Source organism: Bombina bombina, chromosome 3, assembly GCF_027579735.1.
Source record: "Bombina bombina isolate aBomBom1 chromosome 3, aBomBom1.pri, whole genome shotgun sequence".
Taxonomy (NCBI): Eukaryota; Metazoa; Chordata; class Amphibia; order Anura; family Bombinatoridae; genus Bombina; species Bombina bombina.
The window spans coordinates 1,193,853,817-1,193,925,905 of NC_069501.1; positions in this window are offsets into that span (position 1 = coordinate 1,193,853,817).

Consider the following 72,089-nt stretch of genomic DNA (forward strand, 5'->3'; position numbering starts at 1 on the left):
AAACCCCTTTGTGTCAACTTGTGTGCATGTTATCAGGCCAAAATCACAAGGGTATGTAAACTTTTGATTAGGGTCATTTGGGTAGTTTCTGTTGATTTAAAATGAGTAAACACAGTTGATTGATAATAAATGGCTTCAGCCAAACACTAACCATAAGTAAAAAAAAATAATTTTGTGTTATCATTCTTATTCTCTAAAAATGGCCAAGAAATCATAAATTATGCCAGGGTATGTAAACTTATGAGCACATCTGTATGTTAACACTAAGTATAATCGACAAGTAATGTTGCCACATGCTTATGATTCATACCTTTTTTGAAGAAAAGAAAGGTTAATTTATTCACAAGTAAAGTGATCACAAAAAGTTTTTTTAAGAAACATTTATACAAACCCTTAGAGGGAGCTATTCCATTATCTCTTAATTGTCTTATCTGAGTTGGTGTTATGGATCATATAAATAGATCAAGATCACGTCTCATGTTGAGACCTAAAGGAAAACTACGCCTAGATTTAGAGTTCTGCCTTAGCCATCCAAATCAGCGTTTTTACCGCCCGCTGGTATTTAGAGTCAGTCAGGAAAGGGTCTAACGCTCACTTTCCAGCCGCGACTTTTCCATACCGCAGATCCCCCTACGCCAATTGCGTATCCTATCCTTCAATGGGATCTTTCTAACGCCGGTATTTAGAGTCTTGGCTGAAGTGAGCGTTAGAAATCTAACGACAAGACTCCAGCCGCAGAAAAAAGCCAGGAGTTAAGAGCTAACGCCGGTTCATAAAGCTCTTAACTACTGTGCTCTAAAGTACACTAACACCCATAAACTACCTATGCACCCCTAAAACCGAGGCCCCCCCACATCGCCGCCACTCTATTTAATTTTTTAACCCCTAATCTGCCGACCGCACACCGCCGCAACCTACATTATCCCTATGTACCCCTAATCTGCTGCCCCTAACATCGCCGACCCCTACATAATATTTATTACCTTCTAATCTGCCCCCCCAAGTCGCCACTACCTACCTACAATTATTAACCCCTAATCTGCCGACCGGACCTCACCGCCACTATAATAAATGTATTAACCCCTAATCCGCCTCACTCCCGCCTCAAAAACCCTATAATAAATAATATTAACCCCTAATCTGCCCTCCATAACATCGCCGACACCTAACTTCAAGTATTAACCTCTAATCTGCCTACCGGACCTCGCCGCTACTCTAATAAATGTATTAACCCCTAAAGCTAAGTCTAACACTAACACCCCCCTAAGTTAAATTTAATTTTATTCTAACAAAATAAAATAAATCTTATTAAATAAATTATTCCTATTTAAAGCTAAATACTTACCTGTAAAATAAACCCTAATATAGCTACAATATAAATAATTTTTTGTAATTTAGTGTTTGTTTGTTTTTGTAATTTAGTGGGTTTTTTTTTTTGTAATTTAGTTTAGTTGATTTAATTGTAGATAATTGTAGATAGTTTATTTAATTAATTTATTGATAGTGTAGTGTTAGGTTTAATTGTAACTTAGGTTAGGATTTATTTTAAAGGTAATTTTGTAATTATTTTAACTAGGTAACTATTAAATAGTTAACTATTTAATAGCTATTGTACCTGGTTAAAATAAATACAAAGTTGCCTGTAAAATAAATATTAATCCTAAAATAGCTACAATATAATTATTATTTATATTGTAGCTATATTAGGGTTTATTTTACAGGTAAGTATTTAGCTTTAAATAGGAATAATTTATTTAATAAGATTTATTTTATTTCGTTAGAATAAAATTAAATTTAACTTAGGGGGGTGTTAGGGTTAGGGTTAGACTTAGCTTTAGGGGTTAATACATTTATTAGTAGCGGTGAGGTTCGGTCGGCAGATTAGGGGTTAATAATTGTAGGTAGGTGGCGGCGACATTGGGGGCGGCAGATTAGGGGTTAATAAATATAATATAGGGGTCGGCGGTGTTAGGGGCAGCAGATTAGGGGTACATAGGGATAACGTAGGTTGCGGCGGTGTATGGAGCGGCAGATTAGGGGTTAAAAATAATATGCAGGGGTCAGCGATAGCGGGGGCGGCAGATTAGGGGTTAATAAGTGTAAGGTTAGGGGTGTTTAGACTCGGGTTCATGTTAAGGTGTTAGGTGCAGACTTAGGAAGTGTTTCCCCATAGGAAACAATGGGGCTGCGTTAGGAGCTGAACGCTGCTTTTTTGCAGGTGTTAGGTTTTTTTCCAGCTCAAACTGCCCCATTGTTTCCTATGGGAGAATCGTGCATGAGCACGTTTTTGAAGCTGGCCGCATCCGTGCGCACCGCTGGTATTTAGAGTTGAAGTGGCGTAAATTATGCTCTACGCTCCCTTTTTGGAGCCTAACGCAGCCCTTCAGACAACTCTAAATACCAGCGTTGTTTAAAAGGTGCCCAAATTTTTCCCTTTTATTGAGGGTTATTTCTCTATCTCCTCCCCTTCTCCAAAGGGGCACAAAATCTATTCCTTGAACAGATAGGGCAGAAGAATCTGCATGATGTAATGTCTTGAAGTACCTAGCAACAGGTTTATCAGAAAAATCATCCTCAATGGATCGCAAATGCTCAAGAAACCTTTCTTTTAGGGGGTCTAAAAGGTTTACCTGTATTTTGTTTGTTCCAAAAGTTTGGATTTTATGCAGCCGGTGCCTTTCAGTGCGCTACTTCTACTTTTGGATTCTTGTATTGTGTACAGCGTGTATTGCAGGCACGCTAGTTTGCTGCACCAACGCTTGACTTCGGACCTATAGGGAGAAAGCTCCCACCCACTCTCTATTGTGCTGCATGCCACAAGCCGACTCAATCAGAGGAGGAGGTAAGATCGTTGTTGTGCTCCCTAACGGCTTGATACTTTGTATATAGTTCCACAAGATGGGGCTAGTCTGGAGAAGTCCTGTAAATGGGAATGAGAGAAAGTAACAAGAGAGGAGGAGTAGGAGATCATGAGCAGATTGAAAAGGACGGGAGGGAGTTCTGAAATGTAGGGGGGAGCAGTGCAGTTGAGGGCTTTATATGTCAGGGTGAGGATTCTGTGTTTAATCCTAGAGGCAAGAGGAAGCCAGTGAAGGGATTGGTAGAGAGGTGCAGCAGATGAAGAGTGAAGTGTAAGGAAGATGAGCCTGGCAGAGGTCTTCATAATGGATTGTAAAGGAGCTATGCAGCTAGGTAGACCAGAGAGGATGGAGTTGCAGTAGTCAAGGTGGGAAAGGATGAGAGAGTGTATTCAAATCTTAGTTGTGTCTTGTGTAAGGAAATGTCTAATTTTAGAGATGTTTTTAAGGTGGAAGCGGCAGGCTTTAGCCAAGGACTGAATGTGAGGAGTGAAGGAAAGGTCTGAGTCAAGTGTGACCCCAAGACATCGGGCATGTGGGATAGGGGTAATGATGGAATTATCAACAGTTATAGAAAATTTGGGGGTGGAGATATTGGAAGAAGGGGGAAAAATAAGGAGTTCAGTTTTGGAGAGATTTAGCTTAAGGTAGTGAGAGGACATTCAAGATGAGATATGAGTAAGACAGTTAGTGACATGGGTTAGTAAGGAAGGAGGTAGGTCTGATGTGGTGAGGTAGATTTGGGTGCCATCTGCATAGAAATTATATTAAAACCCATGGGACTTTATTAAGGAACCTAATGATGATGTGTAGATTGAAAAGAGAAGTGGACTGAGGACAGAGCCTTGAGGTACCCCAACAGAAAGTGGTAACGGGGCAGAGGATGCTTCGGAGAAGGCTACACTAAATGTACGGTTAGACAGATAGAAAGAGAACCAAGAGAGAGCTGTGTCGCAGATACCGAAGGATTGGAGGGTCTGGAGCAAACGACGGTGGTCAACAGTGTCAAAGGCTGCAGACAGGTCAAGGAGGATAAGCAGATAGAAGTGGCCTTTGGATTTTGCTGTAAGTAGGTCATTGGTAAACTTGACAATTGCTGTCTCTGTGGAGTGATAGGGACGAAATCCAGATTGCAGTGGGTCAAGAAGAGAGTTTAGTATAAGGAAATGGGATAGACGTGCATATAATAGCTATTCGAGGATCTTTGAGGCAAGAGGGAGTAGGGAAATAGGGCGTTAGTTGGATAGGGAGGTTGGATCGAGGGAATGTTTTTTGAGGATAGGTGTGACCAGTGCATGTTTTTGAGATGAGGGAAATATACCAGTGCTGAGGGAGAGGTTGAACATGTGTGTGAGTATGGGGGTGAGGGTAGAAGAGAGGGAAGGGAGTAGTTGTGAGGGGATGGGGTCGAGGGGACAGATAATGAGGTGGGAGAACAGTATAAGGGCAGAAACGTCATCCTCATTAACAGGGGCAAAGAACAACATTTTGGGGTATTTTGGTTATGGATGATTGTGAGCTTTTGAGGGGGTGGGAGATTGGTAGTATGTTGAGAGCTGATTTCATTTCTGATGGAGTCAATTTTGTTATTGAAGTGGCTGGCAAAATCTTGAGCTGAGAGAGAAGTTGTATTAGGAGGTGGGGGTGGGTGGAGAAGAGTATTAAACGTGGAAAACAGACGTTTTGGGTTAGAGGAAAGAGTAGAGATGAGATTAGAAAAGTATTGTTGCTTAAAAAGATTAAGGGCAGAATAGTAGGAGTTCAGCATGAATTTGTAGTGAAGAAAGTCAGCTGAACTCTGAGATTTCCTCCAGTGTCGCTCAGCAGTACGGGAACATCTGCGTAGGTACCGTGTCAGAGGAGTATGCCAGGGCTGAGGATGAGAGTGTGGTTTCTGAGCTATGGTTGAAGGGGCGAGATTGTCAATGACCAATGTAAGGGTAGAGTTATAATGGCAGATAGATTGGTCAGGGCAGAAATAAGGAGGTGATAGATGAGAGGAGAGGTTTGAGAGAGCTAGCGATCTGTTGCTGATCTAATGACTTAGTGCTTCTGTGAAGTTTTGTGTGAGGGGTAGATGGAGGGGGAGTTTTAGGGAGGGAAGTGTTGTTGTAAGTTAGGAGATGATGGTCAGAAAGAGGAAAAGGGGAGCTTGTGAAATTTGAGATAGTGCATCGATAGGTGAAAATCAGATCAAGGGAGTGACCATCTTTGTGAGTCGGAGAGTCAGTCCATTGTGACAGGCTGAAAAAGGAAGTGAGTTGAAGAAGTTGTTTTGCAGAGGAGGCAGTGGGATTGTCAAGAGGGATGTTAAAGTCACCAAGAATGAGGGCAGGGGTGTCTGAGGAAAGGAAATAAGGAAGCCAGGCATCAAAGTGATCTAAAAATTTAGTTGGGGAGCTAAGGGGGTGGTATATGACTGCAACATGTATAGAGAGGGGAGAAAATAAACGGCTGTATTTGTTGAAAGGTGCAACTAGAGGAAAGTAAAATACCAACACCACCTCCTTGTCTATTGCCAGACCTAGGAGTGTGGCTGAAATGGAGACCACCATGTGACAGTGCAGCAGTGAATGCTGTGTCTGAAGCAGAGAGCCAGGTTTCTGTAAGAGCCAGAAGGTTAAGAGAGTGGGAGATAAAGAGATCATGGATAGAAGTGAGCTAGTTGCAAACAAACAAAAGAGATCCAGAGTGCACTAGTGAAGGGGGAGGTGGTTTTAGATGTGAGAGGAATGAGATTAAGGTTACCAGAGTTTTGTTTTTGAAGTCTATTGAAGGGCACACATGGGTGTGCAGGGCAAGGAAGTTGTGGGGGACCAGGATTAGGGGAGATGTCGCCAGCAGCTAGCATGAGCAAGAGGGAGAGTGGCATGAGATGAGAAGCAGATATGCAGTAATGAGACTGTTTTTGGGCTGAAGTGCAAGGGGGAGAGAGAGTGTTTAGCAATAGGTAAAGTTCATGAGTACGAAAGTAAGGTGAGTATAAGAGAGATGGGCTAATGAACAGTGAAGGTGTAGAGGGAGAAGGAGTAATTGAATAATGCAGTTTGTTATAGAGACAAGAGGTAGCAAAAAGGAATATGAATAGATTGAGCATTTTTACAAAAGTCGGAACCAATTAAACACATAAGACACAGTATTACAGCAGCACTTGCATAAGGAAACAATGAGATACATAAAACACAATATTACAAGAATACTTGCCTTATGTCTTGCCCCTTGTCCAATCCTTGTATAATTCTCATTTTAGTGCCTCACTTCTAAAATGTTCACTTAAGAAATGTTAACATATGCTATTGTTACAATGCACACTGCCCAGGCAATGCACCCCCTGTGCAATGAACCTCCCAAACTAGTGTGAAAAATATATAGGCAGGGCAGTCAGCTGAATCCACTAAATTTAGTTGATTGCTAATCAAAGACAATTTAAAAGGCCAATTGGAATGTTAGATTCTGGTCTGGTCAGGGTGGGATAAGTTAAGTAAACAGACAGTAACATTTGGAGGAGGTTGAAGCTATGGCATAAGACAGCTTATAAATGTAAGAATAATAGCAAGTATTGATAAGGATTGCACATAACATGGCAATTAACAAACATTAGAAGTAAGACATTGGGAATAACTTTACAATAAATGCAGGACTTAATTTGAACAACCTAAAATCATGTGCTCAATATACATATACAAACATCATCCTTTGTTTTAGTCATATTTGTTAATCATAGCTACCAGCTGAGATATCTTTATAACAATATATGAATAGATGAAGCTGAAAAGAAGACTACTGTTTATCAAGTTCCACCTTTACAAATATCCTGTGATCTCTGAAAATGAAAATATTCACCATGTTAACCACAATAGTAAAATACTATAATTATCTTTTACTAGTCATCATAGCCATTCCTTGTTTATTTGCCAAAAATACAATGAAGCCTCAACTTAGTTACATATGTTTACTGCTCTTACTGTGAAAAAATGCTTAGGTAATATATTGTTATATTTAATTTCTTTGATTACTGCCAAATGTACAATTTATATGGTACCTGAATATATTTATTTAGGGTCATTATGGAAAGCTCAATATTAATTGTATGGCTAAATTACATTTCACAAATCACAGTGCTAATGTTACTAATTTCAAAGTGTCTTGTTTCTGAAATCCTATTGTCCCATAAATGGATTTCTTAACAAGCTTTTGTGAGAGCATAATTAGCTGTGGAATTATAAAAACATGGCATCAGATCTTTGATAATAATCAATGTATTATCTTTTTTCTGTATTCCAGGTCTGGAACCAATCTAGAATAATAATTAGAGATGTATGATTTACTCTGGTCATCATTCAGTAATGTTTCTACTAAACCTATTTTATTTACTTAAGATTTAACTTTACTTGCATTTTTACATTTTGTGTTACATTATCTATTATCTATTATCAACTATTTGTAGCACTTGACTATGCATCAGATTTGTGCTTTCAAGTTAGGGAAAATTATTGAAAGGTATTTTTCATTTGTTATATCTTAGCTTGCCATCAATCCTGCTGATATCAATCACATGCTACATATGAAATTAAGAAACCATCAATATAGTCAAATAGCAGCATTTCTTAAAAACGATAATGATTTCTCTGACATTTAAGAATGATACCCTACATAACCTACTTGATACTAAATTATTAACTATTCAAAGGAACAGTTTATAAATACACTTCATTGCATATAAGGTAAGCTAGATTTTGGTTGTAAGTAATAAGGGTAAGCAACCTAATGTTGGACTCATACCCGGCATCACCTTCACAGTGCATTATATATACAGACATTTGACCTATGACAGCCATGTTCTGAAGGCTTGCAAATGCTAACCTGGCATGTTCCAGCTGGTGATTCAAACCTGTAGCTCCTGCTTTTTAGCCCATTGGTTTCTTCATAAGTCAAACTTCAAAGAAAGAATTGCCAGGAGTCCGTATAATTTAAGTAAAAATTTACTTTTATTGTAACATACTAAAAGTACTTTGGATAAGCATATCCCTGTGCCTTACAAAAAGGCTGACGCGTTTCGGTTAACACCGTACTCATAGCCATAAAAATACATATACAATGGCAGCTTAAAAACCCTCACTCAAACTCTAATTGGTTGAAGGTAAAAAAGGCATACCTGAGCAATCTGATTTAACCCATTGAGGGCAGTATCAATCAAAGTAAACAATAGCAATACGAAGACAGGTATAAAAATAATAGAAATAAATTAACCAACATAAATGTATCTCTTAAGTATAACAAAATTAGTGTCTTCTTCACATCAGAGAGAAAATAAGATATTTGTCATAATCATATTGTTAATATATAACCAAGGTAGAAGCGTGTGTTTGAAATAAATGAGTTCTATGAACTTTGGAATAACAATACATATGTATGCATGTAACTCTTCTTTATAACTTAGGCATAAATATCTTGGAACCCTAACTACAAATTTGTGTGTCTAAAATGACAATATTATTTATTTTAGAATTTAACACCAATAGTTAATAAAATCGTATTCCGAATTTAGCCCCTTTTGGAAGCTTACGGCTAGATTACAAGTTTTGCGTTAGAGGCTGTGCGGTGCTAACGAGCAGTTTTCTCTCAGCACTCACTTACCTGCAGCGCTGGTATTATGAGTTTTTACAAATCCATCGTTAAAAGGCAAGAAGTGAGCATTGAGCAATTTCCCCATAGGAATCAACGGGGAGAGTCGGGTGAGAAAAAGTCTAACACCTGCAAAAAAGCAGCGTAAAACTTCTTAACGCAGCCCCATTGATTCCTATGGAGAAATAAAATAAAATATGGAACAGCCAATAGAATGCGAGCTCAATCCTATTGGCTGATTGGATTGCATCAGCAAATAGGATTTTTTCTACCTTAATTCCGATTGGCTGATAGAATTCTATCAGCCAATCGGAATTTAAGGGACGCCATCTTGGATGACGTCACTTAAAGGAACCGTCATTCAGTAAGAAGCCGTCGGATGAAGAGGATGCACCGCGTCAGATGTCTTGAAGATGGACCCGCTCCGCGTCGGATGGATGAAGATAGAAGATGCCGTCTGGATGAAGACTTCTGCCCGTCTGGAGGACCACTTCAACCGGCTTGGATGAAGACTTCTGCCGCTTCCTCGAGGATGGATATCCGGTCTTCAGAACTGTAAGTCGATCTTCAGAGGGTTAGTGTTAGGTTTTTTAAGGGTGTGTTGGGTGGGTTTTATTTTTAGGTTAGGGTTTGGGCCTGAAAAAGAGCTAACTGCCATTTTAAGGGCAATGCTCATCCAAATGGCCTTTTCAGGGCAATGGGGAGCTTAGGTTTTTTTAGATAGTATTTTATTTGGGATATTGTTTGTGTGGGTGGTGGGTTTTACTGTTGGGGGGGTTGTTTGTATTTTTTTTACAGGTAAAAGAGCTGATTACTTTGGGGCAATGCCCCGCAAAAGGCCCTTTTAAGGGCTATTGGTAGTTTAGTTTAGGCTAGGGTTTTTTTTTAATTTTGGGTGGGCTTTTTATTTTGATAGGGCTATTAGATTAGGTGTAATTAGTTTAAATATCTGTAATTTGTTTATTATTTTCTGTAATTTAGTGTTTTTTTTTTACTTTAGCTAATTTAATTTATTTAATTGTATTTAATTTAGTTAATTTATTTAATTATAGTGTAGTGTTAGGTGTTATTGTAACTTAGGTTAGGTTTTATTTTACAGGTACTTTTGTATTCATTTTATCTAGGTAGTTATTAAGTAGTTAATAACTATTTAGTAACTATTCTACCTAGTTAAAATAAATACAAACTTGCCTGTAAAATGAAAATAAACCCTAAGATAGCTACAATGTAACTATTAGTTATATTGTAGCTAGTTTAGGGTTTATTTTATAGGTAAGTATTTAGTTTTAAATAGGAATTATTTAGTTATTAAGAGTAGGTTTAATTAGATTTATTTTAATTATATTTCAATTAGGGGGTGTTAGGGTTAGACTTAGGTTTAGGGGTTAATATATTTAGTATAGTGGCGGTGATGTTGGGGGCGGCAGATTAGGGGTTAATAAATTTAGGTAAGTGGCGGTGATGTAAGGTTAATGTTAATAATATTTAACTAATGTTTGCGAGGCGGGAGTGCGGTGGTTTAGGGGTTAATATGTTTATTATATTGGTGGCGACGTTGGGGCGGCAGATTAAGGGTTAATAAGTGTAGGTAGGTTGTGGCAACATTGGGGGCGGCAGATTAGGGGTTAATAAATATAATGTAGGTGTCGGAAATGTTGGGGGCAGCAGATTAGGGGTTCATAAATATAATGTAGATGGCAGCGTTTTCCGGAGCGGCAGATTAGGGGTTAAAATTGTTATTATAGTGTTTGCGATGAGGGAGAGCCTCAGTTTAGGGGTAATAGGTAGTTTATGGGTATTAGTGTACTTTTTAGCACTTAGTTATGTGTTTTATGTTATGGCGTTGTACCATAAAACTCTTAACTACTGACAGGGTAGGGTGTACCGCTCACTTTTTGGCCTCCCAGGACAGACTTGTAATACAAGTCCCATAGAAAAAAGACTTTACGAAGTTTACGTAAGTTGTTTTGCGGTTGTCTGGGTGCCAGGAATCAGACTGAGACGAGAAGTGCAAAAATAATCACACCTTTATTAATAGCAAAAAATAATAAAAAGTACACAAGTCAAATAACAAGCCAGGAGTAAAAACCAGAGCTGGTAGTCAGACGAGCTGAGTCAGGAGCCAAAGTGAATAGTCAGACGAGCCAGGAACAAGGAAAACAGCAGAGTCAGGAACAAGCCAGGAACCAGGAAGGACGTCAGGCAGCCAGGTAATACACAGGAACTCTCACAAACAGGTCTGAGACAATGCAAAGGCAAAGCCTACTGAACAGAGGCCCTTTAAATAATAAGTGATGACATCACAATTCTGAGACTGCATCCTGTCTCACATGGATGATGCACACCAGTCTGGCCATAAAAGGAAGTGTAGGAAATGAGCAGCATCCCCCACAATACACCATAGTCAGGAAGAGAGGTGAGTAAAATGGCTGCCAGCAGCACATGGCAAACAACAGGGAAAAAACCCGGACAGTACCCTCCCCTCGATGCCCCCCCCCGCCCCCGCGGGAGGACAAAAGGCTTATTGGGGAAATGGGAATGGAAGGCACGGAGGAGGGCGGGAGCATGAACATCAGAGAAGGGAACCCAAGAATGCTCCTCCAGACCGTAGCCCCTCCAGTGAACCAAATACTGTAGATGGCCCCTGGACATACGAGAGTCAATAATGCAGCTGACCTCATACTCCTCATGGTTGTCAACAAAGATAGGATGGAGACGAGGCAACACAGTGGAAAACCGATTAAAAAAATGGTTTCAAGAGGCAGATATGAAAAACATTGGAGATGTGCAAAGCAGGAGGAAGGTCAAGAGCGTAGGCCACAGGGTTAACCTGTCGGAGTATTCGAAAAGGACCAACATAATGGGGAGCCAATTTATTGGAAGGCACATGAAGGTTCAAGTTGCGGGAGGACAACCAAACCCTGTCACCAACCTGGTAGGAAGGTGCGGGCAGACGCCTACGATCAGCCTGGAACTTTTGGCGCTGCATAGAACGATGAAGGCAATCCTGAATCTGCACCCACGTGGAACGGAGTTGCAGGAGATGCTCCTCCAAAGCTGGAATACCCTGAGACATGAATCGGGCAACAAGGATGGTTGAAACCCATAATTCACCATGAACGGGGATAACTTGGAGGAAGCATTAATAGCACTATTACGAGCAAACTCTGCCCAAGGTAACAGTTCAGACCAATTATTGTGGTGATCTGAGACATAGCAATGGAGGAACTGTTCCAGATCTTGATTAGACTGTTCCGCAGCCCCATTGGATTGAGGGTGATATGCCGAGGAGAAGGAAAGCTGGATCCCCATTTGAGCACAAAAGGAACGCCAAAATCTGGAGACAAACTGGCTACCCTGGTCCGACACTATCTCCTTGGGTAACCCATGTAAATGGAAGACCTCCCGGGCAAAAATCAAAGCAAGCTCCTGAGCGGTAGGCAGCTTCATCAAGGGAATGCAATGTGACATTTTAGAAAAACGGTCAACCACCATAAGGATAACAGTATTGCCATTGGAAACAGTGGCCTCGCCCATCTGGCCATAAAAGGAAGTGCAGGAAATGAGCAGCATCCCCCACAATGCACCATAGTCAGGAAGAGAGGTGAGTAAAATAGCTGCCAGCAGTTCATGGCAAACAAAACAGGGAAAACCCTGACAACAGCACAGGGATATGTTTATCCCAAGTACTTTTAGTATGTTACAATAAAAGTTAATTTTTACTTAAATTATACAGACTTCTGGCAATTCTTTCTTTGAAGTTTAGCTATTGCCAGCATAGCTGGTTGCAGTCTGTCTGCACTTGAACCCTGTTAAAACAATCCATATGCAAGGTGTGTGTAAAAGTAAACCAATGAGGATTTCTCAGAGCAATACAGCAGGACCGTTGATGTCATCACGGTAGTCGACACACAGAGCAGATGGACAAGGGTTTCAGGTGGCGGTTAGACACAGAGGGTGAGACGCTGATCAGGAGCAAGTACTCAGGGAATGAATCTATACTCCTTTCCTGGCGGAACTACGGGAGTAGCCTGGTAAGGCATTAAATATAAGTAATAATCTTGTTACACACATCAGTATTATTATTACTTTTACAATCATCAATATTGTCACTTACCAAGGACGAGAGGAATAAAAAAGACAGTTTAAAGCACCCAAGCAAGGTGCTGGTCTGAGTTACTTTATACATTGATGAACTGTGTATTGTCCAGGACTTTCTTGGTTTTTGAATAAGCGAGCCTAATCAGGCAGAGATATAATCCCTGAACCCAACTACTGTAAAGACATACCGGCATAAGGTGAATGACCTATGGACAATTATACATTTCCTAGCATTTGGGTTTGCTCACTATGGATAAGAAAGAATATGGAATATTTATCACAAGGTTCGTTAAATGGACTTTTTGGATTATCTTCTTTATTATTGTTCTTCATAAGTCACTCAACAGCTTTGGCTTTTCTAGCTTTCTTCAGTTTGGAAGTATTTTACATTAAAGTTACATATCTAGTGCCTGTGAGATTCTGTTTAAAGATTTCCTGGCTTTAACTTGTTCATGTTATTGCCTCTTCTGACCATTTTAGACTGTGCCAACTGTAACTCAACCGCACTCTGCCATTGTGTGTACAAGCTGCAGCTTAACTAGAGACTGCTATTTGCTATTATTTGCCAGCTGTAGCCTCAACCACAGTCTAGTATTCTGTCTTTGTAAGTATCTTTACCAGAGGCAGTTTAACCAGAGACTGCTATTTGGTGTTCCTGAGTTCGTGTGCCAGCTGCAACCTCAACCACAGGCTGCCATCCTGTACTCTTTGTACCTCAGTTTGTGTTTCATCTTCAGCTCACTACAGTCTAGTATTCTGTCTTTGTAAGTGACTTTACCAGCTGCAGTTTAACCACAGACTGCTATTTGGTGTTCCTGAGTTTGTGTGCCAGCTGCAACCTCAACCACAGGCTGCCATCCTGTACTCTTTGTACCTCAGTTTGTGTTTCATCTTCAGCTCACTACAGTCTAGTATTCTGTCTTTGTAAGTGACTTTACCAGCTGCAGTTTAACCACAGACTGTTATTTTGTGTTCTTGAGTCTTTGTGCCAGCTGCAGCTTAACCACAGGCTGCCATCCTGTACTCTTTGTACCTCAGTTTGTGTTTCATCTTCAGCTCACTACAGTCTAGTATTCTGTCTTTGTAAGTGACTTTACCAGCTGCAGTTTAACCACAGACTGTTATTTTGTGTTCTTGAGTCTTTGTGCCAGCTGCAGTTTAACCACAGTCTGCCATCCTGTACTCTTTTACCTCAGTTTGTGTTTCATCTTCAGCTCACTACAGTCTAGTATTCTGTCTTTGTAAGTGACTTTACCAGCTGCAGTTTAACCACAGACTGTTATTTTGTGTTCTTGAGTCTTTGTGCCAGCTGAAGCTTAACCACAGTCTGCTATCCTGTGCTTCTTTGCAAGTTTACCCAAACTACCCTGAGTTCCTGTATCAGCTGAGTTTTAACCACAGTCTCTTATGTTTTGCTACTATTGCTGCTCTTCAACTACCTGTGCTCTAGTGGTGATTAATTGTATTATGTGATGACCTTCCAACAGATACCTCTGCCTTTGGGCTTCAACACCCAAAAATGCACGGATGTGCTTGAAAACACCAATGTTATTTATTATTAATTAAGAGGGTTTTTTTAAAAAATGTAAAACTTTATTACACCTACATTTCTAGATGCTGCACTAGTCATGTAAGAAGTTATTTATTTTGGTTGCTCCTTAAGAATGATAAGGGTATAAACTTAGATTTTTGTGAGCAGAAGCATATTTATTTACGAGTTTTGCGTTAGAAGCTATGCAGTGCTAACGAGCAGTTTATGCTCACTGCTTACAGACAGCGCTGGTATTACGGGTTTTTACAAACCTGGCGTTAACCGCAGGTGAGCTGGCTGAACGTGCTCGTGCACAATTTCCCCATAGAAATCAATGGGGGAGAGCCGGCTGAAAAGAAATCTAACACCTGCAAAAAAGCAGCGTTTAGCTCCTAACGCAGCCCCATTGATTCCTATGGGGAAAATACATTTATGTCTGCACCTAACACCCTAACATAAACCCCGAGTCTAAACACACCTAATCTTAAACTTATTAACCCCTAATCTGCCGCCCCCGGCATCGCCGCCACCTACATTATACTTATGAACCCCTAATCTGCCACCCCCAACGTCGCCACCACTATATTAAAGTTATTAACCCCTAAACCTGAGTCTAACCCTAACACTAACACCCCCTAACTTAAATATAATTTAAATACATCTAAATAAAATTACTATCATTAACTAAATTATTCCTATTTAAAACTAAATACTTACCTGTAAAATAAACCCTATGCTAGCAACAATATAACTAATAGTTACATTGTAGCTAGCTTAGGGTTTATTTTTATTTTACAGGCAAGTTTGTATTTATTTTAACTAGGTAGAATAGTAACTAAATAGTTATTAACTATTTAATAAACTACCTAGTTAAAATAAATACAAATTTACCTGTAAAATAAAACCTAACCTAAGTTACACTAACACCTAACACTACACTATAATTAAATTAATTTCCTAAATTAAATACAATTAAATACAATGAAATAAAATTATCTAAAATACAAAAAAAACCCCCACTAAATTACAGAAAATAATAAACAAATTACAAGATTTTTAAACTAATTACACCTAATCTAATCCCCCTAACAAAATAAAAAAGCCCCCCAAAATAAAAAAAGCCCTACCCTACACTAAATTACAAATAGCCCGTAAAAGGGCCTTTGCGGGGCATTGCCCCAAAGTAATCAGCTCTTTTACCTGAAAAAAAAAAGTACAAATCCAAAAAAAGTATTACAATGCAATTATTTTATCAATAAATTTTAAGTAAGACAATCAATTGGGATTAATTTTTGTCCTAATGTATATTTGTACTGAAGATTGGATATTCGTTTTTGTAAACAAAAACAAATATCAGAATGAATGCACTATCAAAATTTAAAGAAAACAAAAAAATACTGACAAAATTCATCAGTATTTATTTATTTGCTTTAAATTACTTTTAAAGGGTAATATACTTACCTTAACATGCTCAGCAGAGCACACTACCCCAATCTTCTTCTTGACAGGTCCTGGCCACACTAACAGGAGGCTTAGCATGCTCGACACCCAGGACCTGGGACCCGAACGCCCTAAGCCTTTTGTTAGTGCACTTTAAAATTAAGTATGTAGCTACATGTGAACTTTTTAACTGTAGCTTCAAAAATGTTACAATCGTTTAAATGAAAACTAATTTAAATGTTTAACAAAAATTTTAAACAAAAAAAACGAATAGTGCAGAGAACATATATTCAGGGAAACAAATGTACTCGTATATTTGTTATGAAATTTTCTTTTTTAACAAAAAATTCTTCCCTGCAAATATCTAATGATAAATAAAACCTAAAATGTTTTTTTTTTCATAAATATTTACATGTCTAGATTCTGCTCTGATTGAAAAAAAAAAAAGCATTTTAATTGTATAATATTTTTATTGTGAACAAATTGTAATCCTAATTAGAACAACAACAGAAAAATACTATTTTTGCCATTGAGAGATAATGCATCCTGTTTTTGGTGTACTTTTGTTTTTGAGCATGATAATTTAACTCTGTAATAAACATAGGCAATTCCTGATGTGGGGGGGATTGGGATCGTTTAAATGTTTAGAAAATGTGTTTTAAATGCTTTTAGCCAAATAAACATCTTCCTTCTTGTCGTGCTAAATTCAGCTGACCACTCACCCTCCTACAGCTGTTGTGCACTTTTTTTTCCATGACATATCTTCTTTTGTCCACTTGATTTTATGGCCAAAAGGCGCCCAACTCCGAATTCAATACGCCCCCTTGACGCTATGGGGATGTGCTTCCTTTTGTGACAGTTCTCTGACTCCATGCGTGTTCATGGACAATGCATGCACTGTCAGAACAAAGGGAATCCCGGCCTTCGTCAAGGGGGACCATGATCGCATCCACAGGAGTACTGCAACACCACTTTCTGCTCCAGCAGTAAACACTGATAGGCCCATTTATCAAGCGGACAGAGATCGCCACAATTCAACCCGATCGAGTACGATCGGTTGATTAACACCCCCCTGCTGGAGGCTGATTGGCCTTGAATCAGCAGGGGGCGGCGCTGCACCAGCAGCTCACAAGAGTTGCTGGTGAAATGCTGAATACGGAGAGTGTATTGCTCTCTGCATTCAGCGAGGTCTGTCGGACCTGATCCGCACTGTCAGACCTTTTTAAAAAATAGGCCTCTGAATCTCTTGAGAAATTATACAAAGTATATATCACAATTTTGGAAAACAAGGTAAATACAAATATATATATATATATATATATATATATATATATATATATATATATATTTGTATACATATATATATAAAGATATATACATGTTAATAAAGTTGTTCCAATAGATTCCTATGAAAAAGCAGTTTCAGTCCATTTTTTTCTAACACTGCAACTGTAATATAGCCCATAGCATTCAGCTATTTCCCAATAGTGTATTGTCACTCCTTCAACAAAGGATACCAAAAGAATGAAGCATATAAGATAATATAAGTAAACTGGAAAGTTTATATTTAAATGCTTTATCTGAATCCTGAGGAAAAAAATGGGTTTCATATGCCTTTAAAACACTACAATCCTGCTATTTTCTTTGAAGGATATACTTTTGCTTAAATAACCAAATGCTTGTAATAACACACTCTGCATAAACACTTTTTTAACAAAAAACTCAAACAAGTGAGGGATGTTGTAAAGCTGCAGAGCAAAAGCAAATGTTCTTAATAAAAGTACAAGTTTAAAAATCATTATATATTGTATTGATTCCCCCCCCACAAAAAAGCTCTATTTTAAATATATGAATAAAACAGTTGAAAACACAGCACGTTTAAAACACTTAAAGGGTCATGAAACCCACACATTTTATTTCATGATTCAGATAGAGAATACAATTTTAAACAACATTCCAATTTACTTCTATTATCGGATTTGCTTCATTCTTTAGAAATCTTTGTTGAAGAAATAGCTATGCACTTGGGTGAGCCAATCACATGAGGCATCTATGCTTATAACAAAAGGTTATCAAGAGAATGAAGCAAATTAGATAATAGAAGTAAATTGGTTGTTTAAGATAGCTTGCTCTTTCTAAACCATGAAAGAAAAAAATTGGGGTTTCATGTCCCTTTAACATAGCATTTAAAGTGACAGAAAACACCTTGTAATAGCAAGACATTTTAGTTGAGTTGCTATAAAATAATACATCAGCCAAGTAAAAAATAGTAACAAGGTAAGGTAGTAGATGAGGTTGATAAAAAAGGCAGAAGTCAAGTTCAACCTATACAAATCTTAATATATTTACAAAAAAGCTCTAGTTGAGCTTAAATTAATCCCATTGAAAGGTGACCCATGTAACACAAGCAATAATGGGCAAGATTACATATGCGGCATCAGCTTAAAATGTGCGAATATTTCACCCGTCGCCCGCTATTTTTACTCCCAAAAGCTAACATAGAACCACGTTGCAAGTTCAGTGCAAGGACTTACGCAGCAAAAATGGAGAAATTTTACTCCATTTTCACCTTGCCACACATAGGCAGGCGCAGCAAGCCTTGCGCTGAAAATGTGAGCACCGTAACTCCCTTAAAATAATATCTAACACCTAACGTATGCGCAATATCTATCTACCTGTCAAAGGCAAACCCCCACCACAATAACTAATAAAGTATATTATTAACCCCTAATCCACCAACCCTCTTATTGCAAAACATCTAATTAACCTATTAACACCTAATCCGTCAAGCCCCCACAACACTATATACCTAATAGTCGCCTAGATTACGAGTTTTGTGCTATAGAGGGTGTGAAATGAACGCAATAAAAGTTGTGTTATTTCACCCTCCATAGCGCTGCCATTACAAGTTTCTGAAAAGCCGCCTTGTGCGTGCGATATGGTGGCGATAAGCTCCATACCTCACAAAAGCCAAGGGCTGAGAATACGTGCTTGTGCACGCTTTCCCCATAGACATCAATGGGGAGAGAGTTTTAGAAAAAAACTAACACCTGAAGCGCGGAATGAAAAGCTCCGTAACTCAACCCCATTGATGTCTATGGGGAAAAAAAAGTTAAGTTTAAACCTAACACCCTGACATAAACCCCAAGTCTAAACACCCCTAATCTGCTGCCCCCGACATCGCTGACACCTAAATAAAGTTATTAATCCCTAATCTGCCACTTCCGGCATCACCACCACTATAATAAAGTTATTAACCCCTATTCCCCCGCACCCCAACATTACCGACACTATAATAAAGCTATTGACCCCTATTCAACCACTCCCCGACATCGCCACCACTAAATAAATTTATTAACTCCTAAACCTCTGGCCTCCCACATCACCACCACTAAATAAATCTATTAACCCCTAAACCACCAGCCCTCCACATCGCAAACAACGTATTGAAACTATTACCCTCTCCCTAAATTAACAAACCCCTAACTTTATATTGAAATTACAATATCCCTATCTTAAAAGAAATATAAACTTACCTGTGAAATTAAAAAAAACTAAGTTTAAACTAACATTTAACCTAACATAACTATTATACTAAAATTAAAATAACTACCAATTAAAAAAACTAAATTATTGATAAAAAAATCTAACACTACTAAAAATAAATTAAGTAAAAATGTAAAAAAATAACAAACAAAATTATCCAAAATATAAACAATTACACCTAATCTAATAGCCCTATAAGAATAAAAAAGCCCCCCCCAAAGTAAAAAAAAACCCCCTAGCCTACAATAAACTATCAATAGCCCTTAAAAGGGCCTTTTGTAGGACATTGCCCTAAAGAAATCAGCTCTTTTACCTGTAAAAAAATATAAAGACCCCCAACAGTAAAACTCACCACCCAACCAACCCCCCAAAATAAATAAACTAACTCTAACAAAAACCTAAGCTACCCATTGCCCTGAAAAGGGCATTTGTATGGGCATTGCCCTTAAAAGGGAATTCAGCTCTTTTAAAAAAGCCCAAACCCTAATCTAAAAAAAAATCTACCCAAAAAGATTAAAAAAAAAACCTAACACTAACCCTTGAAGATCCACGCACAGTTTCTGAAGTCCGGACATCCATCCACATCCAGGCGACAAGAAGTCCTCATCCAGGCAGCATCTTCTATTTTCATCCAGGCGGCATCTTCATCCCGGTGGTGTCTTCTATCTTCATCCCGGCGGCGCGGAGTGGAACCATCCTTGAAGACATCGGGCAAGGAGCGTCCTCTTCATACGGTCACCGCCGTACACTGGATCTTTAATGCATGGGATCTTTTTTTGAAATGGCGTCCCTTGCATTCCTATTGGCTGATTTGATTCTTGAAATTCAAATCAGCCAATAGGATGAGAGCTACTGAAATCCTATTGGCTGTTTAAATCAGCCAATAGGATGAGAGCTAATGAAATTCTATTGGCTATTCTAATCAGCCAATAGAATTTCATTAGCTTTCCTCCTACAAAAGGCCCTTTTAAGGGCTATTGGTAGTTTATTGTAGGCTGGGGGGGGGCTTTTTTATTTTTTATAGGGCTATTAGATTAGTTGCAATTGTTTTTATTTTGGATAATTTTGTTTGTTATTTTTCGTAATTTAGTGTTTGTTATTTTTTGTAATTTAGTATTTTTTTTTTTTTTGTAATTTTAGACTTAAATGTATTTTAATAGTGGTTAGGTTTTTTTAATGTGTAATTTATTTTTTTAGTTGGTAGTTATTTTAATTTTAGTATAATAGTTATGTTAGGGTAATTGTTAGTTTAAATTTAGGTATTTTTAATTTCACATAAGTTTTTATTTATTTTAAGATAGGGATATTGTAATTTTAATTTAAAGTTAGGGGGTGATAGGTTTAGTGGTTAATAGTTTAATGTATTAGTAGCGATGTGGGGGGGCTGGCGGTTTAGGGGTTAATCAGTTTATTTGGAAGTGACGTTGTGGGGGGCTGGCAGTTTTGGGGTTAATAGGTTTAGTTAGTGGCGGAGGTGTCGGGGAGCGGCGGAATAGTGGGTAATAACTTTATTATAGTGGCGTGGATGTGGGTGGGCGGCAGATTAGGGGTGTTTGTGCACTTTGTAACAGTTTAGTTATGAATTCTGTGAAACATTTTTGTGGAGCAAAACTCATAACTACTGCTCTCAGATGGTGTAATGATCGTGTCGGTATAGGCTGTAATGCAAGCATTTTAGCCTCACCGCACAACCTGTAATACCAGCACTTTGTAAATCCCATGCAAAACCATAATTTTTGAGTGTGGGATTGACGTTGCGTTATAGGCTAAAATGCTTGCGGTATAACTACAGACAAGAATGGCTGCGTTACTGTTTTTATGCCTAAATGGCCATTTTTTCAGCATTAAAACCGTATGCAAAACTCGTAATCTAGGTGAAAGTGATTAACCCCTAAACCGCCATCATCCCACAACTCAATATACCTTAATAAACTATTAACCCCTAATCCGCAATTCACTCACATCGCAAAATACCTATTAAAACTATTAACCCCTAAACCACCATCCCCCGCCAACAAAATAAACTTAATTAACCCATTAATTCCTAATCCGCCAACCCCCCACAATGCAAATAACTAATTAAATTACTAAGTCACCTAACCTCGCACCCCCTAAATTAACCCCAATTACATTAAATTAAAAAATACTTATTTACAATTAAAATACTTATTTAAAATTAAAGGCAGTTTAAAAGCTGAATGCCCATTTAAGGGCAATGCCCATACAAATGCACCTTTAAGGGCCATGAGTAGTTTAGTCTTTTTTAGTGTTAGTTTTTTTTTTATTTTGGGCGGTTTAGTGTGTGAGGGGTTTTACTGTTAGGGGGGACTTAGTTTTTTTATTTTTAAAGTAATGTTAGGTTATTTATTTTAATAGTAATTTAGTATTTTTTAATTGTAGGTAATTGGGGTTAATTTAGGGAGTGTTAGGTTATGGGGCTTAGTAATTGAATTAGTTATTTGCATTATGGGGGGTTGGCGGTTTAGGGGTTTATAGGTTAATTAGGTATAATGCGTTGTGGGGGTTGGCAGTTTAGGGGTTAATAGTGTTGATAGGTACTTTGCGTTGTGGAGGGTTGGCAGATTAGGGGTTAATAGTTGTATTAGGTAGATTTGCGATGTGTGTGAATGGCGGATTAGGGGTTAATAGTTTTATTAGGTAGTTTGTGATGTGGGGATTGGCGGATTAGGGGTTAATAGTGTAATTAAGTAGTTGGCATTGTGGGTGAATGGCGGATTAGAGGGTTAATACATTTATTAGTTAGATTGCAAAGTTGGGGGATGGCGGATTGGGGTTAATAGTTTAATTAATTAGATTGCGATGTGGGGGGTTGGCAGATTAGGGGTTAATACGTTTATTATTAGTTCCGATATGGGGGTGATGGGGGATATAGCGGTTTTATGTGTCGGGTTCATTTTTGGGAGGCGGGTTAGACTTTTACGGGAGATTTGACTTTTTTTTTTAATTTTACCTGCCATCCGCATCTGAAACTCAGCAATGTAAAATTACCTTGGTTCCCTGCAAACACAACAAGCGTAACACAGCCAATGGACCAAGGTGTTATCTATACAATGAAGACACACTATAGAAAATTATTGCTACAGTCCTTGGTTGCAAACATTTCTACCACACAAAATGTACACCAGCTTGCCAAGTCCATAACAGTCCTTGATGCTGTCAACTGGATTTCTATGTCATGCAAGGCTATTTCTGCTGATACCATTTGCAAGTGCTTTGTAAAAGCTGGTTTCTCTAATTCAAACAGGAATGATAATGAAGAATTGCCAGAAATAATACAGGTGACTGTAGAAGAAAACAATGATATTCGTTCATTATTCCAGCAAGGAGGTCTTGTTGACAGTGAAATAGACTGTTACATTGACATAGACAAAGAACTTGCAACGGAAAGCACATTTAGAAATGCTGTGGAAGTTTTAGATCAAGAACAAGACAGTGATGAGAACATGGATGACGATCAAAGTGCTGAAACCACAGAAATTCCTAGTGAGCCATTGATTAAAAGCTACCAAGATGCTCTAGAGAAAATTCACCAGTTGCAAGAGTTTGCATTATTTAATAACTGGCCGGAGCTTCTAGAACCAATAACATCCACTAGACATTTAATTGAAAAAAAGATAACCAATGCCCCAAGAAAACAATCAACATTATGGGGAATGTGGGGGCAAGTAAACCAATAAAGGTATGTACAGTAAAAACATACAGTAGACAGTAACTGTAGTACACTATCTAAATACAGTACAATACTGTATGAGTATGTAAAGCTTAAATACAGTATTGTACTGTTTTTTAGTACAGTAATGTACATTATTTAACAGTACTGTTGAATTTTTTGTTTATGATCATTATTTCTGATGACTAACTACTGTATTTTCCTGTTTTAGAACACACTGGCCTGTTCCAGATCATTCTGTATCTGGACCTTCAAGCAAGACCTCTCCAGCAACAGTACAGTACAAACATTTTAAAGTACATTATTGAACTTGATTAAACAAGTAATCTATGTAAACACTGTCTCCATCTGCAGCTACAAACATTTTAAAGTACAGTACTGGATTGGATACAAAAAACATAACACACACTATACAGTACTGTACTTTAAAATGTTTACTGTATTACAGTAATTGTGAACAAAGTTGATGCAACAATTAATCTTTTACACTTAATAATGTTCAGTACTGTATTTGTATAGAATACAATTGATGTCTTCATAGCCATTTTCTGTTAGAATGGCAAAGTACTGTAGTAAAGTACTGTAAAGTAAATCGAGATACTGTACTGTACAGGTGTGCACTAACAATTTTAAAGTATGTACAGGTAGAGTACAGTACCTGTGTTTTTATTTACAGAATTTTATTTTCAGTAGTTGTACACTATTTTAAGTACATTATTTTATTTACAGTAATTGTACTGTATTTTTATTTACAGTACTGTACTTTAAAATGTTTGCATAAGATGTGCAAACATTTTAAAGTACCTTCGTATAGGTTATTAGCAATAAATAGCCTGCATTAATTATGGATCTTAAGATAACCTCTTGGAATGTGGGAGGAATCTCCTCTCCCCTTAAACGTAAATTCATTATTAAACTTCTAGCAAAGAAGAATCCAGATATCGCCTTTCTTCAAGAAACCCATCTAAATGAACAGGAAGCTAAGAAGCTTAGGATTAAGTGGGTTGGGGAGGTGGTAACTTCCTCTGTTAAAGGTAGGAAGTGTGGGGTAGCGATCCTAATAAACAAGACCCTTGATTATAAGATTATTCAGGCCCGAGACAGACCCAGAAGCTAGATTCATCATTTTACACATCTACATAAACAATATAAAATTTATCTTTTGCAATTTATATGGCCCTAACAAATTTAATTTAGAGTTTTGGGATAAAATCAAGATCAAGCTGTTCCCATATGCTAATGAGAATTTAATAATTGCTGGGGACTTTAATATGACCCTATATCCAGAATTGGACAGGCTTTCATCTAGAAACTTATCGGAGAATAAGAGAAGTTCAAAATATTTTCGGAAATTCTGTCAGAAGTTACAGATGCATGATGTGTGGCGTGGGTTGAACCCGTGTGTACAAAGCTTTACTTGTGAATCGAAAGCTCATAGAACGTTTTCACGTATAGATTTGATTTTGATTTCAGTTCCACTGTTAAGGGGCAAATTGGAAGCTGAAATTGGAGAGATCTTGATTTCTGATCACGCTATAATATCTGTTTCGCTGCTCTCGCAAGATAGAATTGGTTATAAGAGCCTAAGATTTTTTTATCCTAAATTTTTATCCAATAATCCTAGATTTTTGTCGTGGCTAAAAGAAAAATGGAGTGAATATTCCAGGCTTAACTCGACATACCTTCATAAAATTCAAACCTTTTGGGAAGCCGGCAAAGCGGTATTATGGGGTGAAATAAAGGGATTTCTTTCTGCTAGGAATAAGAGAATTCGTGCCAGAGATGTCCAATTAACCAATCAGGTAAGAAATGCCTTTAGGCATTATTGTGGTTTGCGCTCCAGGGCTAACTGGAATACATATGTTAGTGCTAAGAAAGAGAGAGATGCAGTGCTGTTAAGAAAACACCAGGAAGAAGAGCTAAAAATTAATTTACGATTCAAGGGCATCTATGGCAATTCAGTTAAAAGTCTGGCGAGATTGGTTAAAGCTAAGAAAAACAAAAATTTTATTCCTGTCATACGGCATCTAGGTAGATCTACCTCTGATATGGAAGAAATCGCCGGAATCTTTCTTGATTTTTACCAATGATTATATGCGGAAGGAGACTTTAATCAAGATAATGAAACTAATTTCTGGTCTTCGATTTCGGTACCCAAAATCCTAGTGGAAGATTTGGATATTCTGAATGCTCCTATTTCAGCCGAAGAAATCAATAGTGCAATATCACGGGCTAAATTGAATAAGGCAGCTGGTCCGGACGGACTACCCACAGAATTCTATAAAAGTTTATCCGATCTGCTTATTCCCATATTAGAAAAGCTTTATAATAGCTATTTTATATCGGGGAATTTACCCTCTGCATTATTCTTGGCTGCCAATATTTCCTTGATTCTAAAAAAAGGCAAAAATCCAGAGGATCCGGCCTCATATAGGCCCATCTCAGTTCTCAATGCAGACTACAAAATCCTTGCTTCCATTTTATCCCATAGACTGGTTTTATGTATGGAGAAACTTATACACGTGGACCAGGTGGGCTTTATGCCATCTCGGTGTTCCTCGAAGAATATAAGGAAACTAACAACTTTGGTCGATTTTATTTGGAACTCAGAGCAGTGTAGGGAGAGGGTGGATTTAAAGAACACAGTGGTTCTTACCTTAGATGCAGTCAAAGCTTTTGACTGCATCTCTTGGAAACATATGTTCTCATCTCTATATAAATTTGGCTTTACCGGTAACTTTCCTGACTTTGTTCAGATGTTATATCGAAAGCCTACCTCGTACTTAGTTGTCAATGGTATGACCTCTCCTGAGATTGTTCTGCAAAGAGGAACAAGGCAGGGTTGTCCGCTTTCGCCCCTGCTTTTTAATATTGTCTTGGAACCCCTGGCTATTAAACTTCGTGAAGTTCTCCCCGGGATCCTATTAGGAGGTCAGAGTCTGAAAATACTTCTCTATGCCGATGATATCTTACTTTTTCTTAATAAGCCGGATGATTCTATTCCTAAGGTGATTAATGTAATAAATCAATTTAGTACATTTGCAGAATACAAGATCAATATGGAGAAGAGTGAACTGATGTGGCTTGGGGCACGGTGTACCGATCAACCTGATACGATCTTTCACAAGGTAGACGCTGTTCGTTATCTTGGATTAGAGATCAATAGGAATCCGAAACTATGGTATCAGGCCAATTTTGGCCCACTTTTTCAGAAAATCCAAGAGGACATTAAGATATGGGCAGCATTTCCTTTATCATTGTCAGCTTCAGTTACACTGATTAAAACAATAATTTTCCCGAAAATTCTTTACTATCTGCAAAATTTACCTCTTCTGATTCTAAATAAGGACTTGAAAAAACTGGCATCCGGGTTTTCAAAGTTCATATGTTGTCAGGAATCAGGTAACTACTGTACCTTTAAGAACTACAGCAGGCTCACTCCTCTCCCTATTTAAGGCTCCTCCTCATGACATATCATTGCTTAGTATTGCAGTAATCTTTTCAAGATCTCCTGTGAACCTTTGCCATCTTGTGAACGCTGTTCACAAACCACTAATTTCTAGTGAAACCTAGTATTGTACCTGCTGTCTTTGCTGTGTTATCTACCTTAAGCCACCTAAAGGTCTTTCCTGTTATCCGTATCTAAAGTTGAGAGGACTCTGCTTTACCCCTCTGTCAGGATTCCAGTTCCAGCTATCATACCTCTCTCCCTGCCTGTCAGCTTGCAGCAGTGTCGACGGGAACGCGGTGACGTCACCCGCCAGCTTCACATTACCGCTACTAGCAGCAGCTCAGAATCTCTGCACACTGCTTCAGTTCCCGGCCAGATAATTTGCCGCTCCTGCTTGGTAAGCACTGCTCTAGTCAAAACCTCTGAGCTACCGCAGAACATTGTATCTTTGCCATACTTATACCTAAAACATAGCTAAAACGTATATTTGTGTTAGTATTATTTTGCTCTGTTCCTCTCAGCTCCGTATCTTTCCTTACTCTGTGGCTGCCATCTTTTATTTTGTCATACAAGTGGCTCAGTGTTATAACAATATTACAGAGCTCACAACTCTAAACTCAGGTTTGTTTTTAACTACCCCTGCTGCTTTATTTTTTCCTTCCACAGTGTCAACCCTGACACATGTGGCAGCCATAGGGGCTATGTAAAAAAACTGCACCTGTATATTAATCTTGTATTGTGTGATTACTGAGTAATACATTGTTGCGCAGGTTCACCATGTGTATCCCATACTATACACCAATACAATACAACCTATCTAACACTGTGTTTTCCTAGCAGTTGTGGTCCTTAAGTATTTTGATGTTACATTCATATCTTAGCTCTCTGAATTTCAGTTCCTGTGACATAATACTAAGCCTTCATCATGGACCCAGCTGGGATGAACACACATATTCAGAACCTCACTCAGAGGGTTGATCTGCTTACAGAGGCCTTGAATACCCTCAAAGTGGAGAATGACACTATGAAAGCATACATCCGGGATGTTGTGGATAAAAGGGTCCCCTTACTTGAGCCCCAGGTTAGTACTCCAGAGAAATTTAATGGTGACCGGTCTCAATATAGGGATTTTAAGAATGCCTGTTTGCTCATGTTCTCTTTGAAACCCCATACATATCCGAATGATAGAGCTAGAGTATTAACTGTTATCTCCTATTTAAGGGGTGAGCCACGCACTTGGGCTAACTCCTATTTTGAAAGTAACGATGAGATTCTTAATTCATTAGAATTTTTTTTTACTGCCATGGGTACCCTCTATGAAGATCCATATAAACAGCTCACCGCAGAAAACGCTATGAGAAACCTAAAACAAAAGAAAAGAATAGTCGAAGACTATATTACTGAGTTTAAAAAATGGGCCAAGGACACACAGTGGAACAACCTGTCACTGAGAAACCAGTTCAGGTTGGGCCTATCAGACGGCATAAAAGATGAACTCTCTCGCTCTGACTTACCCCAAACCCTAGAAGAATTGATGACTCTCAGCATTACCATCGACAGGCGCCTCAGAGAGAGACAACAGGAGCGCTCCTACCATGATAATTATCCAAAAAAACAAAACTTACCTTCTGTGAGTAAATCTTCATCCGAACCTATGGATATAGGTTTCATTAAAGGCCCGCTTTCCTCCGAGGAGAAGATCAGGCGCAGGGCCAACAACTTATGTTTATATTGTGCCTGCGACACTCACACTGTTAGAGATTGCCCATCCTTGCAGAAACAGAACAAGGGTAAGACTACTATTCAACCTTTTTGTTGTACCACTCAGCTTTTACCTGATCCATACTTACACTTGTCTCTTCTCTTGCAGTGGGACTCCCAGCGGGTCAACGCTACCGCAATCATTGATTCAGGAGCAACAGCTTCATATATTGATAGTGTATTTACTCAAAAAAAGAAAATACCTGTAGTGAAAAAGAAGTCTCTTGTCTTATTAAGGGGTATTGACGGTACTCCTATCCCTACTGGTCCTGTGGAATATCAGACTATTCCCTTACTTATCTCCTCCACCGACCATCATAGGGAATATCTTACCTTTGATATCATTCCCTCTCCTATTGCACCTATTGTTTTAGATATAAATTGGCTCTGTACCCATAACCCCCAAATAGATTGGAACTCACTTACACTCGATTTTAATTCAAAGTTTTGTCTGTCTACTTGTTTCCCAGCTACTGTTCTTCATACATCTGTACTTCCTGAGGATCTTTAGATTCCTGCTGTTTACCAGGACTTTGCAGATGTTTTTAGTAAGGCAGAATCTGAAAATCTACCACCCCATAGAAAGTATGATTGCCCTATAGAGATCATACCAGGATCTGAAATCCCTACAGGGCATATCTATCCTCTATCCAATCCAGAACTCTTACATTTAAAAAGTTACCTAGACGAAAACCTTAAGAAGGGTTTTATTCGCCCCTCTACCTCTCCAGCTAGTGCAGGAATTTTCTTCGTGAAAAATAAGGATGGTACACTTAGACCCATTATCGACTATCGTCAACGAAACAAGGTTACTATTAAAAACCGTTACCCCTTACCCCTTATTCCTGAGTTAATAGAGAGGTTAGAGGGCACAAAATTCTTTACCAAACTGGATTTGAGGGGTGCCTATAACCTCATCCGTATAAGAGCTGGGGATGAGTGGCTGACAGCATTTCGAACCCGTTACGGTCTGTTCGAATATGTCGTCATGCCTTTTGGGCTCTGTAACGCGCCCGCGACTTTTCAGCACCTCATCAACGATATTTTTAGAGATATCTTAGATATTTTCATTGTTATATATCTAGATGATATCTTAATATACTCCAAAACATTCGAAGAACACATCTCTCATGTTAGACAAGTACTTTCTAGACTTAGAGGTAACCACTTATATGCCAAGGCAGAAAAATGCCTTTTCAATACACAGTCTATATCTTTTCTCGGTTATGAGATTTCCCCCAAAGGTATCTGTATGGAAGACAAAAAGGTTGAAGCAGTCTTGAATTGGCCCATACCAAAAACCGTACGTCAGGTTCAATCCTTTATGGGTTTTGCAAATTTTTATCGCAAATTTATCAAAAACTTCTCCAAGATATCCCTACCTCTCACTGCGCTCACTAAAGGAACTACATCGTTTAAGTGGACCCCTCAAGCTCAACAAGCTTTTGATCTACTTAAACAAATGTTCACTTCAGCCCCTATACTCCATTTTCCTGATCCTAATTTACAGTTTGTATTGGAGGTAGACGCTTCCAACCATGCTATTGGAGCTGTTCTCTCACAGAGAGAAAGTTTGACAAAACCCCTTCATCCTGTTGCCTACTACTCCAGAACTCTAAACTCTGCAGAACAAAATTACCCTATTGGTGATAAGGAACTTTTAGCCATAAAACTGTCATTAGAACATTGGCGACACCTTCTTGAAGGCACTCCAGTGCCAACACTCATTTATACGGATCATAGAAACCTCCAGTATTTGAAATCCACTAGAACACTCTCGGCCAGACAGGTTCGCTGGAATCTTTTTTTTTCACGCTTCAACTTTCTCATAACTTACCGACCAGCAACAAAGAACCAAAAAGCTGATGCCCTTTCGAGACTTGGAGCCCATTCTAGTTCCCCACCGACCCTTCGCTCAGTGGTACCAGAAGACAATTTCATCTCTTTTACAATGGATATGTCACCCATTCTTAAAAAGGAACAAACTATGGATTCCACAAAACCATCACAACTCTTACAAAAGAACTCTCAAGGTCTCTATATTCATAACACAAAATTATATGTCCCTCCTACTCTGAGACCTTCATTTCTCCGATCTATTCATGACAGCTTCTTAGCTGGTCATCCAGGTCTGCGCAAAACTCAGGAATTGGCAAATAGGTCCCACTAGTGGCCAACCATCTCTGCCAATGTCAGGAACTATGTAAGCTCTTGTGCAACCTGTTCTATTTCCAAGAGGGATAAACATTCCCCTTATGGTCTCCTTTTACCTTTACCAACCCCAAAGAGATTGTGGGCTGAGATCGCCCTAGATTTTATAGTGGACTTACCTCTATCATCTAAGAACAATACTATCTTAGTGGTTGTCGATCTATTCACAAAGATGTCTCATTTTATTGCTTTCCCTAAACTTCCTACTGCTCTGGAGACGGTTCACTTACTCATTGAACACGTTATTAAACTACATGGTTTACCCATATCTATACTCAGTTACAGAGGAACCCAGTTTTCTAGTAAACTTTGACACCAATTCTGCAAGACCTTCTCAGTTGAAAGGAAACTGACAACTGCTTATCACCCCCAATGCAACGGACAGACTGAGAGGTGTAATCAATGGTTAGAACAATTCCTAAGATTATACTGTTCCAACAACCAAAACTCTTGGTCTGATTACCTCCCCTATGCAGAGTTTTGTTACAACAATACCATCCATTCCACTACAGGTATCTCACCATTTTTTGCAAATTACGGCTTCCACCCAAACTTCCATTTATTTCAAGACTCTACCACATCATCACCCTCTATTACTGAGTTGTCTGACAACATATCAGCTAACTTCAAAACTATCGAATCTGCTATAAACAGCGCAAAAGAAGTATACAAACGGTATTATGACCGCCGTAGACGTCCTCCTCCTCAGTATAAGGAAGGCGACCTGGTTTGGCTCTCCACCAAACATTTGCATCTCAATACTCCTTTGAAAAAGATGTCTCCTCTATACATCGGTCCATACCCAGTATTACGTACCATAAATGCTAACGCCATACGTCTCAAATTACCAACTACCCTCAAAATACATCCTACTTTCCACGTCTCGCTTATCAAGCCCTACCGAGAAGTTAGAGACCCCATTACTTCAGTAGTCCAACCACCAGTTACCATTGACCCTACTGTGGAGTATGAGGTACGCGCTATTTTGGATTCACAAACCAGAAGAGGTCAGTTGGAATACCTCATTCATTGGAAAGGATACTCGCACGATGAGGATTCCTGGGAACCAGCTTGCAACATTTCGGCTCCACGTTTGATTACATTGTTTCATCAGCGACATCCAGATCGCCCGAAGCTTTGAGCCCCGGAGTGGCTCCTTGAAGGGGGGATTCTGTCAGGAATCAGGTAACTACTGTACCTTTAAGAACTACAGCAGGCTCACTCCTCTCCCTATTTAATGCTCCTCCTCATGACATATCATTGCTTAGTATTGCGGTAATCTTTTCAAGATCTCCTGTTAACCTTTGCCATCTTGTGAACGCTGTTCACAAACCACTAATTTCTAGTGAAACCTAGTATTGTACCTGCTGTCTTTGCTGTGTTATCTACCTTAAGCCACCTAAAGGTCTTTCCTGTTATCCGTATCTAAAGTTGAGAGGACTCTGCTTTACCCCTCTGTCCGGATTCCAGTTCCAGCTATCATACCTCTCTCCCTGCCTGTCAGCTTGCAGCAGTGTCGACGGGAACGCGGTGACGTCACCCGCCAGCTTCACATTACCGCTACTAGCAGCAGCTCAGAATCTCTGCACACTGCTTCAGTTCCCGGCCAGATAATTTGCCGCTCCTGCTTGGTAAGCACTGCTCTAGTCAAAACCTCTGAGCTACCGCAGAACATTGTATCTTTGCCATACTTATACCTAAAACATAGCTAAAACGTATATTTGTGTTAGTATCATTTTGCTCTGTTCCTCTCAGCTCCGTATCTTTCCTTACTCTGTGGCTGCCATCTTTTATTTTGTCATACAAGTGGCTCAGTGTTATAACAATATTACAGAGCTCACAACTCTAAACTCAGGTTTGTTTTTAACTACCCCTGCTGCTTTATTTTTTCCTTCCACAGTGTCAACCCTGACACATGTGGCAGCCATAGGGGCTATGTAAAAAAAATGCACCTGTATATTAATCTTGTATTGTGTGATTACTGAGTAATACATTGTTGCGCAGGTTCACCATGTGTATCCCATACTATACACCAATACAATACAACCTATCTAACACTGTGTTTTCCTAGCAGTTGTGGTCTTTAAGTATTTTGATGTTACATTCATATCTTAGCTCTCTGAATTTCAGTTCCTGTGACATATGGAAATCTAAAAAGCCCCGTCTATCTCTTAACAGGCTTGCACAAAAATATATTAGTGCAGGATTAGCTCTACCCAATATCAGGCTATATAATTATGCTGCATTGGGGAAGATCGCTTTTGATTGGATCTCCGGGGCTGAGTTAGTTACTACCACTGATCTTGAATCACATTTTGTTGAACCATGGTCGTTGAAAGCCCTTATCCACTGTGCTCCCCAGTCTCTCCCGTTGGAGGTTTCTTCGCTTACCTCTTTTAGGAATATAATTACAGCTTGGTATAGGCTTTGTAAATTGCTCGGAATCGATTAGTCTTTCTCTAAATTCCTACCTATAAGGGGGAATCCCCAGTTTCCTCCTGGCGTGGACCACAAATGTTTCTATGAGTGGCAGGATAAGGGGTTAGAATATGTTCATCAATTAGTTGATGTGGACTTACAGATGCTTCCTTGGGAAACAATTAATGAGCAGTTCTCTCTCTCTAGGCTGCATCGGTTTGCATATTTCCAGGCCCGACATTTTGTAAATGCTCAGAAGTGGCATGTAGGCAGAAGAAGTTATTGGTCCGAGGTTATGACCTGTATCAGAAAATTTATCCTTGGGGATGCATCAATCTCGCTAATCTACGATATTATGCTGACTAAGCAAGGTATGCTGGAGGAAGATAAATTGATTAATTTTTGGCTTCCATATTTTAGCCCTATAGACTTTGAGAAGATAAGTAACAGTCTTGCAAGAGTGGCGAAACTCCCGTTACCTACTAGCTGGAAAGAATCTCATTTAAAACTATTAAATAACGCCTATTTTTCTCCGGCCTCCTTGGCCAAATATTTCCCCAATAAAAATTTTCAATGTGAACATTGCGCTTACATCCGGGCGGACCTGTGCCACATGCTCTGGGCTTGTCCCAAGATATCTCAATTATGGATGAAGGTTCAATTCTGGTATAATAGGGTCTTTTCAGGTGCCACCACCTTCTCGCTTAAAGATATAGTGTTGCTCCTTCCGGAGATAAGAGGAGGGGAGAAGATGCATATCCTGAACACAATTATACTAACAGTCAGGTACAATATTTTTAAAAAATGGATAGTGAAGAGCCCTCCTAGTTTTACACAGGTCTTAAGGGATATTCAAGCCCAGATTATCTTTGAATCCTTTCATTCACAGTTTGTATCTGAGAGGAAAATTAAAGAGTTTCTGGTCGGCTGGGCGCCGGTTATTAAGACATATTCAAGTGGCGTTCAGAGACAGATTTTGAGACCTTTCTTGGCTTCAATAAGCTTTGCAGAACTGGTTCTAGGTGGGATATTTCCAGACACATGGATCAGAAGTAGGAATGTGGTAGAATAATATTGGCAGAGAATTGATACTCTAGATATTGGGAAGTTCTCTTGGGTTTTTGGTGGAGGAGGGGGGGACTTAGTTTTTACCCCTTTCTGATTTCTTTCCACCCCTTGTTGTTATGTTTTTGTTTTTTTGGGGGGATTTTTTTTTGTTAGTTTTTATTATTTTTTATTCTTAATTTCATGTATATAGTGTTGAAAATTAGCCACTTTTAGTAGTCCATACTGGATTCAGAAACATTATCAACTTTATATGATTGCCTAATGTTCTACTAGTGTTGATATATCATTGATTCATGCTGGTCCTGCGAGACATTGCTGGTCCTGCGAGACCGTGTTCATGTAGAACATATGTTATTTTACCTTGTTTCGGTTTTGTTATTTTTCAGTGGCTAAGACCAATAAAGATATTATAAAAAAAAAAAAAGATGTGATTATTAGTGGGCATTGCGCTCAATAGATACCTGTAATTGTACTGTACAGTACAGTATTTAGAAGAGCTGAAGTTTGTGTATTACAGTACAGTAATTATGAACAAAGTTTATGCAACAATTAATCTTTTAATAATGTTCAGTACTGTACCATTTTCTGTTAGAATAAAAAAGTACTGAAGTACAGTAATGTACTGTAGAAATAAATCCTGTACTGTACTGTATAGAACAGGTGTACACAAAAAAAATTAAAAGTACGTACAGGTAGAGTACATTACCTGTATTTTTATTTACAGTACTGTACTGTATTTTATTAACAGTACTTGCACAGGTATTTTTTATTTTCAATATTTTACTGTATTTACAGTACTGTAGTTTAAAATGTTTGCATATTACTGTATGCAATTACTGTATTAGTGGGCATTGCGCATAATAGATACTGTAGTTGTAATTGTACTGTATTTAGAAGAGTTTAAGTTTGTGTACTGTATTACTGTACTTGTGAACCAAGTTGATGCAACAATTACAGTTAATCATTTACCGGTAATAATGTTCAGTACTGTTCCATTTTCTGTTAGAATAAAAAAGTACTGTAGTACAGAACTGTAAAAATAAATCCAGATACAGTACTGTACAGTACAGGTGTAAAAAATAAAAAGCACGTACATGTAGAGTACAGTACTGTACCTGTATTTTTATTTTTACAGTATTTTACTGCACATTTTATTTAAAATGTTTGCATAAGGTGTGATTACTGTACCTGTATTTGGGGGAATTGTGCACAATAGATACTGCACCTATAGATTACTTTGTACTGCATACTGTACAGTTTAGAAGACTTAAAGTTTGTGTATAACTGAACAGTAATTGATGCAACAAATAATCTTTTAATACAGTACTGCACTGTGTTTGTATACAATTTATGTTTTCTCACCCATTTTCTGTGTTAGAGAAAAAAAGGTAATCCAGATAAAAACTAAATAAAAGACTGTAATGATTCAGCAGAAAAATTGTACTGTCTGTTACTTGCATGCAAGAAAAACAAGAAGTTGATTCTGATTAGGGATGCACTGATATTGGTACTTTATGGTATAGTGCTGATCCTGAGCATTTGCGCCAAAATGCTCTGATACCAGAACTGACAGTCAGAGGGAGACCTGCAATGCCGCGAGGGAACATGGAAACGGCTTCCCAGCCAATCAGGAAGCTGGAAAGCACCTGCTGCCTGACTTCATGATTGGTCAGGAATCCAGTCCTATGCTCCCTTGCAGCACGGCAGGTCAGACTGGCTTCATGACCAATACAGTAACATTATTCTGCCATTTTTTATTTTGCGCATGTCAAAAGATGCTCCATCAGTTACTAACCGTATAACACAGAAACCTGTCCAAGACGGAAAATTTCCGTTGTCCAATGCCATTCCGTCTTAAGCAGGTTTCACTGTAGTAACTAAGCTGAATCAGTAGCAGGCTTCCCCAGTCTCTCTCAACTACACATGTGCAATCAGAATTTGTGCTATATCTGAATATTAATTTGTTATTGGTTAGCAATTATACTTTTTTTCTGGGGGACAGGGAAAATCAGTGAAATTAATAAACATAAAACAATATACTCATTTGACAAAATAAAGCTACAGTTTTAATTGAAAAATATCATCAGATATGAAGATTCAAAATCATGTAGCTTACAATTTGTGTTTAGTGGTCCTTTAATCTCTCATATGGCACTGTATCAAATGCCTTTGCAAAATCCAAGTATATCACATCACTGATTCCCCTTTATCTATATGTTTACTTATTTCCTCGTATAATTTAATCAGGTTAGTGTAACCTAATAAATTTCTCATAAAACCATGCTGATTTGAAAACATAATCTTTGTTTACACGAATATACTATTAAATATAATCCTTTATAATCCCTTCAAGTATCCTCCCCACTATTGATGTCAGACTAACTGGTCTATAGCTTCCTGGATCAGCCATGCTTCCCTTTTTTAAAAGTGTTACCACATCAGCTTTAAGCAATTCCTGGGGTACTATGCCTGAGGATAAAGAGTCTTGAGTCTTAAGTCTTAAGAGTAGAGGTTTGTCTATAACAGTGCTAAGTTCCCGTAAAACCCTTGTGTGTATTCCATCTGGGCCTGGAGTTTTATTTACCCCTATCCAGTTGTTTCCTGATATCCTCTAGAGATAACCCAGTTAATGGTGTGGGCTTGTATGTTCCAGTTTGTTTAGAAGTTTCTCCCATTAGTTCCTCTCGTATATACTGAAGAAAAGAACTGGTTTAGTACCCCAGCCCTCTCCCTGTTACTGTTAATCATTCTACCTTTCACACATTTTAATGTACCTATATTGTCATTCATGGATTTTTTTGCCATTTATGTACTTAAAAACCTTTTAGGGTTTGGCTTAGGATCCTTTGCATTTAATCTTTCATTTTCAATTTTGGCTAATATGCATGCTTTGTTAAATTCCTTACATATTTAGTATGTTGAGTCCGAATTATTTTATTTGAATATTTTAAATGCAATACATTTTTTCCTAATTTTTATTAACACATTATTATTTAGCCACATTGGCTTGAATTATTTATTTTACTTTTATAACCATGTGTTGATATGTATATTTATTTAACAAAGTTTTAAATCTTATTCATGTATCCTCTGTATTATATTAGAAAACACTTTGTCCCAATTTATGTTATTTAACAATTTTCTTAGATCATTGATTTTTTATTTCTTAAAATTAAAAGTCTTAGTTGAACCCTTATAACACTGCTTATGGAGAGTGATTTCAAACGTGTCCATGTTATGATTACCGTTACCCAAATGTTCTTTGACTTCTATGTTTTGATATTATACTGCATTTATCATTTGATAGCACTATATCCAATATAGCTTTATTCCTAGTTGGCTCCTCTATTACTTGTAACATGAAGTTATCCCTAAGAACAAAAATCTATGTCCCTTAGCTGAATTACTAGTTTCATTAACCAAGTGTATGTCAGGGTAGTTAAAATCATCCATAATTATAGCACTGGTATTATTAGTAGCCTTTCCTATTTGCATTGGTAGTTGAGTTTCCTCTATGTCAATAATGTTGGGGGGCTTGTATCATGTTCCTACTGATATTTTTTAGAATTTTTCCCCCACTCTTTTTCTCTACATTATCACCTTTATCATCATAAATATCTTCCCTTATTGTAGGTTTAAGGTCAGGCTTAATATACATGCAAATTCCTCCACCCCCTTTTATTACTCTCCATCCTAAATAAAGTCTAACCCTCTAAGTTAACGGCTAAGTCATGTGAATCACCCCACCAGGGTTAAGTTATACTGATAATATCAAAGTCTTCTTCTGCAACTAAGAGCTCCAGCTCGCCCATTTTACATGTCATGCTTCTTGATTTCGCCATCATACATTTCATTTTCATGTGTTTTCTGCTACTACTTGGTGTGCTTTCCTCCAAACTTTCTAATGTGGCATTTCCTAAGTGTACCCTTCTGTCATCCCTTCCTTGAGATATTCTAGGTGTGACCTATTCACAGATTGATCTGTCTGTTCTATTATGTTTGGACTGACCCTCCCCCTTTTGCCTAGTTTAAAAGATTCTCATTAATGAGTGAGAATCTACAAGCACAAAAAGCATATACACATAATAAAATGGAACACATATACACATCAATATGCATAAGTCTTAAAGGGATATGAAACCCAAAATTAAAAAAAAAAGTTTCCCCTTTACTTCTTTTATTAAATTATCTTTGTTCCCATGTTATTCTTTTTTGAAGAGATACCTGGATAAGTGTGTAAAGCACTACATAACAGGAAAAGTGCTGCCATCTAGTGTTATGGCATATGGATAATATTCATTATTATTATTATACTTTATAAATTGCCAACATATTCTGCAGCTCTATCCATGGGTATAATTCACTTAGATAAAACAATAATACAAAACTTGTAAGAAACAAGAAAAACTTTAACAAATAAATACAGGTGTTTTTAAGGGCCCTATTCCTGTGGGAATTTACAATCTAGAAATGTAGGAGGGAAAGAAATAGTAGGTGAGGACTGCAAGGGTGAGAATAATGTTAAAGGGACACTGTACCCAAACATTTTCTTTCGTGATTCAGATTGAGCATGACATTTTAAGCAACTTTCTAATTTACTCCTATTATCAAATTTTCTTCTTTCTCTTGGTATCTTTATTTGAAATGCAAGAAAGTAAGTTTAGATACAGGCCCATTTTTGGTGAACAACTTGGGTTGTCCTTGCTGATTGGTGGATAAATTCATCCACCAATAAAAAAGAGCTGTCCAGAGTACTTCAACCAAAAAAATGCTTAGATGCCTTCTTTTTCAAATAATGATAGCAAGAGAACGAAGAAAAATTGATAATAGGAGTAAATTAGAAAGTTGCTTAAAATTGCATGCTCTTTCTGAATTACAAAATAAAAAAAATGGGTACAGTGTCCCTTTAATGCAGAGTTAGATGAGAGCAATTATTAGGTAAGGGGAATTCCTTTGTTACTGAGTTGGGCAGTAGGCTCCCTTAACAAAAATATCACTAGCGAGCATTTAAAAGAAAGCAGATTAGGGGAAGTCTGACAGCCTAGCATGGGAATAGGTGATAATTGAAAATGCAAGGAGCAGGTCATTGTTGGATCATAGTGGGTGGGCTAGAGTATATTTGTTGATTAGTGAGGATAGGTTGTGAGGAGTAGTGTTGGTAAGGGCTTTGCTGCTGAGGGTTATAATTTTTAATTTAATTCTGCTTTGAATGGGGAGCCAGTGACTCACAGAGAGGTGCAACAGATACAGAATGTCAGTAGAGGTGGATAAGCCTGGCAAAGGCATTTAGGATGGATTAAAGAGGGGAGAGGTGGGAGAGAGGAAGGCCAGTGAGTAGGTTATTGCAATAGTCAAGTCGGGAAATTACAAGGTAGAGGGTTATTTGCTTAGTAGTGTCTCAAAAATGGGCGAATTTAGGAATTTTTGTGTAGGTGTTTATAGCAGGATGTGGGAGATGAAGGACAGATTAGAGTAAAGTGTAACTCCAAGGTAATGGACTTGAGGTGATGGGGAGATAGTCATTCCGTTAACGGGGAGCCCACCGCAACTCTAATAAAGTTATTAACCCCTATGCCTCCGCTCCCGGAGCCCACTGCAACTCTAATAAAGTTATTAACCCCTATCCCTCCGCTCCTGCAGCCCACCGCAACTCAAATTAAGTTATTAACCCCCTATCGCCCCACTCCTGGACCACTCTGTAACTAAATAAATGTATTAACCCCTAAACCCCTGGCCTCCCACATCACTATCACTTTCTAAACCTATTAACCCCTAAAACAGCAGCCTCCCACATCGCCATAAACTAAATTAAGCTATTAACCCCTAAACCTAACAACCCGCTAACTTTACATTAAATATTAACTCATCCCTATCTTATAATAAATTTAAACTTACCTTTTAAAATAAACTATATAATATGGCCTACATTAGAAGTAACATTAGGCTGCTGGGGCGAGACTGATACAATTATTTGGGAACCAGTGAAAGCACAGTCTGCTCAAAAGACTGCTAGTCCCTACACTACTAATCTCACAGTCGATACGTGGAAAGAAGCGAAAACAAAATACAACCTCATGCCACAGTACTCTTTATATATACCGATAAGATATATCCTACCCAGTGAGATCTGGGCACAACTGCAGAAATGGGAAAATAAGGGGTTATACAGAGTGGCAGATTTCATGGAGGGCGGAGGTCCTCTCACATTTACTCAACTTCAGACAAAACTGAGCCCCCTGACACTACATTGGTACATGTACTTACAAATATACTCGGCGATCCGATCATACCTGAAAAAGCCAAGAAAGAATAGCACTACACCATTAGAAATCTTATGCAAATCTGAGGAACGTGAAAAACATACCATTTCTACCCTATATGTGGCCATTCAGACCTCACAATCTAACATAAAGACTACCACCATGTTGGCCTGGGAGAGAGAACTACATACCAGTAAAGAAATTAAAGATTGGGAGGGAATTTTCCAAAATGCAGAAAAAGGGCTGATAAGTGTAGACCTTAAGGAAAATGTCATTAAGACAATATACAGATGGTATTTAACACCCACGAGAACAGCTCATATGAACAAACAAGGAAGTGTCTTATGTTACAGAGGATGTGGTGAAGTAGGTACATATAGGCACATGTGGTGGGACTGTAAGGAAGTAGCGGGGATATGGAAGCAACTCTCTTCTTTCCTTAGTCGACTCTTAAATGAACATATAGATCTTACAATCCAACATGCTCTCCTACATGTTCATATGGGTAGACTCAACAAACATATCAATACATTTATCAGGATACTGTGCACAATTACAAGGATCTGCATAGCCAGACACTGGAAAATAGGTAGCCCAACCTGGACAGAAATCTACAATAAAATCCAATATACATACAATATGTATGATCTGGCAGCACACACCCTAGATAACAAAGAGGTAGTCCAAATGGTATGGTACTATTGGATAACTAAGTAAAAATATGAGACATAAGACTAGGCTGAGTAACAGGCTTAGGTGGCTTGAACAGAGATAAATCTTTTCTTAGCTTTCTACACATACAACATAACTTAAAATATGATGTGTCGTCACTCCCCTTCCCTGCCCCCCCCTACTCCCCCCCCACCCCTTGTTAATCGTTATTCCTTTCCCTTTTATTGATGTGAGGTACTTTCAACTGAAGTCAAACAGAGACTTGGAGAATGGATAGAATTCCATTGTACGTTTTAACTTAGTGTATCAAAATACTTTATGAGAATCAGTCAAAAGCAAACACTTTTTGTCAATAGACGTTGTTTGATATGCAGGAAGATGCATAGATAAAGCATCATCACAGTTAAAGGACCACGGAGCTATGGTTGGAACATGCCTCTGTTATGTTAGCTAAACCATCAATTGTATGTAATTAATGTTCTGTAAACCTGATCCCCGTAGATCCTGAAGATAGCGATGAATACGGCGGAAGGTATGTTTATCAATGTTTATGTTCTCTTTTCCATTTCTTTTTGCAAAATAATAAAAAATATTCAAACATAAAATAAACTATATTAAACTATTAATTAACCTACCCTAACTATTATCCTACAATTACATTAAACTATATTAAACTGTTAATTAATCTACCCTAACTATTATACTAAAACTACATTAAACTAACAATTAAATTAACTATATAACATATTTAAAAACCTAACCCTACTCTAGTTATTTAAATCTACTATTAAAAATTACTAAGTTACAAAAAAATAACAACTAAGTTACACAAAATAAAAAACATTAACTTACACAAAATAAAAAACACTAAGTTACACAAAATAAAAAATAAATTATTAAACATTTAAACTAATTACACCTAATCTAATAGCCTTATCAAAATAAAAAAGCCTCCCAAAATAAAATTCTTTAAGACACGATGAGTCCATGGATCATCTTAATTACTACTGGGATATTCACCTCCTGGTCAGTGGGAGGAGGAAAAGAGCACCACAGCAGAGCTGTTAAATAGCTCCTCCCTTCCCTCCCACCCCAGTCATTCTCTTTGCCTACGTTAGTGATAGGAAGAGGTAAAGTGAGGTGTTAGTTTTAGATTCTTCAATCAAGAGTTTATTATTTTTAAAGTAGTACAAGATTGTGCTGCTTTGTTCTGGGGTGTAGCCGTAGTAATTAATTCTCACTGCGCCTCACATGTTTTTGCTGCCCTGTATGCCTTAGTCTGAGGAAAAGAGTTACTCAGCATGCCTTTTTTCCACAGGTCAATGGGAGGGAAAGGACCTCTTAAGCCTGTGAGTTGCCTACCTGTTAGGCAGAAGTTATGGCAAGTGTTACTTTATTTATTTCTGGGGGGACCCTGGAAAGAACTAGCACACCATTACCTATACACAGAGTTAAGTGCTATAAAAAGAGGACACTTAATCTGGGACACAAAAACTCTCCTTGTTAGGAGGGATAATTGACAGTGTTAGGTGCTGGTACTGGGGCTGGGGACCCATTTGCTCATGTGGTGGTTCACTTTTTATAAGTATTATTATTTATTCAAAGATGTTAAAATTTTCATTGTGGTGATAACATGCCCACGATAAGCGGAGCTTCCGACTCGCGCCATTTCCATTGCGCATCAGTCTGGAAGTTAGTCAGTCGGCATTTACTGAGGAGCAGTGTAGAAGCGCATGGTTTGTGTTAGAGCATGCGTTTCTAACACTGGTTAAGGAAGCCTGTTCTGTGATGTTTGTAGACTCTGCAGCACACCGGACTGTGTGGTGATTGCGCTGTTTGGAATTTCTAGCTCCCATTTTTGCTGGTCAGTTGGAGCACCTCAGCACAGCTTATGAGGTGCAGGGGTGTTTTTATTCTTACTATAGTATAGTTTAGTGGCAAAAATTATCATTAAAGCAGTAAAGTAAAATAGTTGTTTTACGTTTTTTGGAAATATTATTTTTATTGCATAAAACGATCAATTGTGAACAAATATGGACCAAGGGGCCTTGCAGAATGTTTCTTGCTCCTTGTGTTTGGAAGCTAATGTGGAACCACCAATCCCTTTCTGTCCCACATGTATTCAGAGGACTTTAAATTTTAGGGATCATATTTTTTCTGAGCAAAATTTTTCTAAGACTGATGTTGCCCCAGGGTCTTCTGACGGGGGTCAAGTTATGCAGCAGCTTTCTCCCCAAACATCCCAAAGTGTACAAGCAGTGCCCTGCACCTCTGCTCTAGCACCCTCTGGAGTTACTTTAAAAGACATAGCCTCTCTTATGTCTTCTACAATTTCTGATGCATTGTCTGCTTTTCCAATGCTACAAGGCAAATGTAAGAGGAAAGCCAAACATGCAGAAAGTGAGGTTCCTGATGCAATGGTGGCAATCTTGGAAGTACCCTACCATGAACCTGAGGAGGAGGGTATTGAGGTTCCATCTGAAGGCAAAATTTCAGACTCAGAAAGTTCATTGCCTCTGATGGACTCGGAGGTTGTAACTTTTAGGTTTAAACTAGAACACCTCTGCCTGTTACTCAGGGAGGTTTTGGTTACTTTAGACAACTGTGACTCCATGGTTGTGGTTGCCCCCGCGAAGTCTAGAAAATTAGACAGATATTTTGAAGTTCCTTCTTACTCAGACGTATTTCCAGTGAGCTTTGGAGATCGTTACTAAGGAGTGGGAGAGACCAGGCATTCCCTTTTCTCCCTCCCCTATTTTTAAGAAGATGTTTCCCATAGCTGACTCTTTCAAGGAGGCTTGGCAAACAGTTCCTAAGGTGGAGGGAGCGGTTTCCACCTTAGCCAACAGAACTACTATTCCCATAGAGGATAGTTGTGCTTTCAAAGATCCTATGGACAAGAAGTTAGAGAGTTTGCTTAAAAAGCTTTATGTTCATCAAGGTTTGATATTACAGCCTGTTGCGTGCATTGCTACTGTCACTAGTGCAGCAGCATATTGGTTTGATGCTCTGTCTGAGTCTCTCAGGACTGAGACTCCTTGGAGGAGATCCAAGACAGGAGAAGGGCTCTGAATCTAGCTATTGCTTTTATTACGGATGCTTCACTTCAGATTATTAAACTGGCAGCTAAGAGCTTGGGTTTTTCTGTCCTACCCCGCACAGCCTTATGGTTAAAACCTTGGTCTGCGGATGTATCATCTAAGTCTAAGCTTTTAGCGATTGCTTACAAGGGGGAAACCCTGTTTGGACCTGGCCTGTCAGAAATTATTTCTGATATCACGGGAGATAAGGGTCATCTACTCCCTCAGGATAAGTGAAACAAACAAAAGGGACGACAGAGTAATTTTCTTTCCTTTCAAAATTTCAAAGGAAAGTCTTCCTCTTCCTTCTTTAAACAGGAACAATCTAAGCCTACTTGGAGACCCAACCAGTCTTGGAACAAGGGAAAACAATCCAAGAATCCAGCTACTGAATCCAAAACAGCATGAAGGGCATGCCCCCGATCTGGGACCGGATCTGGTAGGGGGCAGACTTTCCTTCTTCGTTCAGGCTTGGGTTCAGGACATTCAGGATCCCTGGGCGATAGAATTAGTCTTTCAGGGATACAAATTGGAGTTTAAAAGTTTTCCTCCCAGAGGCAGGTTTCTGCTTTCAAGATTACCTGCAGACCAGGTAAAAGGAGAGGCGTTCTTACATTGTGTAAAAGACTTCTCCACCTTGGGAGTGATTGTTCCCGTTCCAGTACAGGAACAGGGACAGGGTTTTCATTCCAATTTGTTTGTGGTTCCCAAAAAAGAGGGAACCTTCAGACCGATTTTAGAATTAAAGAGTCTAAAAAAATGTCTCAGGATTCCTTCCTTCAAGATGGAAACTATTTGTTCCATTCTTCCTTTAATCCAGGAGTGTAAATTCATGACAACTGTGGATTTAAAGGACGAGTAACTACATGTCCCTATTCACAGGGACCATCACAAGTTCCTAAGGTTTGCCTTCCTAGACAAACAGTTCCATTTTGTGGCTCTTCCTTTCGGCCTGGCCACGGCTCCCAGAATTTTCACAAAGGTTCTGGGGTCTCTGTTGGCAGTCCTTCGGTCAAGGGGCATTGGGGTGGCACCTTATCTGGATGACATTCTAGTCCATGCACCATCTCTTTAGCAAACAAGATCCCCCACCGACATAGTGTTATCTTTCCTGAGAGCTCACGGGTGGAATGTAAATTTGGGAAAGAGTTCCCTAGTTCACAAGACACAAGTAACTTTCTTGGGAACCATAAGTGTCCATGAAGATTTTTCTGACAGAAGTCAGGAAATCAAAGATTATCGATACTTGCTAGTCCTTCAGTCTATTCCTCGGCCGTCAGTGGCTCAGTGCATGGAGGTAATCGGGCTGATGGTGGCAGCAATGGACATCATCCCATTTGCTGGGTTCCACCTCAGACCTCTGCAGTTAAGCATGCTCAGGCAATTGAACAGAGATTATGCGGATTTGTCTCCTCGAATAACTTTGGAGCAGGAGACAAGGGATTCTTTTCAATGGCGGTTGTCTTTGGATCATCTCTCCCAGGGAACCTGCTTTCGCAGGCCATCTTGGGTGATTGTGACAACAGATGCCAGCCTTCTGGGATGGGGAGCAGTCTGGGGCTCTCTAAAAACTCAGGGAGTTTGGACTCAGTCAGTCTGTTCTTCCTATAAACATTCTAGAACTGAGAGCGATCTTCAGTGCTCTTCTGGCCTGGCCCCAGTTAGCCTCACTCTGGTTTATCAGATTCCAGAAGGACAACATAACTTCAGTGGCTTACATCAATCATCAGGGAGGAACGAAGAGTTCCTTAGCAATGACAGAGGTAGCCAAAATAATCCAGTGGACGGAAGCCCACTCTTGTTGCCTATCAGCGATCCACATCCCAGGAGTGGACAACTGGGAGGAAGATTTCCTGAGCAGACAGACTTTTCATCCGGGGAGTGGGAACTCCATCCGGATGTGTTCTCCAACCTGATTCTCAATTGGGGTCAGCCGGAATTGGATCTCATGGCATCCCGACAGAATGCCATGTTCCCGAGATATGGGTCAAGGTCCAGGGACCCCCAGGCGCAACTAATAGATGCTCTGGCGGTTCCTTGGAACTTCAGTCTTGCATACCTATTTCCTCCATTTGCTCTTCTTCCTTGGGTAATTGCCCGAATAAACAGGAGAGGGCCTCTGTGATCCTCATTGCAACAGTCTGGCCTCTCAGGATTTGGTATGCAGATCTGGTGGAGATGGCATCTCTGCCACCTTGGAGACTTCCGTTGAGGAAGGACCTTCTGATTCAGGGGCCCTTCCTTCACCCAAATCTAGTTTCTCTGAAGCTGACTGCATGGAGATTGAACGCTTAATTTTATCCAAGCGGGGGTTTTCTGACTCGGTCATAGAGACCATGATTCAGGCTTATAAACCTGTAACTAGAAGGGTTTACTATAAAATTTGGTGTAAATATCTCTATTGGTGTGAATCCAAGGCTACTCATTGAGTAGAGTTAGGAATTCTAGAATTTTGTCTTTTCTCCAAGAAGGTTTGGAGAAAGGTTTATCTGCAAGTTCCCTAAAGTACCAAATCTCGGCCTTATCTATTTTGTTACATACACATCTGGCGGATGTCCCAGATGTACACTCTTTTTGTCAGGCCTCGGTCAGGATCAGGCCTGTGTTCAAACCAGTTACTCATCCATGGAGTCTTAATTTAGTTCTGAAAGTTCTTCAAGGGGCCCCATTTGAGCCTATGCATTCCTTAGATATTAAGCTATTATCTTGGAAACTTTTATTTCTGGTTGCTATTTCTTCTGCTTGGAGAGTATCAGAGCTCTTGGCATTGCAGTATGAATTTCCTTATCTTATTTTTCATTCAGATAAGGTAGTTTTGCATACTAAACTAGGATTTCTTCCTAAGGTTGTTTCTGATCGGAACAGTAATCAAGAGATTGTGGTTCCTTCTTTGTGTCCTAATCCTTCTTCTCAGAAGGAGAGACTTCTGCACAATTTGGACGTGGTCCGTGCTTTAAAGTTTTACTTACAGGCGACTAAGGACTTTCGTCAGTCTTCTTCTTTGTTTGTGATTTTCTCAGGAAAACATAAGGGACAGAAAGCTACGGCTACTTCTCTTTCTTTTTGGCTGAAGAGTATCATACGTTATGCTTATGAGACTGCTGGACAGCAACCTCCCGAGAGAGTTACGGCTCATTCCACTAGGGCTGTTGTTTCCTCATGCGTGTTCAAAAACTAACGGCTAGATTTAGAGTTTGGCGGTAGATGGGGTGCATTAGCTACGCGTGGTTTATTTCTAACGCACAGAGTTTTTTAACGCAGGTATTTAGAGTTTATAAATAACCATTTAACGGTAATCCTAACGCGTGTATTTCACACGCGGAATCCCGCCCTAAGCTTCTGTGGAACATATTGGCAAGGCTGCGACTTGGTCCTCTCCACACTTTTTCAAAGTTCTACAAATTTGACACTTTTGCCTTGGCTGAGGCCGCTTTTGGGAGAAAGATTCTTCAAGCAGTGGTGCCTTCCATTTAGGTTCCCTGTCTTGTCCCTCCTGTATCATCTGTGTACTCTAGCTTGGGTATTAAATCCCAGTAGTAATTAAGATAATTTGTGGACTCATTGTGTCTTAAAAAAGAAAAGGAAATTTATGCTTACCTGATAAATTTGTTTCTTTTTAGACACAATGAGTCCACGGCCCGCCCTAGTCTTTTAGACAGGTTGTGGGTTATTGTAAACTTCATACACCTCTGCACCTTGGCTTTTCCTTTCTCTTCCTAACTTCGGTCGAATGACAGGAGTGGGAAGGAGGGGAGGAGCTATTTAAAAGCTCTGCTGTGGTGCTCTTTGCCTCCTCCTGCAGACCAGGAGGTGAATATCCCAGTAGTAATTAAGATGATCTGTGGACTCATCGTGTCTAAAAAGAAACAAATTTATCAGGTAAGCATAAATTTTCTCTTTACCTGTTAAATAAAATACAAATACCCGGCAAAAGTAAAACCCACAACCCACACAACCAACACTCCCAAATAAAAACCTGTATAAAAAAACTAAGCTCCCCATTGACCTGAAATGGCATTTGTATGGGCATTGCCCTTAAAAGGGCATTTAGCTCTTTTTCAGCCCAAAGTCCCTAACCTAAAATTAAAACCCACCCAATAAACCCTTAAAAAAACCTAACACTAACCCCCAAAGATCCCCTTACAGTTTTCGAAGACTGGACATCCATTCTCATCCAAGCGGCAGAAGTCCTCAGCGAAGCTGGCAGAAGTCTTCATCCAAGCGGGCCAAAGTCTTCATCCAAGCGGGCAGAAGTCTTCATCCAGACGGCATCTTCTATCTTCATCCATCCGGCGCGGAGTGGCTCCATCTTCAAGACATCCGCTGAGCATCCTCCTCTTACGACATCTCTTGAAGAATGAAGTTTCCTTTAAATGACATCATCCAAGATGGCGTCTCTTACATTCCGATTGGCTGATAGAATTCTATCAGCCAATCGGAATTAAAAGGGAAAAAATCCTTTAGGAAGGGGAAAAAAAGCCAATAGGATTGAGCTTGCATCCTATTGGCTGATCCAATCAGCCAATAGAATTAAGCTTGCATTCTATTGGCTATTCCAATCAGCCATTAGACTGCAAGATCAATCCTATTGGCTGTTTGGATCAGCCAATAGGAGAAAGCTCAATTGATTGCAACAGCCAATAGGAATTTTTCACTTTTAATTCCGATTGGCTTCTAGAATTCTATCAGTCAATCGGAATGTAAGAGATGCCATCTTGGATGACGTCATTTAAAAGAAACTTCATTCTTCAAGAGACGCCGTACGAAGAGGATGCTCTGTGCCAGATGTCTTTAAGATGGAGCCGCTCCGCGCCGGATGAATGAAGATTGCGGTTACGGTTACGGACTTTGGGCTGAAAAAGAACTAAATGCCCTTTAAAGGGCAATGCCCATACAAATGCCCTTTTCAGGGCAATGGGGAGCTTAAGTTTTTTAGACAGGTTTTTATTTGCGGATGATAGTTGTGTGGGTGTTGGGTTTTACTGTTGGGGGGTATTTGTATTTTATTTAACAGGTAAAAGTGCTGAATTCTTTGGGGCAATGCCCCGCAAAAGGCCCTTTAAAGGGCCATTGGTAGTTTAGTGTAGGCTTTATTTTGATAGGGCTATTAGATTAGCTGTAATTAGTTTAAATATTTGATCATTTATTTTTTATTTTGTGTAACTTAGTGTTTTTTATTTTGTGTAACATAGTTGTTATTTTTTTGTAACTTTGTAATTTTTAATTGTAGATTTAAATAACTTGAGTAGGGTTAGGTTTTTAAATATGTAATATAGTTAATTTAATTGTTAGTTTAATGCAATTTTAGTATAATAGTTAGGGTACGTTAATTAACAGTTTAATATAGTTTAATGTAATTGTAGGATAATAGGGTAGGTCAATTAGTAGTTTAATATAGTTTATTTTAATTCTAAAGGTAAGTTTAAATTTATTATAAGATAGGGATGAGTTCCTATTTAATGTAAAGTTAGGGGGTTGTTAGGTTTAGAGTTTAATAACTTAATTTAGTTTATGGCGATATGGGGGGCTGGCGGTTTAGGGGTTAATAGGTTTAGTAAGTGGTAGTGATGTGGGAGGCCAGGGGTTTAGGTGTTAATACATTTACTTAGTTGCAGAGGGGTCCGGGAGCGGCGGGATAGGGGTTAATAACTTTATTTAGGTTGCGGCAGGGTCCAGGAGCAGTGGGATAGGGGTTAATAACTTTATTTAGGTTGCGGCGGGTCTGGGAATGACGGGATAGGGGTTAATACATTTATTTAGATGCTGTGGGGTCTGGTTGCGGCGGGATAGGAGTTAATATATTTATTTAGTTGCGGCAGGGTCCACGAGCAGCGGGATAGGGGTTAATATATTTATTTTGTTGCGGCGGGGTCTGGGAGCGGCGGGATAGGGGCTAATATATTTATTTAGTTGCAGCAGGGTCCTGGGGCGGTGGAATAGGGGTCAATAACATTATGTAGGTGGCGGCAATGTCAGGGGCGGCAGACTCGGGGGATATGATAGGGTGTTAGGTGTAAATGTAACTTTTATTCTAGCATAGAAATCAATGGGAGCATCGAACATAAGCTTTCGCTGATTTCAGACTCCCATTGATTCCTATGGCATCCGCGGAATAGTGGCAAGCATACCTGTTAGAAGTTTGATAACTTGCAAAAGTTGTCAGATAGTGCCGAATTTGTATTTTGAACATCTGTAATGACGTAAGCATCGTTCTGTGTCGGATTGAGACCGGTGGATCGTATGCTACATCACAAATTTCAACTTTTGCTGGTCTGTAGGCTTTGATAAATGGGTCGAATCAAGCTCGCCACAATTATGATGGGGAATTTCAGCGTATTTGCGGTTGATGGCTTGATAAATATCCCTCACAATGGGACAACCGATGCAAATTGCTCCATGATTGAATCGCTGGTGTTATTGTTATGGTACATTATTAAAGTTTGTATACTGTTTGAATTCTCCTCTTTCCATTTTGGATTTTAATTTTTTTTTTTTACTAGACATCCAAGATGGCGTCCCTTGAATTCCGATTGGCTGATAGGATTCTATCAGCCAATCGGAATTAAGGTAGGAAAAATCCTATTGGCTGATCCAATCAGCCAATAGGATTGGATCAGCCAATAGGATTTTTCCTGAAACGAAAATTATCAATCCTAGGATTGATGGATTGTACACCTATATAGCACTCATTCCCTAATTGATAGTGGCAAAAATTGGACAAGATCTGTGTCTCCTGGGAGGAGAGTGTGCGTGGGGATGTTATTAAAATATAACCTTTATTGGTAATTTTTAAAATACAAAGCAACAAACACAATTGACATACATACTTTATTAAAAACACAGGTTTGGGTCTTTGAAAGTTTTATCCGTTATTCACGGAATACATTATGTGGTTATGGTGTATATTAGAAATTACTTGAGTTTCAAGTCTCAGTAATTGTATAATATTTTAATATACTTAGAGCTTACATTTAGTGGAGCTGTTTTGTTATGATATTTACTCTAATATTATATATGTGGTCTGTGACTCACCGTTGGATTCAAATTATAATATTAGGGGTATTCACGTAAATATCCCATAATATCACCAAAGTTTGTTATTAATGCTTATAGTGTTGCATTGAATATGTGTCTTAGTGAGACAATAACAGATTTCCTTGTAGTTGTATTCTTTGTGTTATATATAGGTACATATATCTTAGTATAATATTATTGGAAATACAAGCAGAATGCTGTTTTGAATAGCCTCCTAGCTATATAGAGACAAAAAGTATTCCATATCTGTATGGAGTATAGTAACACTGGTCAGTGAGTTAACACATTAACCCCTGTAAGGTCTTTTATTCGTATATTTATCAATACTTATGTATACAGGAGCATTATGCTTGTACCGCTGTGCAGAGATTGGTTATGTTGCTAAAATTCCATTGAATTTTTAAGGTTGATAATATGTACTATAATTGTTGTAATAGCAACAAATTTAAGTAACATTGTAACTCTATTGGATTGTTAATGTGTTTATCTACATGGGGAATGTTACTCCCATTAAATATATAAAGGCATTGCTTGGCGGGCTTGGATCTTTAATAATATTGGTAACACGCTTCCAATATAAGTTCACAAGAGAGAGTTTTATAATGATATTCTCACCATTTGTTATTCTAATAATTAATGTTGAAATCTTACAATGTAGGAGTTATGGCAATCATATGAGTATGTTGAAGTGCTACAATAAAGTAGCTGCTCTTGGTGACTTAACTACGCTCTTAGTTTATATCAAATATTGCTTAGTAATAGTAACTAGTTGAATCGTATTGTCCACTTAGGCATAGAAAGTTGTTAGCGGTATTGTGACGAGAATTCACTGAGTATTTGCGGTATTATCTGTATAATTAAATCTCCATATTAATAACCGCTTGCTGAATCCACGCTATAGATACTGGTTAGATTTAAAATAATTCACTGAGTATTTGCGATATTATATCAATGTTTGATGCATCACATTAATAACCGCTTACGATATTTGCACTCTTTGCGATAATATATCTGTATTAGATGTACCACCTTACTAACCGCTTACTAAATCCAAAGCTGTAAATGCCGGTTTGGCTTAAGGTGCTTCACTAAGTATTTGCGGTGTTATATGTATATTTAAAGCTCCATATTAGTAACCGCTCGCTGATTCTAAGCTTCTAATGTCGGTTAGATTTAAGATATTACTACTGAGTTAACCTCATTTTCGAGTAAGTTTACTTAATATTGTGCACAACCACAATAGTTATATATAATAAAGACCTCTATTCCTGCTTATTAAAAAATGCTGACTGGCAATCTACCTTAATTCCGATTGTCTGATAGAATCCTATCAGCCAATCGGAATTCAAGGGACGCCATCTTGGATGCCATCATTTAAAGGAACCTTCATTCTTCGTTAGGACGTCGATGGAAAAGGATGCTCTGCGTCGGATGGATTGAAGATGGACCCGCTCTGCTCCGGATGGATGAAGATAGAAGATGCCGCCTGGATGAAGACTTCTGCTGGTCTGGATGTCCTCTTCTGCCCGGATTGGATGAAGACTTCTGTCCCTCTGGAGGTCCACTTGCCTGGCTGGGTGAAGACGGCTCAAGGTAGGGTAATCTTCAGGGGGTTAGTGTTAGGTTTTTTTAAGGGGGGTTTGGGTGGGTTTTAGAGTAGGGTTGGGTGTGTGGGTGGTGGGTTGTAATGTTGGGCGGGGTGTATTTCTCTTTTTACAGGTAAAATAGCTGATTACTTTGGGGCAATGCCCCACAAAAGGCCCTTTTAAGGGCTATTTGTTATTTAGTATAGGGTAGGGACTTTTATTATTTTGGGGGGCTTTTTTATTTTATTAGGGGGCTTAGATTAGGTGTAATTAGTTTAAAATTCTTGTAATTTTTTTATTTTCTGTAATTTAGTGTTTGTTTTTTGTACTTTAGTTTATTTTATTTTATTGTAATTAGTTTTATTTAATTGTAGTTCATTTATGTAATTATTTTAATTATAGTGTAGTGTTAGGTGTAATTGTAACTTAGGTTAGGTTTTATTTTACATGTAATTTTGTCTTTATTTTAGCTAGGTAGTTATTAAATAGTTAATAACTATTTAATAACTATTGTACCTAGTTAAAATAAATACAAAGTTGCCTGTAAAATAAAAATAAATCCTAAAATAGCTACAATGTAATTATTAATTATATTGTAGCTATCTTAGGGTTTATTTTATATGTAAGTATTTAGTTTTAAATAGGAATAATTTGGTTAATAATAGTAATATTTATTTAGATGTATTTAAATTATATTTAAGTTAGGGGGGTTAGGGTTAGGGTTAGACTTAGGTTTAGGGGTTAATAACTTTATTATAATGGTGGCGGTGTAGGTGGGCTAGGATAGGGGTTAATATATATAATGTAGGTGGCGGTGGGCTAGGTGAGCGGTGGTTTAGGGGTTAAACATTTTATTTAGTTGCGGCGGGCTCCGGGTGTGGTGGTTTAGGGGTTAAACAATTTATTTAGTTGCAGTGGGGTTCGAGATCGGCAGGATAGGGATTAATAACTTTATGTAGGTGGCGGCGGGGTCCGGGAGCGGCAGGATAGGGGTTAATAACTTTATGTAGGTGGCGGCGGTGTCCAGGAGCGGCGGTTTAGAGGTTAATAAGTTTATTTAGTTGCGGTGGGCTCCGAGTGCGGCGGTTTAGGGGGTAAACAGTATAGTGGCAGTGTTTAGTGACAGTATACAAATAAAGCTATGAAAAAGCCGAATAGCAGCGAGATCAATGACTGTTAGTTAACAACAGTCCACTGCTCATCGCACCGTACTTGGTACGTGGCTTTTTAAAAGCTTTCTTGATAAATTTGGCGAACATATTCAGGTCCTACGCGGCGATGTTAGGCGAGCGTATTGGAGCCGTCAAATGCAGGTAAGTAGACAGCTTGATAAATAGAGGCCCCTATATCCACCTTAACTAGCAGTGACCAGCGTGCTAATCAATTTAAAGTTGAATACAGACTACATGTTACAACAGCATTCTCTGGATTTTGAAGATAAAATTTAACTTTATTAATGTACCATGTTAAAAGAAAGAGAAGTCCATGACGTTTTGATGCCTAACTGGCATCTTAATCAAATGGTCTCAGTTCTTGTATCAGAGATATCAAAACATGATACCCAATAGGAAGTCTGTTTTGGAATAAAATCTTGTGATTTATATACCCTTACCCATGGAATCAACTTAGTTGTTGCACCTGGTATCGGTGTACACATGCGTGCAAATTCTAAACACAACTCTTCCAGGTGTGTAATCAAATGCAATTGGTTGGTGTCAAAGCTTGGAATAACTACTCTGCTCCGTTATCGTTAAAGACGCATGGCTACATTTTGTAGTCACAGCGTGAAGTACACTATCAACATAGCAGCATTTTACATTGCAACATCAGAGATTTAGTGTCAAATAATTTCAGCCGCCAAGCCGCATAGATAACATCATCAGGAATCACCAATGTTGGTCATCACTTAACATATGACAAAAGAGCCACCTCCAGTAGAAGATCGAGTTTGCCCCCAATGGAGGAAGTAGGTTGTAGCTGTCACAATTGAACACTTAATGGGAAACTCTCCCAATCATAGTGTGCTTTTCCATGATGAACCCTCCATATTGTATCTTCACAGGTTAGATGGATATTGCTGCAACAAATTTCTTCAATGTTGGTTCCATGTGAAGTGGGAAGGGAAAAACATGTCCAGTGCATGACTAAAGTTGGCCACGGGTAATAGTGGGTTAAAGAATTAAAAACAAAGAAACTTTATGTAAAAACATAAAGTTTTAAGTTACACACAGTAGGCAAATTTATTCAGGAGGAGCTTAGTGAGTGATGATTGGAGAAATGTACATAGCAAGCTGGAATATGGGGGACACCCAATGATGTAAATTCTGCTAGAACATAGGATTATACTTGGTGCATTAACATGAGTGTTTAGTTAGATGTAAAAAGTGCAAAAAAGTGCAGCCCTGAAAGGATCCCAAGTTTATTAGCATTGTATATCCTCATGGGATGTGTCCAATAAATGGACTAAAGTCCAGTTTTATATTCAAGCCCCTTGGTGCCACAGTATCCAGCATGTATATCCACCTTGTTTCCAGTTGGAGCAAAAGTTTTGCACAATCCCCACCTTCCTATGGGGTATCATGTTTTGATACCTCTGATACAAGAACTAAGACTATTTGATAAAGATGCCAGTTAGGCATCAAAACGTTATGGGCTTCTCTTTCCTTTAACATGGTTCATTAATAAAAGTTACATTTTATCTTCAAAATCCAGCAAGTGCTGTCATAACATGGAAGCTGTATATATATATATATATATATATATATATATATAATATTTTGACAGCATCAACACCCATTGCGGTGTGTGTATATATATATATGGATGGAATATTTTGCCAGCATTGACACTCTTTGCGGTGTATAGTAAAACTACCCTCTCGGAGATGATGCACTTTTAAATATTTTGCTCAGAATTCTCAACATTGCGTCACATCCCTTTTGACTATATCGCCGCCATGCAGCACTTTCTATCTTGCAGCACTTCCCCTTGTCGAGAGCTCCATCGATCTCTGGGTTAGGGGATGGAAAAGGGAGTTTCTAAGCATGTCTAATACCTTCATAAAAGTCTCCACCTGTCTTTTATCTAAAAAGAAGATCCACTAAGGAAGGAATCCAGAATAACTACTGATGTCCCAGGACTTTGGGTGGGGATACTGGATGATAATGTTAGTGTACGGGGCTGATTCCTCTCGCTGCCACTTTAAAACTCTAGATGAATCAATTTCTTCCCCTTCAGCAACAGCCAGGTCAGGGACCTACATTTCCAAGCTGCCAGGTAGGTCCTCCTCCCCCCTGTTTCAGGAACATCTGTCATAGGCAGCTTCAAAACATTTGGAGAAGAGGTCTCACCCCTCACTGTCTCTGAATATGGTAGGATATGCTTCTTAACCCCTTCCACCAAAGTCCTGAGGGCTTTGCGGCCCCCATCAATCATGTCTGCATCATAACTAATTGCCTTCTTGTAAATCGGCACAGATGAGCCAGATGATCTGCATAAATAAAAAGAGAGAAGCGCTCAACCTGGGAACGAACAATAGCATAATAGCTTGCTCTATGGCTAGTTACCACCCAAGAAGCAGCCTATTTTTGCTCAACGTGTGCCTTTCACAGAGAAGAACTTTCCTGAAGCATATCAGTCTGATCCTGACTTCACAGTACAGTCCAGCCCCGAAATACCAGGCAATCCCTCTCTGAACAAGAGAAACAGCAAAACCCCAGACGTACGTTTTGTAATTCTTTTATTAGAACAATAATCATATATGCATATATACAAAATAAAATCATAATAACAAATGCAAACAAAATATCTCTTGTTACAAAACTGAAATATTGACCCAAATTTTTGTCATCAGAAAAAAATCAAAATGCAAACATTAAACTTAAATAATCACACAAAATAAAATTAAAAATATTTCAAATACAGACAAAAACAAACTGGAGGAAAAAAAAAAAACAACAAAACTAAATAATCCAATCCTTCCACTTCTTTGTCTTCCAGATGCCTTCAGAATCTAATTCCCCATATCGCCTCCTATCAAAAGAAAAATACAAAAACAACCTCCCACGGATCATACCCACACAATTACCTACAGTAACTACCTCTTTCTTAAAAATCTAAATATTACGCACATCCCACAACACCTCCTTCACACAACATGCCAACAACCATATCAATCTTGCTTTCTCCTTTTCCACACCACTTCCACACAAACCATACATCATCATATTAAAAGTAAAAAACTGCACTCCAGTCACACCATTAATCATCCTTTTCAAACTTCTCCAAACATCCCTAGCATACTCACAATTCCAAAACAAATGAATAACACTCTCGCTTTGAAAACAACCATCTCTAGGACACACTTCTGAAGCCACTAAACAACGCATTCTCTGAAAATCCCTTGTTGGCAAACACTTATGCACACTCATCCAACTAATATCTTTTTGCCTATTCATCAAATACTTATTACACACATTTTTCCATACCAACACACATTCATTTTCATTCAAACCCCCAATCAACTCAAGACCTTCCTTCTTCTCCAACATTTTCAACACCATTCTGTTTGCACACCACATCTCCCTACTAACATTCTCCAAACCATATTTTTTAATCCAAAATTCTACCCTTATATAAAACCACGGAACAGCAAAACATACCGGTTTCTTTCTATCAATCTCAAATAAACCATATTGTCTTAAAACATTTCCACAAGTATACTTTACCATACAACCAGCCATGCTATCCTTACCACTCAGAACCACACACCTACTAACATATTTCACAGCCAAAAATCTCTCCACATTTGGAAAACCCTTACCACCAACATTCTTACTCTTAACAACAACATCTCTTTTCAAACGCTCCATACCAGAACTCCAGAAAAAGAAAACAACACTCTCAAAATTCTCCGAAAAATCCTCTCAGGTGGCGGAAAAACTAACGCCAAATATAACATAATAGGGCTCAAAACCGATTTAATAACTAACATTTTTCCTTCCAAAGATAAAGTCCTTAAAGACCAAAACTGAAGTTTTCTACTCACTTTATCAAAAATATTCTCCCAACTTTCCAAGCCTTTCAAATCCACATCAAATTTCACACCCAACACCTCAATTGCACCTTCAGTCACAGGCCATCCACAGGAATCAATCTCCCTATCATTACCAAAAACTTTAACTTTACACTTATTCCAATTAACTCTGAAACCACTTGCCATACAAAAACATTTAACTAAAGTTTTCACCCTCCTCAAACCAGCCTGAGTCTCACATACCACACTCACATCATCCATATACCCAATCACTTTTAAACACCTTCCATTACTACCAGGAACACTCACACCTCTAACTAATTTATCCTTCCTCAAACTAGTTAATAATGGCTCAATGACACATACAAATAACACAGGAGACAAAGGACATCCTTGACGCACTCCAGATTTTACACAAAATTCCTCAGTCAAAAAACCATTAACCTGGACTTGACTCACAATATCACTATACAAACATTTAAACCATCCAATAATCTTACCAGAAAAACCTAAACGTTCTAAAACATGAAACATATAATCATGCACTACCCTATCATACGCTTTTTCAAAATCCACAATAGCAACAGCAACAGACCTCATCCTCTCCCTCACATACCACAGTACATCACGTAGTAACAACAAACTTTCAGAAATCTGACGCCCAGGAACAGCACACACTTGCTCTTCACCCACAACCTTACCAATCACTCCACGCATTCTATTTGCCAACACCTTTGCAATAACCTTATAGTCAACATTCAACAACGTAATCAGCCTCCAATTCCTCAAATCTCTCTTATCACCCTTTTTAAATAACAAACCAATCAAACCTTTCCTCATTGAAACAGGCAAAATATTCATTCTAAAAACAAACTTACAAACATCCAACATATCCACCCCAATCAAATTCCAAAAACAAGTATAAAATTCAACAGGCAAACCATCACAACCAGGTACCTTCCCATTCTTAAAACTCCTAACAACCTCTGCAATCTCATCCAAACCTAGATCCCTTTCTAACAAATCATTATCATATTTTTCCAACTTAACCTCAATGTTTTCCAACAACTCATTTTCCAATAAAACATCTCTTGTTTTTTCTTTATACAGCTCACTGTAAAACTCATGAGCTTCACGCAAAACACCATCCGTACCATTAACTTCACACTCAACCTTATCAAAAACACTAACAAAACCAGTCTTTCCTTCAAAAGCTTTCTTAAAAAAATATTTACTACAAGACTCATCCTTTTCCATTTTCTCCAATCTTGCCATAAAAACAATTTTCTTTCCTTTTTCATGCATGCACTTTTTAATTATCTTTCTTGCTTCAGCAATTTCCTCATGCACATCAATACCACAATTTCTCAATTCATACAAATACAACAACCTCAGATACCATTTATCATACAACTCCCTTTCCATTCTAGCTTTCTCACAGCCTTTCTTAATAAAAAACCTCTTTATTTCCACCTTCAACCATTCCCACCACATAAGCACATTACTAAAATCACATTTTCTTTCACGCCACCTTTCATACATCCAAACAAACTGACGCTTAAACTTCTCATCTTCTAACAAATCCACATTCAGTTTCCAAACACCCTTACCATACTTGATCTTCAAATCACAATTCACCTTACACATCAAAAGGGCATGATCCGTAAAGGGCATCCGCTTTAAAGAAAAATCATCAACACATAAAAATTTAGATAAAAAACAAAAATCAATTTGAGATTTTATCCCACCACTATCACTAAAGAAAGTAAAACCCTCCCCTGAAAAAGAAACAGACCCAAAGGCATCCTTCAAACCGAAAGATTTAAGCAAATCAAGTAAAAACTTCCCTGAGCTATCCACCCTACAATCACTCCCACCCTCTCTGTCCCCATTCTTAATAATACAATTAAAATCCCCAAACAAAAAAGTTGGCTCTCGACCTGGCAGAAAAAACTTTAAAGTTTCAAAATTAAGCAAACGTTCTACCCTATTTGGAGAAGCATATACATTAAACAAACGAAAAACAGTCCCACAAAAACTAAAACTAACCAAAAGTACCCGACCTGGGACAATATGAACTACATTAAGGATAGAAAAACTAAACCCCTTAAACAAAACTCCCACCCCCCCATTCCTATCAGAAGAACAAGACCATACTTTAGGACCATATTCCCAGTCAGCACATTTAGGATGTTCAGAGAGACCACATTCCTGCAAACAAAAAATATTAGCAGAACATACAGATAATAATTTAAAAATTGCAGCTCTCCTTGCTATAGTTGTCATACACCTGACATTAAGGGAAGAAATGGTCAGAAACATTACAAAAATAAATTAAAGAAAAACAAAAAAAGAAATAACATCAGGACTTCTTCTTTCCTTTCTTTTTCTTAGGACTCAAAGGAGATCCTTTAAATCTGCCTCTGTGACGTTCCGACCTCCTAGGCTCCCCCTTGCCAGCCTCATAACCAGTAACTTCAGCAAGTTGGTTCACATCTCTTTTATCTAGATAACCAACAGAAGAGGCATCAGAAAAGTCACCTATACACTGGCTTGAGTCAGAAGGAACGTCTTTAGTAGAGACAGAAGGAAACTCTGAAATTAAAGAGTCAGCATCACTTGTAGTATCTGGATCTGCACCCTTAACTACTGGAAGATTCAAATCAGGACTCTCCCATCCATCAGAATCCGCATCTATTTTCCGCTTGGAGGCAGATTTTTTTCCCTTCAATGTCCATATCCTCCTCAGAACTAGAGGACACAACAGCAGACCAATCAATGTTCTCCCCTTCACTAAGAACAGCATCAGGAGCAGCATCACAAGATGACTCAGTGAAGGAAAAATTCTCTGTCACAGAAACAGCAACAGTATCACCCACAGAATTGGGCAACAGGGCTTCAAGAACATCTGAAGCAGCTATCACATTAGATGTAGCAAGATCCACTTCCTGAAGATGAGATTGGGCTTCCTCCACCTTCTCAGCCACAGGAACCACCACAGGAGCATCAGACACGTCTCAGACAGGGACCCCAAATGCAGATTTCTTGCACAAAAGAGGTAATATAGAGTTCAATGCCTCATCAGAGACCTCCTCCTCATTCCCAGATGGCTCAACTGCAACTGAAGATGTTTTTTTTGCATAGGAAGGCTTCCCTCTATCAAACCCCTGCAACATCATTAAAGGACACATCCTGCACAGATGACTTGAAGAACCACACAGGTCACAGATCCGGCGTTTACTACAGTGGGCAACAAGATGATCCTCCTCACCGCAATTTCGACATCTGGCACCTGGGCAATTTTCAGCAATGTGACCAAACAGGTTGCAACTACGGCAAAAAAGAGGCATGTCATCATAGTATAGGAAACCTCTATTTCCACCAATGGCGAAAGTCTGTGGAGGGTGTTTCTTTCCACCAATAAATAATTCATCAGGCACAAACCGCACCCAGAACCTACGCTTTCCATTGAAAGTCCCAAACTGATTCTTCAGCTTGCTACCTCCTTGAACATCATCAAAGTAGCGACAAAGAAACAGACGAATTTCCACATCAGTGACCCAAGGGTTGTACATATGTACTGTCACCGGGATTCTTCTCTCCCTCTGCACAGGCAACAAATTTCATGCCAACCAACTCTGGAGAAGCAGCCATATCAATAGTCCGTTGATAGCAGGTCTGTAAGTAATGCTCATCTGTGAAAGCCACATCAAAAATCCCTCTTGAAGGGAATGACTGAACACAATGCAAACTTGCACTTGGCATCTTCAAAACACCCTCCAAAACCACCTGCTGGACATGAGCCAAACCAATCTTCTCTCGAAAGTCCTCAGAAATCAACACCCGAAGTGTATGGGGAACATTTGGCACATTGGTAGCCATATTTGCCCTATTGCCTCTTTAGGCTGGATTTCAGAGCGCCCCCCCAAAAGCAGCATGTGGCTGAAGTCCAGGGACGATGCCACAAGGCCAAGGGGACGGCCCTACTACCCAGTTGCTCTACGCCTAAGGAGTAGCCACCCCCCCAATAGCAGCAGGAGCCCAAAACCCAAAGGGAAAGGACCCCAGCCCGAAGGAGCAGGTCTCCAGGCAGCAAACCAAGACCAAGCACAGAAAACTGAACTTGATCCAAGCCAAAGGCCCGAGAAGCAACCTCAGCTGATCATTTCGGCCTATTGTGGGCCTCGTCAGTGAGGTGCAGCCATATCCCTCTAGGCACACTGAGCAACGGGTCCACGTCTGGATTCCCGCATCAAACTTAGGGAGACTTCCCAAAATGTCATAATTTGCATAAATAAAAAGAGAGAAGCGCTCAACCTGGGAACGAAAAATGGCATAATAGCTTGCTCTATGGCTAGTTACCACCCAAGAAGCAGCCTCTTTTTGCTCAACGTGTGCCTTTCACAGAGAACAACTTTACTGAAGCATATCAGTCTGATCCTGACTTCACAGTACAGTCCAGCTGAGCAAAAAGAGGCTGCTTCTTGGGTGGTAACTAGCCATAGAACAAGCTATTATGCTATTGTTCGTTTCCAGGTTGAGCGCTTCTCTCTTTTTATTTATGCAAATTATGACATTTTGGGAAGTCTCCCTAAGTGTGATGCGGGAATCCAGACGTAGACCCGTTGCTCAGTGTGCCTAGAGGGATATGGCTGCACCTCACTGACGAGGCCCACAATAGGCCAAAACGTACGTCTGGGGTTTTGCTGTTTCTCTCGTTCAGAGAAGAATTGCCTGGTATTTCGGGGCTGGACTGTGCTGTGAAGTCAGGATCAGACTGATATGCTTCAGGAAAGTTTTTCTCTGTGAAAGGCACATGTTGAGCAAAAAGAGGCTGCTTCTTGGGTGGTAACTAGCCATAGAACAAGCTATTATGCTATTGTTCGTTTCCAGGTTGAGTGCTTCTCTCTTTTTATTTATGCAAATTATGACATTTTGGGAAGTCTCCCTAAGTGTGATGCGAGAATCCAGACGTGGACCCGTTGCTCAGTGTGCCTAGAGGGATATGGCTGCACCTCACTGACGAGGCCAACAATAGGCCGAAACGTACGTCTGGGGTTTTGCTGTTTCTCTCGTTCAGAGAAGAATTGCCTGGTATTTCGGGGCTGGATTGTACTGTGAAGTCAGGATCAGACTGATATGCTTCAGGAAAGTTTTTCTCTGTGAAAGGCACATGTTGAGCAAAAAGAGGCTGCTTCTTGGGTGGTAACTAGCCATAGAACAAGCTATTATGCTATTGTTCGTTTCCAGGTTGAGCGCTTCTCTCTTTTTATTTATGCAAATTATGACATTTTGGGAAGTCTCCCTAAGTGTGATGCGGGAATCCAGACGTGGACCCGTTGCTCAGTGTGCCTAGAGGGATATGGCTGCACCTCACTGACGAGGCCCACAATAGGCCGAAACGTACATCTGGGGTTTTGCTGTTTCTCTCGTTCAGAGAAGAATTGCCTGGTATTTCGGGGCTGGACTGTACTGTGAAGTCAGGATCAGACTGATATGCTTCAGGAAAGTTTTTCTCTGTGAAAGGCACATGTTGAGCAAAAAGAGGCTGCTTCTTGGGTGGTAACTAGCCATAGAACAAGCTATTATGCTATTTTTCGTTTCCAGGTTGAGCGCTTTTCTCTTTTTATTTATGCAAATTATAACATTTTGGGAAGTCTCCCTAAGTGTGATGCGGGAATCCAGACGTGGACCCGTTGCTCAGTGTGCCTAGAGGGATATGGCTGCACCTCACTGACGAGGCCCATAATAGGCCGAAACGTACGTCTGGGGTTTTGCTGTTTCTCTCGTTCAGAGAAGAATTGCCTGGTATTTCGGGGCTGGACTGTACTGTGAAGTCAGGATCAGACTGATATGCTTCAGTAAAGTTTTTCTCTGTGAAAGGCACATGTTGAGCAAAAAGAGGCTGCTTCTTGGGTGGTAACTAGCCATAGAACAAGCTATTATGCTATTGTTAGTTTCCAGGTTGAGCGCTTCTCTCTTTTTATTTATGCAAATTATAACATTTTGGGAAGTCTCCCTAAGTGTGATGCGGGAATCCAGACGTGGACCCGTTGCTCAGTGTGCCTAGAGGGATATGGCTGCACCTCACTGATGAGGCCCACAATAGGCCGAAACGTACGTCTGGGGTTTTGCTGTTTCTCTCGTTCAGAGAAGAATTTCCTGGTATTTCGGGGCTGGACTGTACTGTGAAGTCAGGATCAGACTGATATGCTTCAGGAAAGTTTTTCTCTGTGAAAGGCACATGTTGAGCAAAAAGAGGCTGCTTCTTGGGTGGTAACTAGCCATAGAACAAGCTATTATGCTATTGTTCGTTTCCAGGTTGAGCGCTTCTCTCTTTTTATTTATGCAAATTATGACATTTTGGGAAGTCTCCCTAAGTGTGTTGCGGGAATCCAGACGTGGACCCATTGCTCAGTGTGCCTAGAGGGATATTGCTGCAACTCACTGACGAGGCCCACAATAGGCCGAAACGTACGTCTGGGGTTTTGCTGTTTCTCTCGTTCAGAGAAGAATTGCCTGGTATTTCGGGGCTGGACTGTACTGTGAAGTCAGGATCAGACTGATATGCTTCAGGAAAGTTTTTCTCTGTGAAAGGCACATGTTGAGCAAAAAGAGGCTGTTTCTTGGGTGGTAACTAGCCATAGAACAAGCTATTATGCTATTGTTAGTTTCCAGGTTGAGCGCTTCTCTCTTTTTATTTATGCAAATTATGACATTTTGGGAAGTCTCCCTAAGTGTGATGCGGGAATCCAGACGTGGACCCGTTGCTCAGTGTGCCTAGAGGGATATGGCTGCACCTCACTGACGAGGCCCACAATAGGCCGAAACATACGTCTGGGGTTTTGCTGTTTCTCTCGTTCAGAGAAGAATTGCCTGGTATTTCGGGGCTGGACTGTACTGTGAAGTCAGGATCAGACTGATATGCTTAAGGAAAGTTTTTCTCTGTGAAAGGCATATGTTGAGCAAAAAGAGGCTGCTTCTTGGGTGGTAACTAGCCATAGAACAAGCTATTATGCCATTTTTCGTTTCCAGGTTGAGCGCTTCTCTCTTTTTATTTATGCAAATTATGACATTTTGGGAAGTCTCCCTAAGTGTGATGCGGGAATCCAGACGTGGACCCGTTGCTCAGTGTGCCTAGAGGGATATGGCTGCACCTCACTGACGAGGCCCACAATAGGCCGAAACGTACATCTGGGGATTTGCTGTTTCTCTCGTTCAGAGAAGAATTGCCTGGTATTTCAGGGCTGGACTGTACTGTGAAGTCAGGATCAGACTGATATGCTTCAGTAAAGTTTTTCTCTGTGAAAGGCACATGTTGAGCAAAAAGAGGCTGCTTCTTGGGTGGTAACTAGCCATAGAACAAGCTAATATGCTATTGTTAGTTTCCAGGTTGAGCGCTTCTCTCTTTTTATTTATGCAAATTATAACATTTTGGGAAGTCTCCCTAAGTGTGATGCGGGAATCCAGACGTGGACCCATTGCTCAGTGTGCCTAGAGGGATATGGCTGCACTTCACTGACGAGGCCCACAATAGGCCGAAACGTACGTCTGGGGTTTTGCTGTTTCTCTCGTTCAGAGAAGAATTTCCTGGTATTTCGGGGCTGGACTGTACTGTGAAGTCAGGATCAGACTGATATGCTTCAGGAAAGTTTTTCTCTGTGAAAGGCACATGTTGAGCAAAAAGAGGCTGCTTCTTGGGTGGTAACTAGCAATAGAACAAGCTATTATGCTATTGTTCGTTTCCAGGTTGAGCGCTTCTCTCTTTTTATTTATGCAAATTATGACATTTTGGGAAGTCTCCCTAAGTGTGTTGCGGGAATGCAGACGTGGACCCGTTGCTCAGTGTGCCTAGAGGGATATGGCTGCACCTCACTGACGAGGCCCACAATAGGCCGAAACGTACGTCTGGGGTTTTGCTGTTTCTCTCGTTCAGAGAAGAATTGCCTGGTATTTCGGGGCTGGACTGTACTGTGAAGTCAGGATCAGACTGATATGCTTCAGGAAAGTTTTTCTCTGTGAAAGGCACATGTTGAGCAAAAAGAGGCTGCTTCTTGGGTGGTAACTAGTCATAGAACAAGCTATTATGCTATTGTTCATTTCCAGGTTGAGCGCTTCTCTCTTTTTATTTATGCAAATTATGACATTTTGGTAAGTCTCCCTAAGTGTGATGCGGGAATCCAGACGTGGACCCGTTGCTCAGTGTGCCTAGAGGGATATGGCTGCACCTCACTGACGAGGCCCACAATAGGCCGAAACGTACGTCTGGGGTTTTGCTGTTTCTCTCGTTCAGAGAAGAATTGCCTGGTATTTCGGGGCTGGACTGTACTGTGAAGTCAGGATCAGACTGATATGCTTCAGGAAAGTTTTTCTCTGTGAAAGGCACATGTTGAGCAAAAAGAGGCTGCTTCTTGGGTGGTAACTAGCCATAGAACAAGCTATTATGCTATTGTTCGTTTCAAGGTTGAGCGCTTCTCTCTTTTTATTTGAGCCAGATGATCTGTTGACCCACAGATATTACACAAACTTTGTCTATAGCAGTCTGCATGTGCCCTGAATCTCCTCAGTTTCTGCACCCAATATCCTTATCTCAAGTGTCTTTTCTGTAGACAAAACACTGGCACCTCTGGAAAAAAATGGGCATTTCTAGGTAAAAAAACTTTCCTTTCTGACCAAAGATAGTAAAAGTCTGGGGGAATGCTGGTGAATCTCACCCAGCGCTGTCAGGAGGAATTCCACCCAGAAATGTTGCTTCCCATTAAAAGCATCAGTTTTTCCTGCATACAAAAGAGCAGACATTCCAGAGCCAAGCCATTACTATACTGTATTCCACAAAAGGATTGTTCATATGTCAGTCAATGACAACTGTATACTTTAGCTTCAACACCAGGCTTTGAACAAAAGTAATTCCTTTCAAACCCTTATGGTCCTTCATATTCATGGATTTTTTTTAACACTCTGTTGCCAGCTCATCTAAAGTGAATGAGATGTCATATGATCCTTGGGATTTAAAGTTCTGAACCTAGCATAAACTGTCACAATCCATCTTCAAAACATGCTTGATTAGAATTGTCTGCACATATGCCAAACCACAGTGTCCTTTCTCTGGTGCCAGGAACAGTACAGTACAGGATGTACAATTTTAAGGAAGTTTAAGGCTGGATTTTCCACCATCGCTCTCACCATTCTCAAGAAAGGATTTTGCCCCAATAGCAGCCAAATCTCAATTCCAAATGGTAAGATCCCAGGACAGAGGGACAAGTCTTGTGAAAAGGCCCAATGGCTGAGAAGTTCTTTGGGCATCATACAGAGGTGCAGCCATATTCCTCTAAGCACATTGGGCAAGGTTTCCATATCTACTTTCTCTCATCACTCTTCAGGAGACTTCCCCAGGGTCATATTGCAAATACATAGAGAAAGAAAAGTGCTCAGCTAGGAATGCCCCCCCCCCGGAACAGCCTCTTTTAGCCCAATTGTGCTTCACAGAGGAGAACTTTCCTGAAGTATATAAGTTTGATCCGCCTAACAAGGTCAGTCCAGCCAGAAATAAGGGCAATCCACCTCTGAAGAAGTCTGGGGTTGATGTTTTCCTTTTTCAGAGAACTGAAAAAGGGGCTGGACTGACCTTTTTAGTGGGATTATACTGATATAATTCAGGAAAGTTATCCTTTTGAAAAGCACAATTGGGCTAAAAGAAGCTACTCCCAGTTTTTAATGGGCCATAGAACAAGCCACTGATCTTTTGTTCATTTCTGGCAGATGTCTTCTCTTTCTGTATGTGATTATAATAAATTACAGGAAAAGGATGCAAAACCAATAATGAAAGTATACTGCAAGTATTATAGTTGTTGTACTATGCATATTTATAGATGTTAAATTATAATTTCAAGGTGTTAACTGATTGTTTAAGGTTCATTTTTCATTTCCATGACTCAGACTTGGACTACTGCCCAATCCACAAATCCCATTAACAGAGTAAAATTAACCAATAATAAATAAAACACATCACACATTCTATTTTTTAGAAATAATGGCCACAGCTTTATTAACAGACATTACAAATAAACTTTAACATAGCACTTACATAACCAGTTACCAAAAAAACTAATCTTCAAAATCTGAATTATATGAAGCACCATTAATAACAATTATAACTTACCTGATGATGTTAACACTAAGGAGCCCATTTATCAATAAAGTGGGCAAGGTTCCCAATCGGAGCTCTTTGCGATTCACATTCTTATATACAAACAACTGCATCTATGGTGCCATTTAAAGCTCTTGCACAACTAATTGTGCAAGAGCAGGGACTGCCAATCACCCTGAGGTGCGAACCTACAATGCAATGCATAAATGGATCCGTAATTGCTCCCTATGGATGGATGGATAAAACATCCCTAGGCAATAAGATAAAACCAATCATGTTTTTTAACCATTTTACTGAGAAAGCATGGAGCCAGACAAAGGACCGACCCCACCAAGTGCTTCAACAAAATCCCAATTTTCAAAAACATCTCTCTTAATCCTCTTCTATCCTCCAACTAACACATCCATCACCTCCCTCTGCCTATACTCAACATTTTTTTATTCAACAAATATTTCCCCTAAATATTTACTCTCTCATTTCCTCTGCCTCTCTTTGTTAAACCCTTTACCATCCCCCTCTGAAAAAAAAAAATGTTGTGTTTGAACTCTTGCCACACCAATTACCCTCCCTAACAATTATCATGGGGGTTCTCTGGTCCTTTAATTAATCGTCAAAATTTGAATATAAAAGTAGTAAATGTTAGACATGTGCATGGCGAAAAAATTCGGTTCGGATCGATTTGGAATTTTCGAATTTCAGATTGGAGCGATTCGAATTCGGAAAAATTTGAATCAATTCGGTTCGGATTTGTTTCGGATTCATTCGGATTCGAATAAATTCAGTTCGGATTTGTTTTGGATTCATTCAGATTCGAATAAATTCGGCTGGGTTCGGTTCGGTTCGGAAATTCGGAATTTTGGTAAGTGTTAGGTGGGATTAGACTAGTATTATGTACTGTACATTAGGTGTAACCCATAGCAGAGTGATATAACCTAATATACTGTACAATACTAGTGTAATCCATGGCCATCCGAATCTACCGAATAAATCCGAAGTAATTCGGATTTATTCGGTAGATTCGGCACTATATTAATTCGGAGATTCGGTTCTATCCGAATCTCTGAATTTGCTGAACTTTCCGAATTTCCGAATCTAACCGAACCAAATCACACATGTCTAGTAAATGTCTAAATACTATGCAAGCGTTGAAGATACTCTCTAAATTTTGTTAAATAAGTTTCATATTATTAAGGAAAAGTAGAAGCAGAGCTAATGCTTAACCAAAAATCATTTGCATGCACAAAAATTAACTCCTGCAAACACAAAAAGAGATTCACGTAGAACAATTCCTTGGTGAATATATTACATCAATTTACACCTAAGGATTGTGGATGTGTAATGGATTTTTATTTTGAAAATCTTTCCTAACATCAAAGAATAAATTAGACTTACTTTAATCTTCTATTTTAACTCAAATGTGCATTCCACACAACACAAACACTTTTCAAAGAAATAAGTTAATCTAGTTCACCTAATTAAACATTATATATTCAAGCTATGCTTCACTGGTTGGAATTATTTCAATAGACCATTTCATTTATTGAGCCTGACAGTCCACATTCCTAATCACAGTGATAAATTACTTCCCTTGAACATAATGATACTTCATCCTGCTTATGTTTTCGTCTGTTATTTAATGGTTTCAAAACTGCAAGGAGGAATCATAAATAAACATTTTAAACATGAACTTGTTAAATTGACAATTGTCAACCCACATAGTCAGTCTTACTTTCTCAAGATTCCAGGGTTATATAGAGGACAGTGGGTAATGCTTTTATGGGTAGTGATAAAAAGATTAGTGATCTAATTAAATACACAGGGCCAGATTACAAGTGAAGCGCTAACAATTAAACATGAGCGAAAAGGAGTTTATCGCGGGTGTTTGCGCGTGATGTGTTTTTGGCTCGTATTACATGATGAAAGTAAATGTGAATGCGTGAGTGCAATCACGATTTACACTAGAATACCAAAATACCATAAAATATACGTAGAAATATCTATTTATTATTAAATGATCATGTTGGGTCAGTGCACTTGAGAATATGTGATCATGTTTGTGCACGAGTAGGGTGTTTTTTCAACTTTTTTTTTTACATTGACTTCTGCGGGGAAATACATGAATGCCCATGCGATATTCCAAGTTCGGCTTTTTACATGCGGTGGGTAAGCATGTGAGCGATAACTTATTGTACTTTAAACTTTTAATACGAGTGCAACCTGCCGCGTGCAAAAAGCTAACTTCTAGTGCAGTTAATCCTTGAGCGGGAGCGTTAAATAATGCTCCACTTGTAATCTGGCCTAAAGCTTATTGTAATTATTTGTTAAAGGGACAGTAAACAAATTATATTTTGTTTTACATAAGATGTTTTGTTATGCATAATTTAACAACTTAACATTAAACGTTCATTATTTATTTTGCCCCCTTTCTATTTAATTTTAGTTCAGAAAATTGATGATATTCTAATTTAGAACTTGAAAAGCATCCTGCTAACATATATCTCCCTAATTTGCTTTAACTGATACAGCCATTCACAGTCATATATATGTAAACATATATATATAGCACATGCTGAATAGGAGCTGGAGTCTCAGAAAGAGAGCACATGAAAAGACATATTAGTGCACAGTTTGATAATGTAAGTAAATTGAAAAGTCTCTTAAAACTGCATGCTCTGTCTGTATCATGAATGTTTATTTTTGACATTAGAGTATCTTTAAGGAGAGGAGCTTGGAAGTGTGGGTTGCACAGGTGCCCTGCACTTTAGAGGAACACAAAGCCTGGTGACTGGTAAATCTGTTCTTCTCAATAAAGATTTGTTAGTGGGAACAATTCCTTGATCCCAAAAAACGGTTAAAGGACTTAGAAGAAGGATTATAGAGGTGCTGAAAAAGGGTTACAAAAGCATTGCTAAATACTTGGGTGTTCATCAATCCACCGTTAGACAAATTGTTTACAAATGGAGAAAAAAATTCAAGACTGTTGATACTCTTCCTAGCATTAGGTGTTCCTGCAAATATTACGCCAAGAGCACAAAAGGCAATCGTGAAATTTAGTGAGAAAGAATCCCAAGGTAACAGCAAAAGACCTATAGAAAATTCTACAAACTGTGAAAGTGTTTGTTCATGTGTCCATTATAAGAAAAATGCTGAAAAACAATGCCACGGAAGAACCCCACAAAGGGAAACACTGCTGTCTAAAAAAAACATTGGGGCACATCTCTAGTTTGCCCAAGACCACCTAAATGTTCCACAACACTTCTGGGAAATGTGCTGCAGACAGATGAGACAACAGTTGGCAAAAGTTTGGCAAAAATGCACAATTCTATGTGTACATGAAAATGGGCACTGCACACCGAAATCAAAACCTTATCCCAACTGCGAAGCATGGTGGAGGTAGCATCATGATTTGTGGCTGATTTGTGCTTTAGGGCCTGGACACTTTGCAATCATTGAAGAAACAATTAATTCAAAAGTGTATCAAGGCAATTAACAAGTGAATGTCAGGGCAGTTCAGATTGGGTGATGGAACAAGACCATTAACCTAATTGAGATGCCTTTGCATTACATGAAAGCCTATGCAATCAAGAAAACCAAGAAATATTGATCAACTGAAACAGGTTTGTAGGAAGGAATAGTCATTCATCCTCAATATAGAGTAGATCTTATAAGCAGCTACATGAGATTATTGCAGCTAACAGATGATCTACAAGTTGGTCTGCCCAGCCTTGCAGTGAGGAGGAAGCATTTGCTGCCTGCATTAAACATTGTTGATGCTACTGCTGTGCAATGCCATCCCCTGCCCCTTCCTGGCCAACCATGCTTGAGAGGGAGCTGTCAATCATCCCAATCAGATAGGTGCCAGAGAGGTTAAGTAGCAATGGTCTTAAGATTTAAGCTACTTATCTTGCGAGCCTGAAATGCTGAGCTCTCGAGCTGCTCTCACAGCATAATAAATAAAAATTTGAAATGTTTTATGTGCAAGAATGAATGTACTCACTGGAGACTGTCATGTTCATATTTGCATATGTGTGTCTATAAGTTTTTGCTTTAGTTTATTATGCTCCTTCTAGTATACTACATTATTAATGTACCCATGCTCTATTCTTTGATCCCCCCTCTAGCTTTGAGGTCACATTGTGTCTAATCCTTTTTGCTCTGTGTTAAAGTTGAACAAAGAAACAGCAGTTTATTGGGGAATATTAATTTTACCTTGCAATACCATTTACGAAAACTCAGGATCCTTTCATCTGTACTAATAAAGAAAATCTGATGGATTCACAATCTCTATTGGTGTTAATTGTTTCAATACATTTACTGACATACTCTACTAACTGTAAGTATACATCAGCATTTTCTCAACAAATCAGAAAGCAGTCATCTTACTAGAGCAAATGAGATAAAAGATACAATATCCATTATTGTTTTAAGGCATTAGATTATCTATATATATATATATATATATATATATATATATTTTTTTTTTTATTATTATGGACACTTAGTTACATATACATATAAAGATAAACATGAGACAGTGAGCTTATACATTACATTTCTGTATAACTGTAGTAAC